General features: G+C 36.1%; 4 protein-coding genes across 9 annotated transcripts in view; 2 read left to right on the top strand and 2 right to left on the bottom strand.

Moving 5' to 3' along the window:
- Window positions 1-8,933: 8,933 nt before the first annotated feature.
- Window positions 8,934-12,729, top strand: LOC133297714 (DNA-directed RNA polymerase V subunit 5C). Its single transcript, XM_061496903.1, has 4 exons — window positions 8,934-9,161; window positions 10,568-10,744; window positions 11,943-12,056; window positions 12,604-12,729. The coding sequence occupies exons 1-4, from the start codon at window positions 8,934-8,936 to the stop codon at window positions 12,727-12,729; spliced, it is 645 nt and encodes a 214-aa protein (XP_061352887.1).
- A 3,641-nt stretch (window positions 12,730-16,370) lies between these two features.
- On the bottom strand, window positions 16,371-43,833 carry LOC133297711 (protein LNK2-like). Of its 6 annotated transcripts, none has more exons than XM_061496899.1 (8): window positions 43,534-43,833; window positions 40,434-40,776; window positions 40,134-40,242; window positions 39,216-39,516; window positions 19,058-19,771; window positions 18,799-18,953; window positions 16,898-17,267; window positions 16,371-16,797 (listed from the first exon to the last, which is right to left on the bottom strand). In XM_061496899.1, the coding sequence occupies exons 1-7, from the start codon at window positions 43,555-43,557 to the stop codon at window positions 16,925-16,927; spliced, it is 1,989 nt and encodes a 662-aa protein (XP_061352883.1). In that variant the 5' UTR covers window positions 43,558-43,833; the 3' UTR covers window positions 16,371-16,797; window positions 16,898-16,924. The 6 variants fall into 6 exon arrangements, with proteins under 6 accessions (XP_061352883.1, XP_061352882.1, XP_061352881.1 ...); XM_061496898.1 differs by having other exon boundaries at window positions 40,134-40,245; XM_061496897.1 differs by having other exon boundaries at window positions 40,422-40,776.
- Window positions 43,834-63,703: 19,870 nt separating this feature from the next.
- LOC133297715 (uncharacterized) lies at window positions 63,704-65,229 on the bottom strand. The gene is made up of 2 exons (XM_061496904.1): window positions 64,413-65,229; window positions 63,704-64,224 (listed from the first exon to the last, which is right to left on the bottom strand). The coding sequence occupies exons 1-2, from the start codon at window positions 65,227-65,229 to the stop codon at window positions 63,704-63,706; spliced, it is 1,338 nt and encodes a 445-aa protein (XP_061352888.1).
- A 5,031-nt stretch (window positions 65,230-70,260) lies between these two features.
- Window positions 70,261-72,089, top strand: part of LOC133297716 (uncharacterized) — a 16,805-nt gene continuing 14,976 nt past the window's right edge. Inside the window, exon 1 of the mRNA XM_061496905.1 lies at window positions 70,261-70,813. Coding sequence (XP_061352889.1) covers window positions 70,261-70,813 — 553 coding nt within the window. The remainder of the gene's footprint in view (window positions 70,814-72,089) is intronic.

Genomic DNA, 72,089 nt, shown 5'->3' on the forward strand with positions numbered 1-72,089 from the left:
AGGTTTGTGAAGGATTTCTCGAAGACAGCTCAGCCAATGACAAGGTTAATACGTAAAACAACGAAGTTTCACTGGGATGAATTTTGTGAGGTCTCTTTTCAAGAACTCAAGAAGCGTCTTACTTCAGCTCCGGTTTTAACATTGCCATCAGGAACAAGTGGGTTTGAGATCTTTAGTGATGCTTCCAAAAATGGACTTGGTTGTGTTCTGATGCAACACGGAAAGGTGATATCGTATGCCTCAAGGCAGTTGAAGTCGCATGAAGAAAATTATCCCACCCATGATTTGGAGTTGGCTGCTGTGGTTTTTGCTCTGAAAATATGGAGCGCAAGCATCCGATTCTTTGTTGCAAGGAATTAAGGAGAAGAAAAGTCAAGGAGAAGCTGTAGACTTTAAAATTGACGAAGGTGGCACAATGAAGTTCAAGGGTAGATTATGCGTGCCAGACAATGAAAGCATAAAGAGAAAGATTTTAGAAGAAGCACACAATACGCCCTACTCAGTTCATCCAGGAGGAGTAAAAATGTACAAAGATCTAAAGAAGAGTTTTTGGTGGCCTGGGATGAAGAGAGAAATAGCTGAATTTGTAGCAAGGTGTCTTACTTGTCAAAAGGTGAAAATTGAGCACAAACGACCTGCAGGAGTGTTGCAACCATTGGAAGTTCCGAGGGAGAAATGGGAGTCAATTTCTATGGATTTTGTCACGGGTTTACCTCTGACTAGAGGAGACAAGAATGCTATCTGGGTCATAGTTGACAGGTTGTCTAAGACTGCAAGGTTCATTGCGATGAAAAACACATGGGGTTTGAACCAGTTGGCCGATGCTTATGTGCGAGATATAGTGAGGTTGCATGGAGTCCCAAAGGACATAGTCTCAGATAGAGATACAAGGTTTTTATCAAACTTCTGGATTAAGGTTCAGCAAGCTTTTGGAACCCAACTCAAATATAGCACAGCCTTTCATCCTGCTACAGATGGACAGACGGAGAGGACGATTCAAACTCTTGAAGACATGTTAAGAGCCTGCGCTTTGGAATTCAATCAATCTTGGGATAAGTGTTTACCTTTGGTCGAATTCTCTTACAACAATAGCTACCATGCGAGCATCGATATGGCACCCTACGAAGCATTGTACGGTAGGAGGTGCAGAAGCCCATTATGTTGGAATGATTTTCGAGAAGCTGGCATTGTGGGTCCAGATATGATTCAAGAATCGATGGAACAAGTTAAAGTGATTCAAGAAAAGATGAAAACAGCTCAGGATCGACAAAAGTCTTATGCAGATCAACGGCGACGACCAGTAGAATTCGAGACTGGAGAAAAAGTATTCTTAAGAGTATCACTGATGAAGGGGGTGATGAGATTTGGAAAGAAAGGCAAGTTGAGTCCAAAGTATATTGGCCCATATGAGATCATTGAGCGAATTGGTGAAGTGTCATACAGACTAGCTCTTCCAATGGAATTGGAGAATGTACACGATGTTTTCCACGTATCTCAACTCCGGAAGTATATACCAGATCCTTTGCACAAGCTTCAGCCTGAGTCTATCAAGATAGATCAGAATCTCACATATGAAGAACGTCCGGTAAAAATTCTTGATAGAAGTGAAAGAATTTTGAGAAATAAGTCAATCAAACTAGTTAAAGTTTTGTGGAGGAGTCAAAAGGTAGAAGAAGCAACATGGGAGGTAGAAGACGATATGCGCAATAAATACCCGTTTTTATTCGAAGAGGGTACGCAATTAAGTTTCGAGGACGAAACTTTTCTTTTAGGGAGAGGTAAGAGTTAGCAACACATTAGTTACCAATTCATTGGCATAAAAATGTTCAAAATCGTCGTATATTATCCTATAATTCATATTTTGTCTACTTGCTAATTTGTTTGCTTGCTAATTTGTTTACGTGCTACAATTTTAAGATTCTAGTACCTTATGCCTTTTAGTTATTTGAGAAGCTCAAACTTTTAAGTTTCGAGGACGAAACTTCTTTTAAGGAGGGTAGAATGTAATATCCCAGAAAAATAATAGTAATTTATAATACAATAAATTAATAATAGTAATAAATTATAAATTAGTAATAATAATAATGGGTGATAAATTGTTATTATTTAATTGATCATTATGCTTTAATGTTTGATTATTTGATTGGTAATGTTTGATTGGATTAGGATGAGTCAACAAACATAAATTGTTTAGATATGATGACTCAACAAACATAAATTGTTTAGATATGATGACTTAACAAACATAAATTGTTTAGATATGATGACTCAACAAACATAAATTGTTTAGATATGATGAGTCAGCATTGAGTCAGTAATGTATAAGTCCTAAACTTCAACTATAAATAGAGACCTAGCCTAACCAAACCAATTCACTCTTCTCTACTACTCTTTTTCTCTTCTCACTCCAAAAAGTTTATTTTAATTATTTTCAATCTTTATATTTTTTATCAACCGGTTCTCTGCCCCAAATTACTCTTTTCTTCTAAAAGTTAGCGAAAACGGAGACCAGGTAATCCTAATCCCTAGGTATTTTTAGATTATATTTTATGTCAAATTTGGTATGTGTAATCCTAATCCTTAGAAGTCTTAGGTTAATTTTATATGAATTTTGATAGGGTAATTATGATCCTAAATATATCATAGGGTTGTCTTATATGAAAAATATTGTATGTAATCCTAATCCCAAATAATTATGTTGACCTGTATATATAATTACGTTCGTTATAAATTCAATTTTTGTTGATAATTACTATCTGCATATATATATTCGATTACAAATGTTTCCTCAATTTGCTTCTGCCGAACTCGGAACTGCATATATACCTTCACTGCAAATTTCTTTCGTTTTCGTTTTATGTGCAATTCTTTAATTGAATTCAATGGTAATGGTTGTTGGTTTTATATATATAAACATTGTTCACAAAACAAAAACAAAAAAAAACTCCTTCTCGATTTTTGTGCGTCACTTTCCATTAAAGTAGTTGCTGATCGTTTCTTTCAATTTGCAAATTAGTTATATGCATATATTTGCAATGTTATTTTTCTCGGTTTACGTGATCAACCTATTTCAAATACATGCTTTCAGTATATGTTGTTAGTTACAATTGTTTCTTTTGAATCCTGTGCTTTATTTTATAAATTGAGGCACTAAAATATATATATGTTTTGATAAATTAGAAATTAATTGTTAGTTGCAAAAAAATAGATATTACATATATTTGAAATAAATTGAGGAATTTTGTTATGTTTGTATAAAAAAAAAAATTAATAGTGGGAGGATAGCTTTGGGATGGTACCTCCCAAAGTGATGAACACAACTTTTGGGCTTTATGCCTCCGATGTGAAACTGATGTGAAAATGATTATATCCGTTCTTCCCAAAGTGGTGTCTGGCAGGGTTCCCCGGGATACTAGTAGCAACTTTGGGAAGAGGTGTGCACACTAGGAAGATGTGAATTGATTATGGCCAAAGTGATTTGTTTGTGACTGGCAGGGTTTCCCGGGTCACAGGGTAGACTGGCAGGGTTCCCCGGGTCTACCATGGTTCTCTTCCCACTAAATAGACTAAATGGATTAAATAAATATTAATATAATTAATAACAAGTTGACATTTGATTCGAATTTTTGAGTTATATTATTTTATTGGATTATCATGAGTTACATCCTTTTTGTTTATTTATTTATTTTTGTATATCGGATTTGGATTACCAGCTTTGCTGACTTTTGTGTTTGTTTAACTGCAATGATCCTTCACGGGGAGCAGATTTTCAGTGAAGCATGTTGCAAAGGATGGGGCTAGCTGTGGGCAGCGAGGATCACGACTCGGATATTATATTTCTAGCTAGTTTCTAAGTTTAGAAATTTTATGAGATTTAAATAAATGCATAAGACATATTTCCTTTATTTAAACTTTAGTCTTTGGTTTTATTTTTAATGTAATAAATTTAGCCTTGCACCTGTCCATAGTACAAGTGCGGCAGTAACACTTTCCAAATTTGATTATTTTGAACTTCCGCTGTTATTTACAAAAATTATTGAAATTATTTATGCTATTATCAATTGTTAGAATTTGGGGTGTTACACTTACACTTAGCTGTCACTGTGCGCACACCTCGTGCCTTAGCTATGCCGTCTATTGCAGTACACAATGATCCGCTATTCTCTTAATACCTACCCTATAAGTGCATGAGAGATAGCATATAGATCAAAAATCAATACACTAGTCTCTGACTAGATATTTTCATAAGGACAGAACAAGATTCATCTTGCTATTGTTTAACATGATTTATATATTATATATATATATATGTGTGTGTGTGTGGGGTTTATTTTTCTCATGTTGCATGAGAAAACAAACTCTTCCTACACACACTATAAAAAGATGTGCCACTTATTTTTTGTTTTTTTAAATAGATGGGACCCACATTTGATGTATCTATGACATGAGGTTAGAATTCTCCTACATAAGATTTATTTTTCTTTATATATATATATATGGGTTTTACTTCTCTCATGTTGTATGAGAGAAGTTATCTCATGTTGTGAGATAAATTAAGTGGGGCCCACCAATTTTTAAAAAAAGAAAGAAAAGTGAGACACGTCTTTTTATGTGAGTGTAAAATGAGAGAAGAGTCTTATGTAACATAAGAGTATAATTTCCCTATATATATATATATGGCTTTATTAATCTCATGCAATAGGAGAGAACTCTCTCATGCAATAGAGATAATCATGTGTGGGACCCACCCACTATAAAAAAAAGGAATAAAAAAGTAACCCGAAAATCGATGTATATATGTAGGAGAGAAAAATTCTCTCCTACAACATAAGAGTATATTTTCCCATATATATATATATGAGATAGGATCCTTTGACACCGGTGTCAAATTTCAAATTTGACACCTCATCTGAGAGCCATTACATAAAAAAAGATCAATGGTGTCACATGCTTGCAAATCAGAGTCATTGATCTTTTTTGATCTAACGGCTCTCAGATGAGGTGTCAAAAGATCCTATATATATATATATATATATATATATATATATATATATATATATATATATATATATAGGGACCGCTCCTTGCATGGTGGTGGTGAAATGCAACATGAATTTCGTTACTGAGTCATCCTAATGACTGATAGATTTTAGCATTAGAAAGAAGAACAATCTCAATGCGGCCTTTTCGAGGGTGAGTGAAAAGGCATCACTTAATATGGTTGGTCCCGTCTTGGAATAACATAGAAGGAGTGAAGACAATAGCGGAGCCACGTTGGTGCCAGCAGGTGCCTAGGCACTGACTTAATTAGCCACGTTCATTTAACTACACTTGAAACGTAGCAAATTATGTATCAATTTTTTTGAAAATTAGCCACGTTTTGGTCGTAGCCAGAGAGCCGTAGCTATTTGGGCACTAGCTGAATTTTTTGGCACTGGCTAACATGCCATGCTGGCTCCGACACTGTGAAGACATCTAGATGCTCTTGCAAATTCATAATGTCACAATTGATTTTTATGTTGACGAGATATTTGAATTCCGTTGGGACCCTATGATCCATTATGTTGTTTATGAAATTGTGGTTAAAGCATGGACTGCGTTGATTCCTTATCAAATCCAACCATTAGAATAGAAAATGATGGTAAGTCAGTTAACAAATGAGAGTTGAGCAGGTGGGGGGTGAAGTATGTCCCAGTATCATCTAGTCCTGCTCCGAAAAAAATTGTCCCACATAAAGGATACATATGGTTTATAAAAAAAAAAGATCGAACCATTAAAACTAATTCAATTTTCAAATCAAACCTTTGAAATCAAATCGAATTGAATTATGCCTATCCTTACATAGAGAGTATTTGAGGAAATATATGTTCGCGATGAGTGTAACCCTTCCTTTATACAACATTGTAATTAACTTCAAAGGAATTTTTATTGATTACATTTAGGATATGTCCTCACAAAGAGAAGTTCCAAATACCAAATAAAAAGGTAATCCAAAAGTTCACTATTAACAATTTTTTTCATGTTGGGCCTTGGGCAGTGTTGAGTATTGGATCTGGGCTTCAGTCATAAGAAGTTATTCTTAAAACTTTTCAAGAATAAATTTGAGTTTTTTAATTTTATTTTTAGTTTTTTAACCGAAAATGTATAGGTACATAAAGTTGTCCTTTCTGATCTGATTGGGAAAGAGGCCCGATTAACAGAAATTCGTTGCATTTTGCAGCTACGAGGTACAAAACACGAAAAAACTACCAGAATCGCAGGGCTATGTTTTCAAGGTACTAGGCTGCCAACATTAGCGTAGGCACGCCCTTCTACGCCCATATTGCCATATAACTTTTATGATTTAATTTACAAAAATAACTTTTGTGTCGCACTAACCTAAAAAATGAACAGTTCCATAATACTTTTTTTTAGTGATACTCGCTTTAATCTCTAGCAAATAAAAAGGCTTATGTGATCTCTAAGAAATTCAAAATGGATCCATCTTAGTTCTTTTAGGAACTAATATTAGTTTTTTTTTTTAAATTTGTGAGGAACCACGATTTTAACTAAATATGTTTATTTTGAATTTATTAGAGACTACAAGGGCCTTTTTATTTGCTAGAGAGTAATATGGACATCGTGAAATTTGCTGAGTACCAAATAAGATATTTACTTTTTTTTTTTTATTCTCTTTACAATTGGATTTATTGATTTTTATATGAGTGTGCAAGAGAAATAATTTTTGCAGAGAAACAAAATCATTTTTCCCAACTTTTATTTTAGGTATGCCATTTTGGCATATTTTATTTAATCTTTTAAAATCAAAGATTTTCATTTTTTTTATATTTTCATTTCACTTTTATTAACATCAAATAACAAAAATGTTATTTGTCAAGTAAATAAAAGAGCTAATGAGCTATATCATATGCTCTTTTGATGTGATTTGTTTTTTTCACTCTACAGGAGTTTTTTTTTTAACATCAATTATAATTATTTTTTTGAGGCAATCAATTTCTTGATATTCCCACAAATTTCAATTTTTTATGAGATTAATATTGAATCGGGAGAGTAGTCATACTTAAAATTTTTTGCCCCTCTCCAAAGATATATTTAGTGAGAATCAAACCCATATTTCCCTCAACTTAGAGTCTATTTGGATTTTATCCTTTTTTAAGCTAAAAGCTATTTTTAAGTTAAAAATTACTTTTAAGCTAAAATTAAAAATAAGAGCTTTAATCCACAAAAAAGAGCTTTAAAATTAAAGCTATAAGTTGTTTGATGATTATATAAAAATTTTAGCTTAAAAATTGATTATTTAAAAAAGCACACATTTCAAAAAAGGCTGATACAACTTAAAAAAAAGCTCCTTTTATGATTTTTTGGCTTTTTTCTTCATTATAAAAAAAACTCTTTATTATAAGAATTTTTATAAAAATCTGTTTACCCTAACTTCTGTTTATAAGGATAAATGAAACTAAAATAGAGAGGACCAAATAATATGTATTACCAACCAAATTACACTTATTGAATAAAGATAAGTACTTTTGATTAGGAACAATATAATATACTTTATTCCAAAATAAAACAAAACAAAATAAAATAATATCAACATAGATTGTTTGGACTGAAAGGATTTTATTCATTAAATTTTTAATCAATCATATAAGGCCAACTTGCTTGAAAGAAATTGTCTTCAAAGAGATAAAACACTAAATACAGAAATGCTTGAGCGTCTCACATGGACACTCTTTCAAAATATAAAAAAGACCCATACAAACATCATCAAATATTGTACACAATTAGAGTTGCTAGTAACACGTTACAGGACATTGATCGTGCTGGAATATTTTTCAAAAACATTAACTGGTATGTCACAAGAGCAAAATGTCAAGGTGGCAAACCCGCCAGCAGTGACAACGGGTTTCAAATACCGTGTGGCACTAGCAGAGAAATTTATTGCCAGTAGCAATGAATATATGATCACACCAATCAACTCATTTTCAAAAGGTCATAATTTTTGACTTAGGTGTTTGAGTTGGATGAATTTTTTTTTTTATTTCATATAACTTTTTGAGATTTATGCGCTGATAACTAATGAGTCATGATTATTTGTTAGTGTTGGAAAGTTAATATAAAAATAGGAATTAAATAACGTCATTCACAGAAATAAAATATACCAAATAGGGCACAACGATGCATTTTTTTGAAAAATATTTTGATCAAATCCCCTTTGGATATTTGTGGTCGTGTATATCTTGCAAAATTAAGTGGAATAAAAAAAATCACATGATTCATACACTTGAGCCAAAAATTATGGCCCTATGAAGTTTTATGATAAAATTTTCAAAATTTTATGTCATATATCATCACCGTATGAATCTAGAAACTCGTTGACACTAATAACAAGTTTCAGAATATCTGACACATGTACTTGGCACAAAGAGCAGTTTGACTCATTTGACCATCAAACTCGCTGTCATTAACAACAAATTTAGTGACCTAAGGTTTGTCACCATTAACGACATATTTTTGAAATCCATGGCAACATGTTCAAATGTCCCACACTGCCACCCATTACATATTCTTATTAACACATTTGAATATTAAGTAAATTTAATATGATTCCTTCTAAATAAGGCTTACATAATTATTATTTTGTTTAACATTGACCCTAAAAAAATTGCATCTTCAATTAAAAAATAAATAAATTAAACGGCACGCCACGTGTATCTCACAGAGAGCGAGTTGCGAAAACCCCAATTCACTCCCGCGTCCACGCTTTATTTTATTATTTATATATATATATATACAGCAACCACAGTCACGATGTTGGTGTGTTCTCTTCTCTCGGTCACTCTTCTCTGTGCTTGTTCATATATTCCGTCCGTTACGTATAAAAAGAAAAAAAAAACTTTGAAACCAAACAAAACGAAGCATTTGCAGAGAGCGCAATGGCGAGTGAGTGCATTGTGGGATTATTGGACGATGGAACCGTAGAGAGCCTTCGCTACTTTCAGTGTCGTAGGACTGTGCTCGAAATGTTAAGAGACAGAGGCTACGATATCCCTAACTCGGAACTCACTCGCTCTATTTCCGAGTTTCGTTCACTCTTCGGTCAAGAACCGAATCCCGAAGCCTTACGTATCCGCGTTTCCCTTTCCACTCATCCCTTCCATAAGGTATAAATCGATTCCGTTGCTTTTCTTGCTTGTATATTTCACCCTGCTATCTCAATGTTTGAGGCTCTTATTTTTTGTAACGGCTTCATCAAAAACCTAACTAATTCGGTTTTAATTAGCACCGTTAAAACCTAACTAATTCGGTTTGGTCACTATTGCATCCGAAGAACGTCACGTTTAAACTCCTTGTTACTTAAAACCAATGATTATTTAGTGCTATTACGTTCTCTATTGTTTTTCATCAATTATTTTATTGATTCCTTTTTATGTAGTTTTACTATTTTCTCTTTTGGTCATGGTGGCTGATAATGTTATTTTTCATTTTATTATTTTTGTCTAAATCTATAGAAACTGTTGTAATCGAAATTAGAAGAGTTCTGTTGAGGATTTTGTTATTTTTTATTTATTTTTATTTTAGGTGTATTTTCGATCTTGCACCATTTTCATCTCACAACATAGTTAAGCATGGGAGAGAGTGAGGAGTAGCTGATGCTGCAGAGGTTGCTAACATTGTAGATTAATTGAATTGCAGGACCTCTGTTTTTTTATTTTTTTAGTTTAGTGAAGAACAAAACCAAGGTGAATCCTTTTTGTTTTTGGTGGGGGTGGGTTTAGGATAAGTTTGGATGGATGAATTTGTTGGGTTATATCTCATGCTTTTTGAGGTTTGATTCCTTTCATCCACTTTTCTGTCTGTGAAAGCAGTTCGCTCAAAGGCATGCAATTAGTAATTATAGCTTATAAATGATGGTAAAATGTTAGGATCACTCATCTAGTTTGCTTTCCTAATTATTATTATTATTATTTTTTAAATATTACCAAAGGATGCTAGTGCTACCTTATTAGAAATTTTTGATTGAATTCGGGGTCAGTGACATTAAAAAAAGAAGAAAACTTAGAAAACTATTTTGAATTTTATCTTCATAATTAAGTTCTTTTTATTCAGTGCTATTTTATTTTTAACTTTGCTAAATATTTTGTAATTCATTGAAGATTTTCTGGAAATGTAGCAAATTAAAAACTGAATTAGGTTCCTCAACCAGTAATTAGAGAAAAATGTCACTACTAAGTTATGTTGACCTTCAGCTATTATGCATTTTATCTATTCTATTTCAACATTATCAATGTCCAAGAAAAAATGAAGCTGAAATCAACGTACATTTTTGTGGTGCAGAGCACACATCAAATACAGTGACATTAGGATTGGTAATTATGCTGATTTTGTATGATAAAGAAAACTTTTTTATTCCAGATTAGTTGCATTACATATTCTCCAGCAGAATGATTTACCTTCTTGTATGGATTTCATCATTAGTGATGTAATTGCATAGAATGAGGGATGCGTTTTGCGTTCACTTTGTTATTGCTGTTCTGTAGCTCAGGAGTCAGGACGTTCTGCTGTGCAGGTACTGGTTGTCTTTACAGGAACTTCTGTTGTAACAAAGGCAACTATCCTCGGTATATATGGCCAGATTACGAATGAAGAAAGATTGAATAGGCTGATAATTGTTGTGCAGAGTAAAATGACTGCATTTGCACGGAAAGAATTGGAAACCTGTCCATTAGAAGTTGAGATTATTGAAGTAAGTTACCCCTTCCATGAATGCTTTATTATTACTATTATTATTATTATTTAAATATTTTGATGCAGAAACGAATAAAGCTATTTTAGCATTTTAGTTGTTCTTGTGCATAATATGTTGGAGAGCTATGAAGATATGTGAGACCTCTTTTCCGAAAGGTTTGCTTTGCTCTTGTATTGTATGAGGACCATAACTTTTCTATTTTAGCTGACACTATCTAGAAGGTGATTTTAAAATTTTCTCCTATAGTTTGATCTAATTCTTACATTTGAAGATTGGAGTCTTTACCCTTTTGACACTTATCTCACCCTGCAACCACAAGTTCACACCAGGGGCCTATTCAAGAATATCTTTTGCAGTTGACTGGTTAGAGGTTTGTTCAGAGGGCTTACTAGATAAATTAGGAAGCTTCATCATAGTGATGCTAACAAAATAAGTCACAAATTGCTTTTTCCTTGAACAAAATGTTGAAGGGGTCTAGAATAAGTTTATCATGCTTCCGAGTAAACTAAGCATTAACTTCCAGTTATTTTTGCATTACTTTTATATGTTAGAATATATATCATGCCAATTTCTTAATTCCACGAAGATTTTATATTTCAACAAAATTCTTGTGATGATCACTCTCTAATCAAGCTTTAGCCTTTTCCACTGGTATGAGGTATCAGGTTCCCATGTTTAAATATGCTTGCAGAGCATTAATATTTGTGAGAGGATTGCTTTTCTTTCTTCTAGAAATGGTGTTATGCCCTGTTTTCTTTCCTTTTTTTAAATCAGAAAACATGAATTTTTGAAATATGTTCCAGAGCTGTATATGTCTTATTTTGGCATTTTTAGTCCAAGAGTTGAAACAAAAAGAATCATTTATCTGGTTTACTGCTTTAATTTGAGATTAAACTTGCTAAGGGAGCTCATCTATGACATCTTTAGCTGTAGCATGATGCCTAGATGAAAATTTCCTACTGAGTTCATTCAATGATATTGGGAAGATTCTTGATATGTCATGTTCACATCACGTGTTCTGATTTTGAATTTGGAATTTATAACAAGCAACCAAACCACTCCCCGTTAAACCCGACTAGAATTTATACAAGCAACATTAACAAATAATATTACTTCAGAATTCAGGCCACTTTTAATTTTGCTTTTATACGAAAGGTGGATTTACGTCCATAACACCATATTACTTTGCCTCTAGATGAATGACATGCTGTTCAATATAACAAAGCATGTACTCCAGCCAAAGTATGAGGTGCTGACTGATGATGAGAAGCGAGCACTGCTAATGAAGTACAATGTGGAAGAGAAGCAGGTAAAGTATGTTTGTAAAGTATGTTTCTAATGATGCTTCTACTCATTGGATTGACTGTCTATAACCAGTGAGCACTTTGTGAGATCTTTTCCTTTTGAGTTATAAGTGTTGAAGAGAGGAAGGGGTGCGTCACCATATTTTGATTATAGTTTAGATTGGTTTTTCTGTAGACTCCATGCACGAAAGAGAATAAATGAAAGGTGATATTGTCATTCAGCTTTCACCTTCATGCTGGTTAACGATGATTAAGCAAATGGTGTTTAAAATTTGGGTCCGGGGGAGGGGTTTGGAGATTTCAGATAATGATAAATCATATATATTGCTTGTGGAAACTAGTGTGATAAAAATGTAAATTGTTGCATGGCACTTAGCTGAAAGATAAAGGCAGCATACTATTGCTATTAGTTAGCCTTAAAATTATGAATTAGTTATGCTCTATTCGCTACTCAAGTGGATTATTTTCACTGCCGGTGTACCGTAATAGAAATTTATTAGTGCAGAATTGATTGTGCCATTAATTAGATCTTATTTTGTTTTGTCTTTTCAGCTACCGTACATGCTAAAAACTGATCCCATAGCTCGCTACTATGCTCTGCGGAAAGGACAAGTCATCAAGATCACTCACAAAGGTGATTTGGTTGATTCTCTAGTAGCCTATCGCTGTGTCGTGTAATGCTTCTATTGCATTGTGCTGCCATACATGCAACAGTGACAAATCCAAGATTATTATTTGTTTGAGATGCTTAAAATGGGCAGAAAATTTCAGTAATTGCTTGCACTTGAGAGGATATTTTTGGGACTGCTTGATCGTCAGCGAGCTTGTTGTCACCTATTCTCCGGTACCCTTTCCAAAACAGATTTTAATGGACAAAAATCACTTGGTCTTTGGGTTTACTTTCACAACTTGCCACAGCGAAAAAAATAAAATAAATACAGCCTCTCTAATCACAATATTTGAAAAAGAAAAACTTAATTTCAAAACTAAACACAAAAACAAAAATCAATTTGAGTGTATATTTTTTATTTGATTATTTTAGAATTGTTATTAAACTTGGACCAATTATCGATTTAGTCAAAATATTAGATCAATAGCTTATTGGTTCAACCAGAGAGTGATATATATATAAAAATATAATATAATAAATGTTAAGAGTTATATCTAACAAGATATTCTCTCTTAGAGATTGTTGTTATGGACTTGCACATGAAGGTACCTGGTTTGACACCCAATAATAAGCCAATATTTTGCACCAAAAATACAAAACCAAAAGTAACTTCAAAATTTGGTGCCGGTATAATCAATTCATTGGTTCCATATCGGTTCACCTACCGAACTTATACTTTATTTGGACGCATCGATTCGTGGTCGGGTTTTCGGTTCATCGGCTCAGCCGGTTTGATCTTGTTTTAACATTTATTTTTAGAATATAAAATTAAGAACACATTTTATTTGCTTAATTTTCTTTAATCTATTTTCATAAATTTTTAAGTTTCACTTTAATCACCTACCACCGGTACTAGCATAGTAGCATTGACGTGACTTAAAACATATGATTTCTGATATGAAAATGTAAAAAAAAAAAGAATAATTTTTGGGTTAATATATACCCCAATTACATTGAGCTGAAATGTTGTTGATTTAAATGCTAATGGGCTTCATTTTGATTTTCAAGCCCACATATTAAGACTTCCCAAAGCAAAGAAGAAAGAAAAGAAAAGAAAGTGGGCTGAATTTTACAATGCAAGTCAAAAAGGCCCAAATAAACAAGTAAGAGAAAAGATTGTAAGAAAGAAAGCCAAGACAACGCTGAACACAAATTGGAGAAAAGCACTCTAAAGCCATAGAACCTTAACCCTCATCGTGTGAACCAACCCATTTCCATTCACCACAATTCCAAACCTTCCACCTTGATTCTTCTTTACAAATCAAAACACCAAGCCACACTGGTCTTTAATTTCGGTTTAACCATCGAGCCTTAGCCCCTCACCCATTGTCCCTTAAGTTGAGCGTTCAACCCAAACTGACCTTAACCGATTAGTGACATGGAGTTTGTTACAATCGGGTAGCGGGATTTTTGTAAATGCTTGATGTAAGTGTGAAGCAAAAGAAAAAAAGTGCAAGGAATGCTCGTGCGGCTCGTGTGGAAGAAGCGCGCGAAGATGCTATTTTTGAAGAGGCCCAAAGCCCATGCAAGCGAGGGAAGGGAGCTATAAAAGAAGAGGAATAGTTGATGTGAGGATCTTCTTCTGGAAATCCTTCTTCTCCATTTTTCTTTAGTTTATTTTTGCGTTTTCTGGTACTGTAATGGATCCTATTTTGTTTGGAGTGGAATGTGTCAGAACAGTACCGAGGCTATTTCTGTGAATAGGACTCGTGCTGTATTTTAAGCTTTCTGCACTTTTTTTTCTTGGTAATTTTCATTTCATTTTCTGTTTTTGTAGCTCAATCCTTATGGGTATGAGCTAAACCTTCGAAGGTTGGGTTTAGGTTACCCGAACCTCAGTGATGGTTTATTGCTAATTACTGTTGTTAACTTTTAATTCTCAGTTGTTTAATGCCATGCTTGTTCTTTAAACATTCTTTCATTGAGGCCTGATGTTAGATGTTGCAGTAAGAAGAAGTCATCGAGAAGTGATTAATTCTGGAAAATGCATTAAGCACATGGGCTTGAATGAGAGATCATTCAAGGGCTGTCACTTAGAGATAAGGACACCCACCATGTAACTTTGGACTTGAAATGCATGAGTCCTTATTTCATTAGCACAATGATGTGTAAATGAAGATTTGACATAAAATAATTTTAAGGGATTAAAATCAACAATAGTCCGTTAATTGGGAATTAAAAATCAAGCAATATATAATTAGTAGTCAATCCAATGTTGTGGAAAAGGTAAACCGAAAGTCAAACCTATTTTTCTAAAGATTTTCACCAACTCATTTTTTCTCTGATTTAGAATTTTAATCATTCTTTTGTGTTACATTTTTTATAAAAATCTTGTTAGATCAAAAATAGACAAAACAATATTTCAATTGCTTTCTTATTATTTGTCATCTTTTAGAACCATTGACTTAAGAAATTAATTCAGAAAAGTCTAAAAAAAAAATAGTAACGTAGTTAGTGCTATTTCAAAGCCGTTTTGTTTTGTGTTACGTTATTTTTATTATCACTCTCTTTTTAGATTACATTCAGTTTTAAGCAATTGCACTTTGTGCTTTTGAACATTTCGCCAAAAGATTCTTGTGGGAACGATAACTGGAACTTAAGACCTTATATTATTTGTGACTGCGTATACTTGCGCATATCTTGCATAATCTTTAGCAAGGCCAACAAGCATCATCATTGTCGCCCACATTGAATATCTTCAAAATCTCAAAACTTATTTTTAAAATAAAATTCATCAAATAAATTTTATAATATTTTTATGAGAATTATATTTCTCGGATAAAAAAAATGTCATTTTAAATAAAACAGTACTGTTTCACTTGATATTTAATTTTTTAAATTTAATTTTTTTATTAATAACCTCTCACTCTTCTCCACAATAATGATCCATTGCGTGACAAATTTCTCATCCCATAAAACATGGTCCGTTGAATTAAAATGACAAATTCTTTATCTTTTAGAAGGATAAATGTTTTTCTCTATTTTTATTTTGTAAAACAATTATATAAAATAATTTTAAAAGGAAGCAAACCAGCAAAAGTGATATCTTTTTACATGTTTCATAAAATTAATGGCTGATATTTTATTTCAGAATCCACTTGCCACCTAAAATAGTCGCATCGCTCAGTGCGCTAAACGATGTCTCCTCACCCGTTGTACCATAAAAACCACCACTTGTTTTGTTAACGGCCGTATGTGTTAGCTTTGTTGTTTGAAAAGTACTAAGATTTTTCTGTCTCCCAATCAAAACTTAATTTCCAATCCGGTGACCATATTTCCTCATCAGTGAAATCGCCCATCAACTATATCTTCATAGACAGTCTTCAGCGTCAAAAAACAGAAAAAGCAGCAACAACTTCCACCAAGATATCAGACTTTTTATGGATTAAGACATGATTTCTTAGCTCATTGGCCTATCAAGCACTCAGGCTGTGGGGAAGGACGAAAACAGCCCATTCAAATAAGGCAATTTAACTTACGGCTAAGGCTAATATTGACTGCATTATCAGAAAGCCATTTTTAACAATCTTTTTCACCTTCAAAAGCATAGCAAAGAATAAGCATTAGCATGAAATATAATCAATGTGAAATGAGGTGACAACCGAGTAAACTCTCCCATTTAAGAATGCCAGTCAACCTGAAAATTCAAATTATTAAGATGTAGACAAATATTATGGCTTGTTATTGCTCCATTGGACACAATTTTGGTCAGAAACCAAGAACAAACTAGAATTCAAATTAAAAATCACAAGTTTATGACTCAATCTCAAATAAAGACACACAAAACATTAAGGATGAGGGGCAAGTATGGCAAGTATTACATACAGAAATACAACACCGACTTTAAAGCCTGGTCTCAGTCAGTCAACCCAAGACTTGATTAATTTGACATCTGAGTGGCCTTGCTACACACATTTAAACATAGCACTCAAGACCTAAAGTATGGCCAGATACTGAGGATACATGCTATCATGTTTTAAAACAGCAGAAACAGAAATATTGCTGATAACATACATGCATGAAACTGGTGCTCAGGATTCTACACTGATACTTGCGCTTGATAATGATCTCGATGGCTGACAATAACATAAAACAATTGCATTACCAGTAAATACATATATAATTGAAATAAGAAAGTCATAGCAATAAGCGTGGAAGTAGTAAGGAAGGAATTACCCTCAGATTTCTGGAGAAAATCTTTCTTCATTGAGAAGTTTCAAGCTCCTGAGTGTTAGATGCATTATCTGAAGTGTCTATGCAGGGGCTGTCTTTAATTTGATCCATAGCCTCAAATGACGACCAAGAATTCTTAAATCCAAGGTGAGAAAATTGTTGATTACTTTTCAAGTCTTCATCTGGTAAGCACCTCACAGGAAAGTTCACCAGGTTAGCTGCTTTGCTTTCACATTGCACCTTACTAGAAATGGGTGACTCCAATCTGTCAGAATAGCTTCCGGTTAACTCAACAGGCCTATGAAAGAGTAAATGAGCCACAGTTCGATCAACGGGATTGGTCTGTGTTTCAACATCAGGCATCCTGGCATATCTGTGATACCAACATGGTCCATACAGGAAAAATAGTTAGCATCTTAACAGGGCAATCAACATAACCAAAAAGTTGGATCGATCAATATTTAATGTGCTAACGAGGAAACAGAAGCCCTATTTTAGTGATGAATAGGTGTTCAGTTGAACAAAAAAGACACGTCTATTCTGTGCAGCACAAACCCTCTATTTACTTGGATGTCACTTTAATTTGTTTTACATTAGCTGTTCAACTGCACTGTTTCTGTTAGGACCCATTTGAAAGGTATGGGACATGGTATCCCACATTGGTTTTATGAGCAACTAATATGGAGTTTATAAGTTCATGGACACTCCCACCCTTTGAGCTAGCTTTTGGTGGTGCATCCCAAGGTTCTTATCAAATGGTATCAGAGCACCTATTATGTTTTGCAGATTGGAACCTGAAACTGGAACCCGGGGGTTGGACCCTTGGACTTGGAACCCTGGGCTTGGGCTGCGAAGCATGATGAATGTTAGGACCCATTTTCAAGGTATGGGACTTGGAGTCCCACATTGGTTGTATAAGCAACTAATTTGGGGTTTATCAGGCCTTGAGCACTCCCACCTTTTGAGCTAGCTTTTGAGGTGGTGCATCCCAAGGTTTTTATTAGTTTCCCTAACCAATCTCTTTATCTTGTATCTCATAGCATTTTTGGTTCAACATGATTTCATCATGACTTCTCTATAGAAAGTTATAAGCTACTCTTCAATCACTAAAATGTATTTTTCTTGGATATACTCGACCACAAAAAAGGTATGGCTGCTTTTCTCATGGCTACATTCTCTAAGACAACTCCCTTTTTCAACTTAATGTGGTGAACACAAGTCCAAACAGTATCAGATTTAAGCAGACGATAAATTGGAGTGGATACACAGCCCCAAACAACCCTTTGGTGTGGTAAAACTGAGGCACAAGATGTGAATTAGACCAGAAAAGGGTCAGCAAAAATCTTTGCTAAAGTCGTTCCTAGAAAAGGTGGCACAACTACTAAAAGCCTAGAAAATCTAGGAAATAGACTAGAAAGTGCCTAGTCCAAATGATAAAAGAGAACATCACTGGGAAAAAGCATATTGGGATGGACAAAGGCACCACTAGTTATTGCTTAGTGGGGGAAGAAACTAGCCAGAATTGTGGCATGGAGCAGGAAAAAGGTTGTGGTAATTGAGTGACAACAGAAAATAGCACTATTGGGTGATGTACACAGTGGATAACGATATTAAGGTTTGCAAAGTGGTTCTACAAGAAACATTGAAACCATAATGTATTCCAAATATTTCTGTGTGAATTTGTCCATCAGTGATGAAAAAGGGAAATATACAGAACTCGTACACAAGCACCAGATATTCTAGAAAATATACAGGAACTATATTGTTTTCCTCATTTTTTGCTTATGATGTCCAGCAGAGGTGAAGGAATGATACTGAATTCATAATAATAAGATCTTGACTAATAAACAAAAAGCAAAGTCAATGCAACTAAAGTAGTAGAGTTTTATGGTAGCTTTCCGAACCTGTTTTGGCTATTCCTTTCATCTCTAGCAAAAACTTCAAGTTCTCTGCAACTTTTATTTGTACTGCTTGTGTCACTAGCATAATGCCTTTGCATTGCACTTTGTGCCAACCGGAACAAGCTATCTCTGATGCAGAGTCTTATTTTGATGTCTAACTGTAGAAAAAGTTCGCCTCCGGATTGTAGCCATGTCCGAATTAGTATACAAGGAAACAATTATACTATAAAGCATATATTAGCAATTAGCAATAAAACTGTACCTTTGATATAATATCCTGAAGCCTGTACAGTATGGTGTCTTCAGCAAAATCATTATCAACTGCCACAGATATTGTATTCGAATCATCTTGTTCAGCTGCTGGATCCAGAGCAGGAAGAGCTCTAAGATCTTCAATTTCAGGAGCAGTCCCATCACTACGATGACTTTGAATTTCTGGGGGACATTTTTGAGTGATGGATTTACTACTGCTAGGAACCTGATGGTCCAATTGTTGCTGCTGTTTCTGAATAGCAAGTAATGCCTGCATTTGCTGCCGCCTCCTCAATTTTTCAATTTTCTCCTGAGGAGTCATGGTTTGACGCTTGAATGAGTCCATAGGCTTCTTCACTGGATTCACTATACTTGGAGACACTTCATACCCAGAAAGCACAGGTTGACGCCTAAGATCTCCCAACAGAGTCTGTGATATTATCGGCATAGGCGGATAGGTATTAGTAAGGTTCCCATACACAGAAGATGCCATATATGGATTTATGATGTTCTGATATAGTGTTTCAGGTCCATGAAGCTGCTTCGGTTGCCCTAGAATTGAAGACGGAGAAGATTGTATGACAGAAGGTTCCATATGATTCTCAAATTGTCTAGCCGGTTCTGCTGCTGGAGACCAATTACCATAGAAATCCTGCAGAGCTTTCCCCTCTTGTTTTACCTGTGATATTTTCCGATTTTTCAACAGATTCTTTTTCCTAAAAGCCTGCATATGTACAAAAGTATTGTTGAGATTATAGAATTCAGGTATAGAGGGAAAAATAAAAATAAAGATTGAATAATATTCTATAATTAAGTGGTACAAAAGGAAAAGTAATAAGCCCTATTTATACTAAATAGGAACTTCTAAAATAAGGAAATAAAATCACGAAATATAAGGAAATAAGGAATCTATTCCTAACAGATCATTTCGGATATTCTAAACTATTTTAAGATATAATCAAGATATTATACAATACTTTCTAGATATTCTAACTGATAGGAATGCAGCACTTGTAACTGCTAAGATTTAATTAGTGTTCAGCTATTTTAGTAGTTATTTTTAGAAGTGGGTGTGATCAATTTTTCAGAGTGCGAGACTTGTAACGGCTAATAACTGCCATTAGGAAATGCAGTTTGTGTTCTATATATAGGATTAGTTTATGGTATAGTTTGGGTATGTAAGTATTTCTGTATAGTTTAGATGAGGCTGGGGCAAGAGAATCTATTTCTTTACGGGGAGCATTTGGCCTTAATTTTTTTTTTTAATTTTTCCGTTGTTGATTAAACAAAATTCTCCCAGACTCTACATAGGGAGTTATTCGTATCAATCAGTGCTTTCGTTGAGAGATTTCAAAGGGACAAATTTGTTTTGGTTGATGTATACTTACAAGAATGACTGCACAAAGTGTAGATGCATTGGATGCAAAAGGATTGTTGCAGTGGAAGTATCAATCAAATCGCAGGAAACTATGTTGCGGAATCATGATGTGACAATGAAAAGTCATTCCTTGATGTTAGAAGTGTTAGTATATGGATGTCCTAGAGACAATCTTTTAATTAGATTAGGACATATGTGGACCTTTGTATTGTCGCAAATAAATAAAAGTACTATTTATCCTGTTTCATATTTTGTCTCAATATTACTGTTAATATTTTATATGAGTAATTGGATAAACCCCTTGGAATAAAATAGGTATCTCTTGAGTATCTGTGATGAGATCACGATCATGAGGATTAAAGGATACTGGATATTTATTCCTAATTTTATGTTCCTAGTCTAGAGACACTGAGAATGGGGATCAGTGATCTCGGGTAAGACTAGCACAGCTTATCTACTTGTATTCAGATGCAAGGTAAAGACCTCATGAGCTACAGATATGGAGATGTCTTAGCTAAAGTCGTGAGTGGATCTATAAGGGTATAGCTCGCACTGAACAGACCCACAAAAGAGACTCTATGAGGAAATCTCACAGAGAGTATCATTAGAGTAGTCTCTTTATATTTGGGTATGTCTTTCTTTAGACCAGAAGTTATTACCTAGACTGTGTTCCAGAAGGCATGCTTTGACTGTATACCTCGTATGCCTGAAAGATGGAGACTCATAGGTATACTGTTGGGCTTGTCCTGAAAGAGCACAGGGCTAGGGTGATAAGCTGAAGGAATTCGTCAAATCTCTGTGAGAGATTAGGTTATCTGTAAACCGGAGAAATCAGGATGACATTTATAGGGACTCGGGAATCTATGCATAGTAAAAGAGATCATGAGATGATCTCCCTTTAGAGTCAGTAAATTAAAGATTCCCTATTTCGAATAAAGCTTACCCTAAACCGCAAAGGTTGATTCGCTTCCTTACCCTAGGTTTTATGAGAAGGTAACCGAGACGAAAAGAAATACATACGGCAACCAAATATGTGTAATAGAATGATCAAGTCATTAATCTAACTAGCTCTGGGGCAACAAAGCATTGCTAGTGCTCTGTGTTGTCATTAAATGGGTTGTGAGCTTGTTGGGCCTGAGCCCATTTATGTCAGTGACTATGTTGGACCTAATGGGTTACACACTAACACCTTAATGTCATGATGATATAGCATTAAAGGTATTGGGCCTAATAATGGTTGTTAGCCCAAGATGAAGTTTGGAAGCCCACCTAAGAGAGAAAAGGCGCATGGTATTGTTAATGAGCTTGGATGGTCCAAGACATTACTAATTAATTTAATTAGTTAAACTAATTATCAAATATTTAAATTTTGAATTTTGAATTTGAAATTTGAATTTTGAATTTGAATTTTGAATTTTGAATTTTGAATTTTGAATTTGAAATATGAATTTGAAATTTGAATTTGAATTTGAAATTTTGAATTTGAAATTTTGAATTTGAATTTAGAATTTAAATGTTTGAATTTAAACGTTTGAATTCAAATTTGAATTGGCTATGAAAAGTTGTTTCATAACAAAAGGATAAGATGAGATGTTGTTGGAACAAATCCCTTGTATCAAGAGAAGATCTATGGAGATCTCCAAGGGCTGATTTGGGGCGTCATTTTGGTAGGAGATGATGGTCATCTTGTCAAACCAACAAGCTCCAATCAGATTTGGTTGTTGAGAGAATCAGTGAGCTAGTTGGTTCAAACTTGAATGCAACAGCTCAAATGTATCTGGACCCTTTTTGGGCTGAATAGGGGCGCATGAATTGGTGGTCATATGATGACCATTGGTTCAGAATTTTGACTAGATAAAGACCTAGTCTTACGAGGATTCAAAGGGGAGGTTGTTGGGATTTTTGAATTGTAACAACTCCACCTTTGTCTCACTCACTTGTGCGCCACTTTCATTATAAGTAAAGTAAAAATTCTGATTTGATACATTAATTCTCTCCCTCTCTTGTGCGCCTAGTTGGTGAGTTCCTCCTTAAGGTTTTTCAAAAGAACCAAGCCAATTCTTCTATATACCATTCCCACTCTTGTGAAGTTTTCATGCTGGAGACTTCACTCTTCTAAACACATATACCTAGCCTCCTTCTTCACCTATTGAGAGCATAGCAAGCCTCTCTGTGGTGGTCAATTGGTGGCTTTCAAGAAAGCGTTCTTGCATCTTGACGTGGGTGGTGTGGATCAACGTTAGAGGGTTTGAACTCTGCAAACCTAACACTGATCGTCTTGGAGTTTTGAACTCACATACAAAGGTAACATCACATGCCATAAAACATGATTCTTGATTGCATGTGTAATTCCGCATATGAAAATTTTTGTTTTTTCCTCTCACATGCTACGGCCTTCAAGGCCATTTTACTTTCAAGTGGTATCAGAGCCCGATCGCTTTACCATCGGCGGGTGATGGTACTTTGTTTGTGAAATTAATTTTCTCACGGTCAAAAGGTCTTTTTGTTAAAGATTAATTCTTTGCATGTGGATTTTTTTTATGAACATGTTTAATATGATTATGGTGTTCATATATCTACATGACCTCATGGTTTTGTTTGTTTTGATTCTTTGTGAAAGTTTTCAAAAGAAACATTTTTTTTTTTGAAAAGGGAATATGTTTCTGCCATGATGTGAATATTCAAATGCATTATTTTCTCCATGATTTTATTTAATAAAATTTTTGTATATGATGATGTATGGTTCGGCCATATGAGTTATGGTTGAATAAATGGTTTAATTTTTGTGATCTTTGAGAAAGATTTGACAAAGATTTGAATTATGCATAAAGATGCAAAATTCGACCATTGGGAGAAAATTGGGTATGTCTTTCTTTAGACCAGAAGTTATTACCTAGACTGTGTTCTAGAAGGCATGCTTTGACTGTATACCTCGTATGCCTGAAACATGGAGACTCATAGGTATACTGTTGGGCTTGTCCTGAAAGAGCACATGGCTAGGGTGATAAGCTGAAGGAATTCGTCAAATCTCTGTGAGAGATTAAGTTATCTGTAAACCGGAGAAATCGGGATGACATTTATAGGGACTCGGGAATCTATGCATAGTAAAAGAGATCATGAGATGATCTGCCTTTAGAGTCAGTAAATTGAAGATTCCCTATTTCGAATAAAGCTTACCCTAAACCGCAAGGGTTGATACGCTTCCTTACCCTAGGTTTTATGGGAAGGTAACCGAGACGAAAAGAAATATATACGGCAACCAAATATGTGTAATAGAATGATCAAGTCATTAATCTAACTAGCTCTGGGGCAACAAAGCATTGCTAGTGCTCTGTGTTGTCATTAAATGGGTTGTGGGCTTGTTGGGCCTGAGCCCATTTATGTCAGTGGCTATGTTGGACCTAATGGGTCACACACTAACACCTTAATGTCATGATGATATAGCATTAAAGGTATTGGGCCTAATAATGGTTGTTAGCCCAAGATGAAGTTTGGAAGCCCACCTAAGAGAGAAAAGGCGCATGGTATTGTTAATGGGCTTGGATGGTCCAAGACATTACTAATTAATTTAATTAGTTAAACTAATTATCAAATATTTAAATTTTGAATTTTGAATTTTGAATTTTGAATTTGAAATTTGAATTTAAATTTTGAAATTCGAATTTTGAATTTGAAATTTGAATTTTGAATTTGAATTTTGAATTTTGAATTTTGAATTTTGAATTTTGAATTTTGAATTTTTAATTTTTAATTTTGAATTTGAAATTTGAATTTGAAATTGAAATTTTGAATTTTAATTTAGAATTTAAATGTTTGAATTTGAATTTGAAATTTGAATTTGAATTTGAAATTTTGAATTTTAATTTTGAATTTAAATGTTTGAATTTGAATTTGAAATTTGAATTTGAAATTTGAATTTGAAATTTGAATTTGAAATTTGAATTTGAATTTGAAATTTTGAATTTTAATTTCGAATTTAAATGTTTGAATGTTTGAATTTAAACGTTTGAATTCAAATTTGAATTGGTTATGAAAAGTTGTTTCATAACAAAAGGATAAGATGAGATGTTGTTGGAACAAATCCCTTGTATCAAGAGAAGATCTGTGGAGATCTCCAAGGGCTAATTTGGGGCGCCATTTTGGTAGGAGATGATCGTCATCTTGTCAAACCAACAAGCTCCAATCAGATTTGGTTGTTGAGAGAATCAGTGAGCTAGTTGATTCAAACTTGAATGCAACAGCTCAAATGTATCTGGACCCTTTTTGGGCTGAATAGGGGTGCATGAATTGGTGGTCATATGATGACCATTGGTTCAGAATTTTGACTAGATAAAGACCTAGTCTTATGAGGATTCAAAGGGGAGGTTGCTGGGATTTTCGAATTGCAACAACTCCACCTTTGTCTCACTCACTTGTGCGCCACTTTCATTATAAGTAAAGTAAAAATTCTGATTTGATACATTAATTCTCTCCCTCTCTTGTGCGCCTATTTGGTGAGTTCCTCCTTAAGGTTTTTCAAAAGAACCAAGTCAATTCTTCTATATACCATTCCCACTCTTGTGAAGTTTTCATGCTGGAGACTTCACTCTTCTAAACACATATACCTAGCCTCCTTCTTCACCTATTGAGAGCATAGCAAGCCTCTCTGTGGTGGTCAATTGGTGGCTTTCAAGAAAGCGTTCTTGCATCTTGACGTGGGTGGTGTGGATCAACGTTAGAGGGTTTGAACCCTTCAAACCTAACACTGATCGTCTTGGAGTTTTGAACTCACAAACAAAGGTAACATCACATGCCATAAAGCATAATTCTTGATAGCATGTGTAATTCCGCATATGAAAATTTTTGTTTTTTCCTCTCGCATGCTACGGCCTTCAAGGCCATTTTACTTTCAAGTGGTATCAGAGCCCGATCGCTTTACCATCGGCGGGTGATGGTACTTTGTTTGTGAAATTAATTTTCTCACGGTCAAAAGGTCTTTTTGTTAAAGATTAATTCTTTGCATGTGGATTTTTTTTATGAACATGTTTAATATGATTATGGTGTTCATATATCTACATGACCTCATGGTTTTGTTTGTTTTGATTCTTTGTGAAAGTTTTCAAAAGAAACATTTTTTTTTTTGAAAAGGGAATATATTTCTGCCATAATGTGAATATTCAAATGCATTATTTTCTCCATGATTTTATTTAATAAAATTTTTGTATATGATGATGTATGGTTCGGCCATATGAGTTATGGTTGAATAAATGGTTTAATTTTTGTGATCTTTGAGAAAGATTTGACAAAGATTTGAATTATGCATAAAGATGCAAAATTCGACCATTGGGAGAAAATTGGAAAATTTTTGAATTTTGATTCTTGTTTTGATATTTTAATTGTTAAATTATCAAAATATATGTGAGAAAATATTTATATAATATTTGATATTATGTGCTTGCAAGCTATTTAAATTTTCAGGTGCAATTTGGAAGGGGATGGTCATGGTGCCCGAAATTCAAATTTCAAATTTTAAATTAATGTGTAATTTTGCTCTATTTTAATTAGAGTTGTAATTTAAATTTTGAATTTTGAAATTTTATTATTTGTCCCTCCAAAGATGTTTTGGAGTTTCTTTAATTATATGTAATTAGAGAATTAGGCTAGTGACGTATAGACGACGAGGAGCCGATGCTTGAGAAGCAAGATGGACAAATGCACGAGCACCATGACTATCTCAAATAAAACTGTTTTATATGCATGTATGCTTTTGTGTTTTGAACGACTAGTATGCATGAATTGGACAAATCGCGTTTGTATGTATTATTATGCATGTCCAATTACGACTAGTGTAATCCGATAGATGTTTGACATAGGATAACGACTAGCATGATAATAATATAAATGCGTTTGATGAGACCTAATAAACCCCAAATAAAAGGAACCCTTAAAGGAATAAATTATTAAGCATATGATTATCTCCCACCACCAATATTACTCGAACCTCCTCTACATAGTGGTGCTCCACAACTCAGTTGGGACCACTGTTTCGTTGAGTAAGAGTAGTATTAGAAGTGTTAGACACTTAGGGTGCTAGTTAATACTTAACTGAGACATAAGTTGCAGGCTCAGCCGGGCTTATGTGCTTAGGGTAATAATGCTAGGTTGGTTGCATGAGATGCACCAGTAAGTGACAAGGAGTTGTCAACCTAATGTTAAGAGAGGGTATGAGATACTGTTGATGAGGATCAACCCATTATTTAAATTAATCTTGCGGTCACAGACGGGGGTTAAAATAGATAATCGCACTCTTAATCTCACTAAGGTAAAATCTAAAAGTAGATTAACCCTAAGTCAAATTGGAAGGGTCATTGACTTAGATAAAATAGTGGGAGGGACAAATTATTTAAAGTCTTTAATAATTTGTTTATACAACATGTCTAAATATATTAATTAAATCATCTTTACATCTGTTTCAGTTTTTAGTATGACTAATCCACTGTCACTGCGCTCAATACTCGATACGAACAAACTGACCGGTTAAAACTTTATGGACTGGTATCGGAACTTAAGAATTGTTCTTAGGACCGAAAAAATAGCTTATGTCCTAGATGCTGCATTACCCGTAGCTCCTAGGGAAGGGGAAGATGGGTTCGCGGAATTTGATTTCGAGGCCCACAAACAGCACATGGATGACAATGTGTTGACTGTCTGCATCATGTTGGCATCCATGTCGCCTGAACTGCAAAAGCAGCATGAGCATATGGATGCTCCCTCTATTGTCTTACATCTCAAGGAGTTGTATGACATTAAAGGCAGGCATGAGAGGTATGAGGCCTCTAGAAAATTGTTCTCATGCAGGATGTCTGAGAACATGTCTGTGAGCAGTCATGTTCTTAAGATGATCGGGCTCATTGAGAAGCTAGGGAATCTAGGCTTCGTGATGGATGCCGAGCTAAGTAAAGACTTAGTCCTGACCTCGCTTCCACCTTCCTTCAGTCAATTCATTATGAATTACAACATGCATGGAATGCTTGTGAGCTTGCCTAAATTGTTAAGCATGTAAACAACTGCTGAAGTGTCTATCAAGAAGGATAGAACACATGCTCTTCTGATTGGTGGCCCTAGCAAGGCAAAGGGTAAGGGCAAGGAGCCTGCGAAAAGAGACTCCCTTAAACCCAAAGGAAAACCCAAGAAGAAGAAAGGCAAAAAGAAGGGTAAGAGTGCATCCAAGGACAAAAGCGATGCTGAGTGCTTCCATTGTGGCAAGAAAGGCCATTGGAAGAGGAATTGTCTAGACTACCTGAAGAGTGTGAAGGACAAGAAGCATGGTGATGCTTCTACCTCAGGTACTTTCATGATTGAGATAAATTATTCTTGTGCTAATCCTACCTCATGGGTATTGGATACCGGTTGTGGTTCTCATATCTGCAATATGTTGCAGGTGCTTAGGAGCCCAAGGAGATTGGAGAGAAACGAGGTGGACCTCCGCGTTGGCAATGGAGCAAGGGTTGCTGCTCATTCTGTTGGAGATGCCGACCTTATTTTGCCTACGGGCCTTTTATTGCATTTGAATAATTGTCTTTATGTTCCAAATATTTCTAGAAACATTATTTCTATTTCTTGTTTAGAACAAGATGGTTTTACTTTTAGTATTAAGAATGGTACATTTTCTATCATTTCGAATGATATTGTTTATGGTACTGCTTCTTTAATAAATGGATTGTATGTTCTGGAAATGGGAACTGAAGTGCTCAATATAGCCGTGAAACGACCTAGGATAGATAATCAATCTTATCTTTGGCATTGTAGAGTAGGGCACATAAACGAAACAAGATTGTCTAGGATGCATGCAAATGGATACCTAGATTCCATGGATTTGGAATCCTATGGACAATGTGAATCTTGTCTAGCTGGGAAAATGACTTGTCACAAGCCCAAAGGGCTTGAGAGTCATAGGGCTAGTGAGTTATTAGAACTCATTCACACTGATGTTTGTGGGCCAATGTCTATAGAGGCTAGAGGAGGATACTCCTATTTCATCACCTTTACTGATGACAAATCAAGATTTGGGTACGTGTACCTAATGAGATATAAATCCGAAGCCTTTGAAAAGTTCAAGGAGTTTAGGAATGAAGTAGAGAAACAGCGTGACAAGATGATTAAGACATTACGATCAGATCGTGGTGGCGAATATCTGAGCCATGAGTTTCAGGATTATCTGAGAGAAAATGAAATTCTCTCGCAGTTTACTGCACCTTACACACCACACCAAAATGGTGTCTCCGAAAAGAGAAACAGGACCTTGTTAGACATGGTCAGGTCTATGATGAGTGAGACTCAACTTCCAAAATCATTTTGGGGATATGCCTTAGACACAGCGACATACCTTCTAAATAGGGTATCGTCTAAATCTGTTCAGACCACACCATATGAGATATGGAATGGTAAGAGACCCAACTTGAGTTACCTCAGGGTATGGGGATCGCCAGCTTATGTCAAAACATTGGCATCAGACAAGCTTAGTGCTAAGAGTACTAAATGTCTATTTGTGGGGTATCCCAAAGGTACTAAGGGATACTACTTTTACTCCATCGATGAACACAAGGTGTTTTTGTCAAAGAATGTTGAGTTCCTTGAGAAGGATTTGATCTCTCAAGGAGCCAGTGGGAGTAAGGTTGATCTTGAAGAAGTTCAAGAACCACATGAACAGATTGAGGAACCCGAGTCTGCTCCGCAGGCGACGTTCTCCAATGGAGAATTAAACACACAACTCCGTAGGTCAACGAGGGTCATCCATCCACCTGAGAGGTATGGGTTTGTGATTGAGAATCAGCAAACCGTCGAGGATGATGAACCAAGTAACTACGAAGAGGCAGTCAAGGATGTTGACTCTTCTAGATGGCTTGAAGCCATGGAATCTGAAATGGATTCGATGTATCAAAACAAGGTATGGACCTTGGTTCCTAAACCGCACGGGAATAGTTCCTATCGGTAACAAATGGGTCTTTAAAAGAAAGACTGATGCAGATGGCAACGTTCAGACCTACAAAGCTAGGTTGGTTGCGAAAGGGTATCGTCAAAGACAAGGAGTTGACTATGATGAGACTTTCTCGCCTGTTTCCATGATCAAATCTATTAGGATCATGCTTGCAATAGCGGCATATCACGACTATGAAATTTGGCAAATGGATGTCAAGACCGCCTTCTTGAATGGGTTCTTGAAGCAGGAAGTGTACATGACACAACCTGAGGGCTTTGAAATCAAAGATCAGGAGCATATAGTATGCAAACTTCAAAGGTCGATATATGGGCTAAAGCAAGCATCAAGGAGTTGGAATATTCGTTTTGATGAAGTCGTTAAGAGTAACGGTTTTATCAAGAACGAGGATGAACCTTGTGTTTACAAGAAGGTTAGTGGGAGTAATGTCGTATTCCTGGTACTTTATGTAGATGACATATTGTTAATAGGAAATGACATCCCCACATTACAAATAACGAAAGAGTGGCTTTCAAAAAGCTTCACCATGAAGGATTTGGGAGAAGCGGCCTTTATACTTGGTATAAAGATCTATAGAGATAGATCCAAGAGGCTGCTGGGTTTATCTCAATCCACGTATGTTGACAAGATGCTAAAGAGGTTTAGCATGGAAGGGTCGAAAAGGGGTTTTCTTCCCATCAGTCATGGGGTATATCTTTCAAAGGCTATGTGTCCTAAGTCACAGCCTGAGAAGGATTGCATGAGTGGAATTCCATACGCTTCGGCTATTGGATCCATCATGTATGCCATGATATGTACGAGACCAGATGTCTCGGATGCTTTGAGCATTACGAGCAGATACCAGTCGGACCCTGGAGAGGGTCACTGGACAGCAGTCAAGACCATCATTAAATACTTAAGAAGAACTAAGGATGCGTTTCTGGTCTATGGTGGGGTTGATGAGCTAACAGTGAAAGGGTTCACTGATGCCAGCTTTCAGAGTGACAAAGAAGACTGCAAGTCACAGTCAGGGTTCGTATTCACCTTAAATGGTAGGGCAGTATCTTGGAAGAGTTATAAGCAGGAGACAACAGCAGATTCAACGACAGAAGCTGAATATATATCTGCTTCAGAAGCAGCTAAGGAGGCCATGTGGATCAAGAAGTTCATATCTGAACTTAGGGTGGTTCCAAGCGTGGATGAGCCCATACAGTTGCTTTGCGACAACACTGGAGCCATTGCGCAGTCAAAGGAACCTAGGTCTCATCAAAGATCTAAGCACGTGCTCCGCAGATATCACCTGATTAGAGACATCATTGATAGGATGGATGTAAAGATAGATTATATTCCCACAGATGATAACCTAGCCGATTCTCTGACAAAGGTTGTTTCTCAGAGAAAACATGATAGTCATTATGAGGCTTTTGGTATACGACTTAGGTCTGATTGGCTCTAGGCCAAGTGGGAGCTTGTTAGTATATGGATGTCCTAGAGACAATCTTTTAATTAGATTAGGACATATGTGGACCTTTGTATTGTCGCAAATAAATAAAAGTACTATTTATCCTGTTTCATATTTTGTCTCAATATTACTGTTAATATTTTATGAGTAATTGGATAAACCCCTTGGAATAAAATAGGTATCTCTTGAGTATTTGTTATGAGATCACGATCATGAGGATTAAAGGATACTGGATATTTATTCCTAATTTTATGTTCCTAGTCTAGAGACACTGAGAATGGGGATCAGTGATCTCGGGTAAGACTAGCACGACTTATCTACTTGTATTCGGATGCAAGGTAAAGACCTCATGAGCTACAGATATGGAGATGTCTTAGCTAAAGTCGTGAGTGGATCTATAAGGGTATAGCTCGCACTGAACAGACCCACAAAAGAGACTCTATGAGGAAATCCCACAGAGAGTATCATTAGAGTAGTCTCTTTATATTTGGGTATGTCTTTCTTTAGACCAGAAGTTATTACCTAGACTGTGTTCTAGAAGGCATGTTTTAACTGTATACCTCGTATGCCTGAAACATGGAGACTCATAGGTATACTGTTGGGCTTGTCCTGAAAGAGCACATGGCTAGGGTGATAAGCTGAAGGAATTCGTCAAATCTCTGTGAGAGATTAGGTTATCTGTAAACCGGAGAAATCGGGATGACATTTATAGGGACTCGGGAATCTATGCATAGTAAAAGAGATCATGAGATGATCTGCCTTTAGAGTCAGTAAATTGAAGATTCCCTATTTCGAATAAAGCTTACCCTAAACCGCAAGGGTTGATACGCTTCCTTACCCTAGGTTTTATGGGAAGGTAACCGAGACGAAAAGAAATATATACGGCAACCAAATATGTGTAATAGAATGATCAAATCATTAATCTAACTAGCTCTGGGGCAACAAAGCATTGCTAGTGCTCTGTGTTGTCATTAAATGGGTTGTGGGCTTGTTGGGCCTGAGCCCATTTATGTCAGTGGCTATGTTGGACCTAATGGGTCACACACTAACACCTTAATGTCATGATGATATAGCATTAAAGGTATTGGGCCTAATAATGGTTGTTAGCCCAAGATGAAGTTTGGAAGCCCACCTAAGAGAGAAAAGGCGCATGGTATTGTTAATGGGCTTGGATGGTCCAAGACATTACTAATTAATTTAATTAGTTAAACTAATTATCAAATATTTAAATTTTGAATTTTGAATTTGAAATTTGAATTTTGAAATTTGAATTTGAATTTTGAAATTCGAATTTTGAATTTGAAATTTGAAATTTGAATTTTGAATTTGAATTTTTAATTTTTAATTTTTAATTTTGAATTTGAAATTTGAATTTGAAATTGAAATTTTGAATTTTAATTTAGAATTTAAATGTTTGAATGTTTGAATTTAAACGTTTGAATTCAAATTTGAATTGGTTATGAAAAGTTGTTTCATAACAAAAGGATAAGATGAGATGTTGTTGGAACAAATCCCTTGTATCAAGAGAAGATCTGTGGAGATCTCCAAGGGCTAATTTGGGGCGCCATTTTGGTAGGAGATGATCGTCATCTTGTCAAACCAACAAGCTCCAATCAGATTTGGTTGTTGAGAGAATCAGTGAGCTAGTTGATTCAAACTTGAATGCAACAGCTCAAATGTATCTGGACCCTTTTTGGGCTGAATAGGGGTGCATGAATTGGTGGTCATATGATGACCATTGGTTCAGAATTTTGACTAGATAAAGACCTAGTCTTATAAGGATTCAAAGGGGAGGTTGCTGGGATTTTCGAATTGCAACAACTCCACCTTTGTCTCACTCACTTGTGCGCCACTTTCATTATAAGTAAAGTAAAAATTCTGATTTGATACATTAATTCTCTCCCTCTCTTGTGCGCCTATTTGGTGAGTTCCTCCTTAAGGTTTTTCAAAAGAACCAAGTCAATTCTTCTATATACCATTCCCACTCTTGTGAAGTTTTCATGCTGGAGACTTCACTCTTCTAAACACATATACCTAGCCTCCTTCTTCACCTATTGAGAGCATAGCAAGCCTCTCTGTGGTGGTCAATTGGTGGCTTTCAAGAAAGCGTTCTTGCATCTTGACGTGGGTGGTGTGGATCAACGTTAGAGGGTTTGAACCCTTCAAACCTAACACTGATCGTCTTGGAGTTTTGAACTCACAAACAAAGGTAACATCACATGCCATAAAGCATAATTCTTGATTGCATGTGTAATTCCGCATATGAAAATTTTTGTTTTTTCCTCTCACATGCTACGGCCTTCAAGGCCATTTTACTTTCAAGAAGAACATTCGACTAAACTCCCCTCACTCATCACTAGTGTTGGAGATATCAAGAAGTTTGGCTTTGCACACTGAACTTCGAGAGGGTTTTAGCAAACAACATTTCTCCTTTGTTAAGTATGGGGTAAATGGTAAATATAGTGGAACACAGCCAGATTATACAAAATTGCATAATTCCCATAATGAAGATTATAGAATGACAGCCAAGAAGGTTGAATTACCAGTATTTTTTGCAGTTGATCCAGTGGGATGAGTGGCATGCGTTGAAGCTTATTTTGATGTACAAGGAACACCACCAAAACTTCGGGCTCAATTTGTTCAAATTTGTATGGAGGGAACTACATGGTACTGGTTTAAAGTCGTCAAAGAATCTGATCCACATGTTATCAAAAAAAAAAAAAAAAAAAGAATCTGATCCACAAATGGGATGGTACAAATTTAAGCACGCCAGTTTGATCGTTATGGAGAAAATCATTTGGGGAATCCTTTTTCACAACTTATGGTTTTGACACGGAAAGGATCAATTGATGATTTTATGGAAGAATTTGAAATGTTAGCTGCACAAGTTCCACCAATGCTAGAAGAGCAATACCAAAGGATGTTCTTATGGGGGGTTAAAGGAAGATATTCGTTTGGAGATTCTCGCCATGTATGTTAACGACAAATATAAGACCATTTCTATGGCTAAGTTGGCAAAATGAAAGTCAGGCACTACTGGAACACAAAAGCACGCAAATGGTTGGCCAAGCAAGAGTAAGTATTGAAGAAATGTTATGAACAGAGGTTCATACACAACAAAGGGAAGAAATTTTGAATTAGTAATCAAATTTGATCCCAACGAGCCAGCATCGCAACAGTCTGGATGTGTTGATAGACCTACAGAGTCAGAGGGTAAGTCCACAAGAGGGCCACACCCAGGAGTACATAATTTATCCTACCAAGAATTGTTGGGTTGTAAAGCAAAATGACTATGTTTTAAGTGTGGATAAATCTATAATCCTGCTGATGGAACTAGAAAATTATACTAAAGTAAAATAATGGAGACAAGCTCCTTACAAACACTAATTGCAGAAAAATAAACAAAAATACCCTTAGCTCACCCTTAGAACCAACACACCTCGACTCTAAGAGATCCTCAAATCCCCAATATTCACTCAATCATGTCTACCTTACTTCACACATTCCCTCTCTTTTTATTCCCTCCTCTAAGAATATTCTAGAAAATTTCCCTAACAAACTAACTAACCTATTCCACCGACTCCAACTAGTTTGGGATAATGGTGTTGATGTTGATGTTGAAACTAACTAACCTATTCATTATTTTCAGGCCAATCAATACTCCCCCTTCAAAACTAACCTTGAACTTAAGGTGACGAGAGAGGATAGGTAATGTGAAAGAACTTCCACCCGGATCCCACTATTTAAAGTATCTTGAGTACATTGGTAGTTTCAATTCATAAGTAATATAAATGGCCAAAGAAACATGGGATGCCTTAGAGTTATCATTGGCTGAATTGGGCCTGTTTTCCCATCCACCATTGGCTTGATTATGAGTCAAGGCTTCCGTGGTGCAAATCCCATTACCATGACCTGTTCTTCCTTGAATTTGTCCATCCATTAATCACCCCAAATAGCCTCCTTTTCTATTGTTCTTTGAGCCAAAATCAACATCTGACCTAAGTCATCAACAAAACCCATCCTCACGTCTTCACGAATTTCTCCTCTCAACCCATTTAGTAACGTTGCTTCCATCACTTCATCATCAATTGGCGAAGAGGAACGGACAACATCTCAAATTGTTTGCCCCCAATCGAGCTTTGTAAATGGAATCTCTGGAACAAGGCTGAACGCAATAGCCCCCAATCAATAATGGGATGGCTAGTCTCCCGCCCATAGAACCACACCAATGTCGCCACATCCCGTCCTAGAACCATCACATGCAAATAAGAGAGTAGACAGACATGCCAAGGAAAAAATGAGCATCAAACCTGAAACATAGGCATCGTATTACCTTGTCGTTAAGCGCCTCCTGCGTCCACTGACGAAATCGCAACCCACGGTGTTTGTCTTCGCCACAATTCGCAATTTTGATTTTGCTTTGCGTCATCACTCCAGCCCCAACGAATGAACCCCAATTTGAGCATGTAAAGTCTGAGACACTAATTACTGAAGGTTGAATTAGGCCCTCAGCATTGACTCCTCCACTTTGGGCCATAGAATTAGGCCTATTATGTCCTACAATTTGGGCACTTTGTAGCCCACTATGTACAACCATACTTCCATGAGCAGCTCACCCCAAATAACCATTAACACCTCTAAACCCGCCTCCATTTCGATCCGTTACTAACTTACTTCTCCCCAAAATCGTCTCGGGTACTTCTCTCTAAGCTAACATTATGGTCTAATTTACAGGGACGCAACCCAGATCAATCTGGCCATGGAGACGTAACTTCTCCCTTTCTCGTTCTTTCTCTCCTTCTTCGTCTTCGTGTTCTTTATCCTTTTCCTCTTTGATAGAAACCAACAATCCAATTAGAGAAACAACTCGTAGACAATGTATTAATATGAACCAACAGTACAATGTTCAGCAACGATTACAATAATAGAGACAATATAATCCTAATTACAGTGACAGTAATGGAAGAACAATAACAACAATGAAAACTAGACATTAACATAGATATTCCTGAGCAATTTGAGAGGCTCAGGGGTCTCTCCCAATATCCAAAAGGATGCCAATACTTCCCAACGATTCCAGATACCCTCACTCTTCTCATTCCTTGCTATTTAACCGTCTCAACCTCCCTTCCCATGCCATTCTGTTGAAACTGATTTGCGGAGTCAGCAAAGGCTAGGCCCACATTATTTTAATCCTTCCTATACATACATGATCTTGGGCCAGATCGTATCACTCTTAGATTTTCTTTTTCTTTTTCTTCTGCCTCTACATCTTCTTTTGCACCTTCACTTTTGTTCCTTCTGCAACATTATCTTCCTCCACATCTTCTTTGTCTTCTTCGATTTTTTCTCTGATTGAGTATTGTGTTTCTTTATTTCAAACCTCTCTATCTCAATCTTCTCTATTCCCTCATCTAACACCACTAATTTTTTTAAAATTTCCTACAGCTCTAAATTGTTGATTCTTCCCGTGGCTTTCATTCTCTCAAGGGTTTGAACCAGCACCACCCCTAGATGGGAAGTGCTCTGATATCAAATTGATGGAACAAAAAAATTATATTAAAGTAAAATAATGGAAACAAGCTCCTTACAAACACTAATTGCAGAAAAATAAACTAAAATACCCTTAGGTCACCCTTAGAAGTAAGGCATCTAGGTTCTAAGAGATCCCCAAATCCCCAATATTCACCCAATATAGGGCTACCTCACTTCACACTGTAAAGAACCAATTCAACCCAAAAGCTTAAGCTAGTGGGTGAGGGCTTTATAATGGTTTTATATATCTCAACACGCCCCCTCACACGAGAGCCCACTGGGCTTGAAGAGTGGACAATGCACAGGCCCACCTACCTGTGCGAAGAAAGAAATTCCACTAGAAAGAAAGTGGGGGCGGTGAGGTTCGAACCCGGTACACCGAGGCTCTGATACCATGTAAAGAACCAATTCAGCCCAAAAGCTTAAGCTAGTGGGTGAGGGCTTTTTAATGGTTTTATATATCTCAACACACACATACCCTCTCCTTTTATTCCCTCCTCTAAGAATATTTTAGAAAATTTCCTTAACAAACTAATTAACATATTCATTACTTTCAGGCCCACCACCTGCACACCAATGTCTAGACAAGGCAATTAAAATTTTTAATTTGGGAAGAAAAAAGCAAACATGTTCGTTGGAATCAACTCATTTCAGCGAATGAATCGAATGCTGAGGAGGACGTGGAAGAAGCTACAACGGAAAACAACACATACCATCAAGAACCAATTTCCAGCATTCTGGCTTGAGGACAAGGCAGATTTTAGGGAGGGTGGAATTGATAGGAATGCAGGACTTGTAACTGCTAATAACTGCTAAAGTCAAATTAGTGTTCAGTTATTTTAGTAGTTATTTTTAGAAGTGGGTGCAATCAGTTTTTTAGAATGTAAGACTTGTAACAGCTAATAACTGCCATTAGTAACTGCAGTTTGTGTGTTGTATATGGGAGTAGTTTATGGTATAGCTTGGGTATGTGAGTATTTCTGTATGTTTGGCCAAGGCTGGGGCAAGGGGATCCATTCCTTTGCAGGGATCATTTGCTCTTAATTTTTTTTTTTAATTTCTTTATTGTTGATTAAATAAAATTATCCCAGAGTCTAGACAGGGAGTTATTCCTATCACTAACACTCTGGCAATGTAGGTTTCCGCAGGGACAGTCATTGTAGGTGGCTAGAGAAGCTGGGGACAGCAGCCAGAAGACACTGGACTGCTGCCGGGATAAAGACAGCAGTTGACAGTAGACTTAGAGAAGCTTGTCAGAAAGATGACACGACTAAGACACGAGCGAACATGGTCGGTGATGGCCAAAAGATGTGGTGCGGACTGCTAGAAGGAGGAGACAGTAGTGGAGATCAGAAACCAGAGTAGGAACACGATCATGAAAATAAAGTAAAACTCCGAACTATATAGAGCTTGACAGAATAATACTGCCCGGACATGTCAGAGAGGATGATACCATGTTAAAATTATAGGGATTTAAGCATAGACAGAAAAAACAATAAAGACCAAGAAATATTCTGCAAAGAGGTGATTCAAAAGACAAAGTAATAAGCTATATTTATACTAAATAGGGGACTCTTAAATAAGGATTAATCATGAAATATTAGGAGATAGAGAAAATATTCCTAAGAAACTATCTAGGATACTCTAAACTATTTTAAGAAATATTAAGATATTATATGATATTTTTTAAATATTCTAACAAGTACAAAGATCAAATGCTTTGTTGAATTGGAGAAGGAAAGAGGTGAAAATAAATCTTGTGCTAGAGCTCTTGCACACAATTAAGCCAAGGGCACAAATATAAGTGAAATTCTACATAAATAACACATGGAAAATAAAAGTCCAATCCAAGAAAGATATTCACTACGGAACAGAACCAGTGCATCCTGAAGATGCTAAACTGCTTATCTCAAATTTCCAAAACCTAGCAATGAAGGAACATATACCTCTAGTCTCCGAACTCCTAAAGAACGTAAAAACATTTCCATATAACAAGGCCTTATATTGCTAAAAGGCTGGACCTTGAGCTTTAAACTTCCCAAAGGTGGTAAAGAAATAAAATATAGAAATTGAAGCTCAAAAGTGAAAGGACCGGAGAAATCTAAGGACTGAATCCTCTTATCTGGAGTGCTTGTGCAATGGAATTATGGAAGAAATAAGAATATAAAAGAACTGCTTCCGAATTGCCCATGTTATCATTCCTTTCCATTTCCAATTGATAGTTGTCCATCGCAATCAGAACATTGTCACTATCACTACCCCAGAATTGATTTAATTTTTGTATTACAAAATTGGATCACATTCAAATTTATCCGGCCAAACAAGGGCCTAAACTTAAATATCTACTCTGTAGGATCATGTCAAAAAGATAAAATTTACAGACAAGTGAAATATCGATTTGGCCTAAAAGAAATGGACAATAAGCACAAGTCATTATTAGATAGACATGCTTTTATCATAAAAGCAGGCTTTCTGAACTCCCACTGAAATGACTCCTGATATGACTATTGACACATAATTCACAACTTCTTTTGGTGTAGGAATACCCGAAGAGAACAATAGTTGGTTTGATAAATGGGATAGCAGAAATCAGGAAGCAATCATAGATGGTAGCATTATATATTTATATGTTTCTAAAATAATTTGGGATCCGTTATCAGTTTGTTCATTTTCTGTTGCAACAACTAAACCAGAGGTTGCAGAAGCGGTGCTTCCTACCATATCCTGATTATATAGTCTGAAGGACAAAAATGAAATAAGTAATTTATTTGGTCAACTATACAAAGAGAGACAAAAATAATATAGAGACTGGTCATTGTGAAAATTAATTGACCTACCTGCTGCTCCTTCCCAGTAGGTTTACTTCTAACTCCAACAGACCCCTCATCAGCTGTGGTTGCATGTGAATTTTGTATAACCAGAGATGCAGGACCACCAATCTTCTCATGGCTGAGGGCATATGATTGATCATTACATTGAACATATTCTTCTTTGATTTCCAAAGGCTCAGTCCTTAAAGCACCTTCTAGACTTGGTGAGTTCAAGTGTACGGGTTCTGGATTGTTACTCACATCTTTAGAGGACCAAAGCTCATCTGAGTTATCAAGACTTACATGGCCAAATATGGGGTCATTATTGCTGCAAAATCATCACTTGTGAGAATATTCAGTCAGGTAGATTCCCTTGCAAAATACAAAACTATTATCTGTAAGGATAGATATATGTCTACAAATATTCAGTGTTAATCAGGAACCTCAGTACTTCTTTCCAATGTTATCCATCACAGCACCATAAAATTGAAGCCAAGGGGGAGTAAAACACTAAAACTACCTACTAACAATCAGTCTAAATTAAAAAATATGAAGTCTTGTTTCCTAGTTTAATAAGTTAAGGTGATCATAAATTTCACATTTGGAATCATCCTTTTTTTTCACTTTGAATGATGTTACTTTATTATTGAAGCTACAACTATGCACAGCTGCAGCTGCATACATTGTTCAATTTGAGTTTGACAGGAAAAAAGATTAAAGATACCTAAAATAAGTTTGAGCAATGTGTGAGCATTTGTATAAAGTGGTGAATAATACAGTTCTCAAAAACAGGATAACAGGAGAGAGAAGTTATGTCCATTTTACACTTCAGTATTACAGGAAAAAAAGAAAAAAGAATGACAAATATTAAATAGATTTGTGAACATAGTGCAATCAGTCATATGCATGTATCAGATATAGAACAACACAAATAATCTACTTTACCTGAAAATTTGATCAAGGTCATCAAAACTTCCTATGTTAGCCCATTCGTAATCATCAAAATCACCTTGCTCTTTACCTTCATGAGATTCCTTTTCAAGTTGTGTAGTCTCTTCTGTCAAACATTTACACAATTAGGAATGGAAAAATATAAGTCCATATCATGACAAGTTATTATATTTCATATAATGATGGTGTGACACAAGCACAAAAGACATCAGCAGACAAAAACCTGCACATACACAAAAATGCATTGACAGACATGCTATCTACTAAAATTCCAGCAATTACCAATTTTACCACCTCTTGATGAACTGAATTTGCTAAGTTCACTAAAAAATTTAGATTCTTCAGTACCCCGAGAACCGTGATCAATTTTAGCTGCGCTGGATAAAGACAAGTCAGGCCATGAGTTTGTTCCATATCCTATGGCAGATAGTCTTCCGCTATTGTTGAGGTTGGAACTGCTTCCTAGCTTTCTTTCATCAAAATCAGTTTTAGCCTCTGATCTTTTCAGTTCATTGAGCTTAGTCGTAGCAGCTTCTTGATTCCATTCCTTCTTGTTGCTAAGATCTTCACTTGCCTTCAAATAAGGCACAATATGATCATCATTGTCACCCTCCTCACCCCATATTATGTTAGCAAGCTGAAAACAATCCAGCACTAAACATTAATATCATTGATGAAGTTGAAGTCAACAATAAAAAGTCAACACTTTAGATGCCAACGGTAGTAACATTAATAGACACAAGGAAGAAGAGAAGTGTACAAAGAAAGAGGATAAGACACAAGAAAACTTTACAGCAACTTTATAACAAGGTATCACGTAATTTCAGTAATGCAAAAGATCACACAGCCTTTGAAGCTATTGAATAATATTCCATTTATTTGTTTATTTTAGGGAAATACTCAGGTGCTTTGGCTGGCAACACTTGAAAATTTTTAAACTGAGTATGACTACTGGAGCACAGTTGAAGTTGGACTTAAATGCTAGCAGATTATAATTCTGCAACTTCATATGAAGCACAAATTTCAATCTTGAGTATTGTGTGGGATTATGAAACTATTTATCATAATACAATGACTCCATCCAATCAATTTTAAAATGACATAGGTAGGTTGATCTCCAAATATTTATGTCAAACTTGAGCTTAATTGTAAGAAACGGTCCAATTATGATTCTCTTCTATGCCATATTGACTAGATTATACCACAAAAGCAGCTCTTCCGATAAGATTCTTCCTTGATAGGTTATCGAGTCAGTATAAATGAATGGGTCTGGGCTGAACCAGTATAGTTCTCTCATTTCGTTTTCCAACAAGTCAATGCTATGTAACTGTACAAAAGGATTTGTGAAATCCTCAAGAAATTCCTCTAACAACCCTATTCTATTTATATACCAGAATTTACAAACTCTAATAACAGGAAACTAAATTTAAATCAAATAAAAGCATAAATTAATCACATAATGTACAATCCTTGAGAAGGATATATATGATCTATTTCCCTAAATAGAAGATATTATCAAAAACTCTCCCTCAAGTTAGAGCATACAGATCATATGCACCAAGTTTGTCACATATGAAATGTATTTGAGGTCCTTGCAGTGACATTGTGACGAAATTGACAAGCTGCTCACTAGAATTAACACCATAAACTTATCAAAGATGCCCAACCATACCTGAACCACCTTAGGAAAACAGAGGCCTCACAACCAAACACAGACCACATCAAATCAACCTCTGATCAACTCATAAACTCAAAGAGTAACACTAACGCGCTATCAAAGCCAAACCGAAGCTCAAAGCAGGATATCCATGCCTCTGGACAGCAGCAAAGACCTACCAAGAATAGCACATAAACAGTTCCAAACAGAGTCGAACGGTGGCGGTGAGCCCAGATCTATGGACAGAACCATACAGTGAGCACGCCTGGAAGATGGCATGTGGGCTACATGTGCCAACAAATGAGGCACACATGGGATGCGTGAGAATCATACACCGACAGATTGGGCTGTGCATGGGGCACGTGAGAGCTTCTCTGACGACGGCGCTTGGAGGATTCTGGACTAATTGGAAGCTGTCTGACGAGGTGGGTCTTGGTTCTTCAATATCAGATGAGCCTGCTTCTCTGCCTTTACTGCTAGAGGAGCTTTGCTTCTTTTAGTTTCAAACCTCTGATCCCAAAAGCCAAAATCCCATCCGGCCATCCCTAGTGAATCTCAACCTATATGGATGATCTTTATGGCTCCCATGTACAAATGGATTTGTGAAATGCTTGAAGAATTAAAAGGTTTTACAATCTCTAATAACAGGATCAAATCCTAAATTAATTACATAATATACAATCCATCGTCCATTCCTCATCTCTTCATGTGCTTCCAGCCCATCAAAGAAATCCCTCCCCCTCACCCACATCATGTAAACTATTATCATCTATATTTCACCTAGAAAAAGTCTCAACTCAAATACGTCAGGACTACCACAAACTGAAGGACAAATGCAGCATTTCTAAGAAAAACAGAACCGCATGATCTTCCCCCAACTGAAAAACCCTTTCAAATATATTCCTTCCTGAGAGTAACCAAATTCAGATTCAGGATACCCTTCTCATTCATGTCCCCATTAAATCTATGTACTCTGTCATTATCAACATAGGCGTAGAGAATTCGACGACCATCTAAATAAATCAGAACTGAGCAAAGTCTCTCTCTCTCTCTCTCTCATCATCCATCATATATATAGTGGCAGAGCCACGTTGGATGGAGGGGGTGCCTTGGCCCTAATAACCTTCTAAGTTTTAGTGTTTGACACTAGCGAAATTCTCTTTCGCCCTAGCTGAGTTGGGAGGCTGGCTCCGCCACTCTATATATATATATATATATATATATATATATATATATATATATATATATATATATAGTGTAACTTACGCTGGTGTAAAATGATCCTGACCCATATATATATATATATATATATATATATATATATATATATATATATATATTTGGCCTCCAAGACATAACAAACAAAATCATACATTTGTTACAGTTCCAACATTTGCAAGCAATATTTGTTTTCAATTGTAGAATTTCACGAAACATTATAAGCACTTAACCTTAAGGATAAAAATAAAATAAAAAAGAACCAGAAAGAGAGAGTGACAAATTCCAACTACTCAAACAACATCATCACCTAAATCTTGAAAATTCCATGTTTAAACCACCACCACACAGACACACAACAAATCATCAAATTCATTGCAACAAGAAGAATCTAAGCACTTCTTATAACACCTCAAAAATTTACACACACAATAAAAAAAACTTTACCATTCACTCTAACCAAAATTTGAGCTGAAAAATCCAAAACAACGAAAAAAAAGTTGAAAAAAAATCACTCACCTCTTCGTCGTTCCAATCAAACATTTCTTATAAATCGAGCAAAGCAATCCACAAAACCGAAACCAGAATCAAATACCAGGCAGCAAATTAGCTCACTCATCGCCGAAAATCCCCACAAAATCACAGAGAAACGCACACCATCAAATCGGACCGAGAAAGAAACAGCGTCTCTTCACTCTTCTCAGCGATATAGAGAGAGAGAGAGAGAAGAACATGCAAAAAGAGAGAACAAGAAGAAGAAGCTTTCAGTTGCAATCTTCACAAAGCAAAACAGTAACGGAGTTTCCAGAAAGAGAGAGACGAAACAGAAGAAAGATAGTGTACGGGGTCGAGTCCACGTGACGTCACGTGGATAGGTGAATGGTTTACAATTACACGGTGGGGCCCGCACGATAGACACGTGTGAATGTAAGCGTATCTAAAGTAGTGGCCAGGAATCGCTCTATCAAATGCTCTAACCTCATTGGCTACATTTTTCTTTTCTTTTTCTTTTTTTATTTTGCGTTTCAGATTTCGGTGCCGTCGTTTTGAGGTTCGTTACGTCGGGTTCCTCGTGAGCTGGGTGGGTCCCACGAAGGGCCTGTTTGGTGGCTGAGGTCGTTTTAGGGGTTGCTTTCAGACGGGCCTGGCGTGGGCTCAGAGCCTTTTACATTGTGTTCGTTGTTTATCTAAGGAGGATGAAAAGACGGATATCTGCATATAAAAATACGAAAATGGTTTTCTTATGTTTAGGAAAAAATTTCTCAGTAGAAATAAAATTATAAGTGAGACTCACAGATAAAAGGAGAGAAAAAAAATAGAGGTGGAATCCACCTCTTTTTTATGTGTAGGAAATTGACTTCTCTTATATAACATAAGATAAATATAACTCAAAAAAATAATGAGAAATACCAGTAGTATGTTATAGGAGATTAGTATCTCGTGTTATAGACACAAGGTATATGAGGTTCACTTTTTTTTTTTTTTTTTTTGAAAATGAGGTTCACTTTTTAAAAACAATAAAAAAAACAAATAAATAAGTGGGTCATACATGTTTTATGTCTTTGACATAAGATACTAATATCCTACAACATGAGACTAAAAATTAAAAATAAATATATCAAAATAAAATAAAATATTAAAAATGTTTCTGGTTTGGGGTTATTGGGTCGTGTTGTGCATTACAAGAATTAGAGAAGGTATTTCCCTAATTTGATTCCATGAAATAACGGGAGAGGTTATAGTTAATACTTCTTTTTCTTACTACTTTTATTACTAAATTTTAATCGTTGATTTCCGCCAATCTAACAGTTATAATTTATTGAAAATTAATAATTAATTAATAAATATGACCCAATAAATTATAACGGTTAAATTGACGGATATCAAAGGTTAAGATCTAATAGTAAGAGATAGTAAAAAAGACAGTTAGTAACTATAACCTCTCCATAAAATAATTGCTATTAACAAAAGTGGAGGAAGCAAAAGGGCTGGCAATATGGGCTGGCCCGCCCCGGCCCACCCCGGCCCGCCATTGGCCCGCCAAAAACGGGGCGGGCCAACCCGTCCCGTTTTGACAAAATGGGCTAGACTTTATAACCCATCCCGTTTTATAAATGGGCTGGCGGGCTGCGGGCCAGCCCGCCCAAATTAAAAAAAAAATCCTAAAATAAAAAAAACCCATAAAAATCTGCATAAAAAACACAAATTACAAACTGTTAATTAACCATAAGTCATCGTTATCAGTAACTAAAAATTAACGGGAAGGCCAGCATAACAAGGAACAAACTATATACCCAAATAATGCATAAATCAAATTACAAGGAAACAAACAAAACGAGAATTAGAAACGAATAATACCCAATTGAGTTTCCCTTATCCCTCACCCACCAAGTGAAACACTAAACTAAATCTTAGTAAACAATAATTTTCCACAGTGAAAATCAACAATAAGTAAAAGCTCGACCATTCCGGTGAATTGATGGACATCCCTAGAACAAGCTCAAACGCCAAACCAAGCAATTCATGTCCAATCGCAACCAGTGGCTTCATGAGTCACGAATTTTAAATAAAAATGAAACAACTTTTTCAGTTTTTAGTAATTACAAATTACAAATGCTTTTTTAGTAATTTATTATTGATGATGATAATAATAATAATAAACAAAGCTTTTTCTTAAAAAAAAACCAAAGACCCAAAATAACCTGTCCTAGGAACGTCGCACGACAGTGTTTGTGAGTGGCGAAATCTGTGAACAGCGGTTGTGCAGAGGCGAGAATAGCATAAACAAATTTGGAGTCGCTTGGTCTCTCTCTGAAAAACGACGGAAACAGAAGCACAATCTTATAGGAAATCCAAATCGGCGAAAACAGTGGGCAACGGAATGGGGAGGAGCCAAATCCAAATCCTTTCAAACGTCTTCATTTCTATTGCTGCGCATAATAATCAGAAGAAAGAGAAACGCATAGGAAATGACTGGTGAGTGGTGATAAACCAAGACGAGGAGCAGACTGGTGAGGATTGAGGAATAGCGGCGACGAAGAACGGGGAGAAAACGAAGGGGAGCTGCTAACTGAAGTTTAGAATTAGGGCAAATAAAAGATAATTTAATTTTTGTACTTTTATTTTTAAGTATAAAAAAAATTAAATTTTTAAATATTAAAAATAATAACCCGTCGGGCCAATCCGGCCCGACCCTTTATCAACCCGTTTTATTTCATATGTAAACGGGGCGGGCTACATTGGGTTAGTGGGTTGAGATTCATAACCCAACCCGTCAACTTGAGTGGGTTAAACGGGCTGGCCCGACGGGCTCAGCCCATATTGCCAGCCCTAAGCAAAAGTAACGAAGGTGTGGCATTTGCAAAAAGTTCATTTGGAGCCTTATATGATTCAGTTTAACCAAATGTTTAGGATTGTTTACTGTTTATATATATATTTTTTCCTATAAAAAACTGCTTTATATTTTTTTAAGTAAATTAACCTCTTTTATTGCCAATGTATGGAATGGATAATCTAGAGGTTGGGTTAGTTTGTGGGAAAAAAATGTATAACAATTAATATTATTTCATTTGATTTTGGAGAAATTATTTATCAAGCCAATCTGATCAGGAATGGATTGGTTTGGTTCGAAATATCATGTTCGTATTCCTTTAAAAAAAATAAAGAAAATTCCTAATAACCATTGGTTAAAGTGATAAGAAATTTTCGATGAAATTTTATTTTTGTGAATGACCCAGGGAGGCAACAATCAGAACACATTTTTTTAAATAACCAGCCTCAAAATGATGTATTTCAACATATAGTCAAACATAAAAAAATAAAAAATAAAAAAAATCACATCTAAATATTCAAGTATCTCATGCGATTTGATGAATTATTATTTTATTTTAATTTGATTAAATAGAAACCTTAATCGGGAGAAATGGTTACTGGGAAACAAATTTGTATTTAATTAATATGCTTTATGTACTATACACCTAATATGCTACTTATTGTTAGTTTTATAACAATTTAATAACACAAGTCTTGAAAAAAAAATACAACACAAGTCTATACCTATTGAGTGAAGATTTGATCAATTCAAATGTTCTATTAAAACAGTTACATCTTCTTGCTTTCTTCCATTATTTTTAATTATTTTATTTTATTTGCTTTTCTAATAACATCATTTCTTTTAATGAAGACATATAGACATTCTTGTGTTTAATTGATAGTCCTGAACAAAAGGAACTATATTACATGACATTAGCCATGATAGGTTTTGTCAAATCACTAGCAATCACATTAATTGGGCATGGATGATGTATTGATAGCTAGATATCGCTCATTTTATTTGTAATAGTAAAATAGGATTTTTCATGTTACCACAAATGTATTGAGAATCTACAAGGTCATACACGTAGAATTAAAGCTTGCAAAACAAGTCTAAATTGTCAGGTTAACCCATTTAATCGCCTTAAAAATTAAAATGGGTAGGGTCATTGTTGTCAAAAATTAGTGTAAAAACGTAAAAATTTACGTTTTTACGTTTTTACTAGAGTGGTGCGTGTTAAAACGCAAGTAAAAACTATCCTTGATAAAAACTGGTAAAAACATCGTGTAAAAACGTTAAAACGGTAAAAACTTACGTTTTTATCGTTTTGACCGTTTTTACTTAAAACTAATTTTTTTAAAAAAGATTTACAAAAAAAAAGAAATTAAAAAAAACCAATTTTTGTTTTCCCTATGCACAATATCTTGATATCTTTTGTTTGGATATATGTCTTTTATAATTAATTATGTCTTATAAAGCTGATATTTTATTATAAGTTATGCTATGAGAATCGTTTTGTATTTTTGGATCATTGTGTGCATTGAAAGAAGTGGAATTATATTGATGAGTGATGATTCAAAATCTGCAGAGCGTATGAAGCAGTTAGAGCATATTGGTTATCTATTACTTGTTACTTATTAGTTATCACTGTTTATAATTTTGATACTTGGTTATAAAAAAAAATTCCTTTTTGATAGATAAGTGGCTCAACACACATGTTTATTACGTGATATTTTTTTACATGCATATATATATATATATATATATATATATATATATATATATATATATATATATATATTGTATCTTGACCTTAAGTAGTAGAAAGTAAAAACTTTACATTTCATGTCGTTTCTACGTTTTACGTTTTTACCAACCCTTTTCTTTCTACGTAGAAACTCGAGTTTGACAACATTGGGTAGGGTTTGTCGAACTACCCTTTTCTTTTTCTTTTTTTAATTTAGTACATCAAGAATGGTTTGTGAAACTTACACCTCAATTTTCAACTAAACCTTAATTGATCTCTTTAATCTCTCCCTCTCTATTGTTGTCATTGTTATTCTTCAAGCCATCAATCTTTTTCCATCTCTTTGTCCCTCTCGCTTGCGAGCTACACGATATCTACGCTTCTAGGTAAGTCCCACTTCTTTAATTAAGTCACTCATTCACTAAACCATCCATGATATTATCTTCTTATTCATTCTCTTTCCTTTCACATTATTTTGTTTGAATTAAAAGAGAACAAAACCAAAGAAGATGGTGACTATGGTGAAGGGAAGAAGCCATCTTAGAGAACATTGAAGGATTCTCAAGTTTCATCCATTGAGAAATAATTTTGAGCCTCTGTTTACAACCCCCTTTTATGAATCCATATTTATTATGAATCCTTATTAAATATGGTTATGCAGTTACAAATTGACTCACTCAAATCTCCTTACTCCCCTTTTTAGTTCGTTTTAGAGTAAAATCTTTTTTTGGGGGGGGGGGGGGGGGGGTTTGTTTTGTTAAGTGACATCCTTCTATTTCTATTTGATTCTTGCATGTGTGTTTCTAATAATGTTAAATCATATCAAAAGGTGGTAGCCACAGAGACGAGTAAATGAAAAGAAAAAGGTTCCTAATATGTCACTTTTGAGAGAGGTTTAATATCTTTATTCCTGACACGCTCCTCATTCAGAATTAGTCTCATAGCCAGCTCAAAAAGTCGAAGCTTATGGGGATACTGGAAGAAGCTAACTCGCCTCAAAGAAGTAATTACAGTTGAGTTAACCAAAAAAAAATTAATGTTAAATCATTCTTATACAACCCATTGAATGCTTGAATTCTTACTTTTGATTTCATTATTATAATATATATAAAGTATATTATATGGGATTTGCATTCATGCTGTTACAGGATCGATGAATAGTTTTCCTACAAAAACATAATTATGGTGGGGCTAATTTAAAAAAAAAAAAAGAAAGAAAAATAAATGGAAAGAGGGATTTTCGATGTATCAGCCGGATATGTTTTCATTGTTATGTTACATGACAATTAGATTTCCCATATTATATATCAATTGCATACTGTATATATTCCCTACTTTAATGACATAAACCAATTATTTCTAAGAAAAAAAACAAGATTCTTAGTGTGTACAAGGCAATAAAAAATGTTTGATTTGATGGTTAAACCAACTAGTGCAGGCCATGTTCTTAACACTGGTTTAGGGAAAGTAACATTTAAAAATTTACACAGAAAAGCCAGATTGATATTCTTCTCTTGAGTTTGTAAACTTCCTATTCATTTTCATTCATAAAAGAGAGGAAATAATGAAAGAAAAAAATAAGTCATAAAGCCAATTGGCTTGTTCGTTGCATAATATATAGAATGTACAATTAAAATATTGATGTGGTTCTGGCATATGGCAAGTGCAATATTTATTCAAGTAATAAAGTTAAAGAGTAGAGGGTCGTTCCTATAAGGACTAGAGAAAACATTCATGTGCAACAATGGTGATTTCTATAAGAGTAGAGAACTTGGGATGGGATCCTTGCAAGGAAAAATCAAAGTTTTGGGGTGTAAATATAGATATTAAAGAATGCAAAAAAAGAAATTAAGAATGAGATGTGTCAGGAAAATCCAAGGAGGAGCCTGTGGCAGGGGACCACACTAATAGGCGAAGGTTACACCACTATAACAAGTGGATCCGTCACCATGTCTCAACCTCAAACCTTTAGACATTGGGTTAATGGGTTCATCCACTTATGTTCACTTCACTTAGTCCATTACCAATCAATGTGGGACTTATCAGACTTGAATATCCCAACAGTCTCCCCCTCAAGTGTGAAACCCAACTTGATATGTTCTCCCTCAACCGAGTACCCCAGGGCCCAAGTACTCAACTCGCCTACTAGCCAATCACTAGGCTAGCTCGAGCCCAACTCGGCTCTGATACCATTGACAGGCGAGTCCAGGGGAAGGTCGTGGCAGGGGACCACCACCAATGGGCTAAGCTAATCCAACCATAGCAAGTGAGTCCGACACCACATCACAACCCAAAATCTTAAGGCATTGGGTTCAGATGTGGTGTCGAATTCACTTGGTGTATTTGATCAGCTTAGCCCATTAGTGGTGGTCCCCCGCCATGGGCTTCCCCTGGACTCGCCTATCAATGGTATCAGAGCCGGGTTGGGCTCGAGCTAGCCTGGTGATTGGCTAGTAGGCGAGTTGAGTACTTGGGCCCTGGTATACTCGATTGAGGGGGCCGCCTGACAATATGAGATAAGCTTGTAAGTAGAATTTGATCTATTTATCTTCCCGTTGCTATGAGAAGGAACAACTAAAACATATTCTAAATGCTTTTAATGCTTGACTTCTATCTCTACAATATATTTTCATGTCACCAATCAAATTTGCTAACGCTCTTGAGGTGAAACACCATTTTGATCCAATAAAGAATATAACGGGCTATCACTCGCAACTCCAATGGTCAAGCATAAATAACATAAATTATTGCTCCTAGGTTGATATATGTGTGATCCCAAGTTAATAGGTGGCATACATCTGTGTGGTAGTATCACCAAGACCAAGTTTATATGCGCACGGCTAGCAATTTAAGATACTCCTTTGGGAATGATTTATAAGTGGTCAATTGGTAAACACTTTAAAAACAAAACAATACTACATTAATAGAGGGGAAAATATATTGAATTATAATAAATCAAACTACAACAAAGATCTAATGGCTTTAATCATCTCCTATCTCAAATGAAAAATAAAAGCATAATAAAGAAAGAAAGAAAAGATTGGAAAGGCTCCAAAGGAGTTTGGAGACATCTCGATCCTTTCCCTCAAAACTAAAACTAATACAAAAATAAATAAATAAGAATCCAATACAATATAGAAAACTCTCCATTAGCTATGTAAGACTATATAAAGATTTTCAAGAATTATAGTCTTGTACCATCTCCTAAGAAGGGAGCAAAGCTCTTTCAAACAACTCATATCCTCTATTTATAATATACATAAACATCTCTTGCATGTTTGTTATTGTCATTTGAACAATTACTCACTAGGTGGGATTCAACTTTTGGTCTCTATTATGATTGCTCAGCCCATATGATTTGGGTAAGGGAACGAACCAGGAAGCAAAATGGTGCCCATGTTGAGTTTCTAAGAGGAGTTGCTAATCCTTTGGAAATTAAGGTTGGACATCTCATCATGAGTTGCTAATCATGTCCAACCCTTAATTATCAAGGATCAGCACTCCTGTTAGAAACTCAAAATGAGCACCACCAGCTGCCTGGTCTATTCCTTAACCCAAATTATATGAGCTAAGCAATCATGATAGAGATCACAAGTTGAATCCAACCTAGTGAGTGATTGTTCATATGGCAACAAGAAATGCTAATAAGATGTTCAAAACTATGTTGTTTTCATTATGGGACGGTCCACCGTGAACCTAGCAACAATCATGAATCCAAGAACCTCATCAACTTGGTTAGTAAGCTCTTGGTACCTGTCATGCGAAGAATAGATTTAATTTACCTCAAGCCACACATATAATTGAAGATAACATACATAAACCTTGAAATAAATAAAGAAAAAAGAAAGAAACAAATATCATCACACTCATCATATCAACTATTACACAAAAAGTAGTGAAAGAGCAATAATGTTATTTATACACTATCTTAAACAACATTATTATACATCGTCATTTTCAAATAATAAAACAACAAATGCATACATCACAACACACTCTAACTTTGCTTTTTTTTTTTGTTGTAAATAACAACACGCTCTAACTTTAACCTTATTTGTAACACATACAAAATTAAATACACATAAGGTTAGGGGCAGATATCAAACAAAATAATACAAAACAAATTATTTTAATTTGACAGGACTTCAAAACCTAAACAACTCCATAGCCACCAAAGTATGAAAGCAAACAAATTATAAAATGACAAGCGCAATTTTAAGTTGTGGTTTTAACCATATAGAGTGATGGGTCTATATTTTATACCCCTGTTGTGCTTGATATGGCATAAATGAGCTCTTTGCACCACTGTTTTGGGTTTAAAAAGTTTAAAAAATCTGAATTACTAATGTATTTGGCTGTTTTGAAAGAAAAAAAAAACATTGCAAAGCCACTTACTAATGGATAAAAAGTGAAAAAGACTTGCATTTCTCAATGGCCCATTATCTCACCTTTATTTCTCTCTTTCTTGTCTCACTTTTCTTTTCTCTCTTTAAGCAGAAAAATAGTGCAGAAAAATAAGAAAAAACCTACCAAAGGTTTCAAAAGTGAAGCCCAACAAAGTCCAACCCAAAAGCAAGAAAAAAGAAGGGGGTACAAGTGAAATCTTAACATGAAAACACATTTTCAGCACCCAAAATAATAGCAACGTCTTCAGCCATGGCTATTGGAAGAAAGAGAAAGTGAGAAAAAGCTTCTCGCGTGCAAAGAAAAAATGGGAATCACACCATCCTTGAAGGCAATCAGATGTTAGACAACTAAACACCTGTGGATGAAGATGCAAGGATGAGAGCCATTGATAAAGAAAGAGGGGGTTGTCATATAATTTTTTTAGATCTATAAAAGGGAGAAAAATAAGGAAGAAAAAGCATGCACCCTTTTGGTGGAGGAAGGGTGAGGGAGGGTGATGTCTCAAGCTACTCCACCACCACCATCACCTTTTTCTTTCTTTTACCCATCATCATCATCTTCTCTTTATTTATTTTATTTTATTTTTTGGTTATAGACCCTCTTTGGGGGAGGGTGAATGGGATGACGCCATTGAGCTATCCTAACCATGTTCTTTTTCCTTATCTTTCTCTTCTACACTTTTTCTTCCTTTTCCTTTTGTAATTTTCTATTTTATTGTAGTTATAGTGTTCTTTTTACTTTTGTTGTTTTCTGTATTTGTGGTTCAACTGTGCTTTTTAGCATGAACTGACCACTTTTTAGAAATAGGTAAGTTGTAGTTCCCAAATGTTGTAATTTGAATGTTGGTTTATACTTGTCAATGAATTTTGATGTTTTGTGCTTTTATATATTGTATCAAAGGAAATTGAACATAATCTGAGAAAGTAACTTTCATAAGGAAGGGATTTTAGATTGCAAAACATTAAGTGGAAGGTGAAGAGGGTGAAAACACTTTCACCGGTTGCCTTAAGAATAAGGAACCACCACGTTCATTAAGGTTCTAATCTGTGTAATTGTTGGAAACAAAATCGCCATAGGAATATGGGGTTTTGTAAACCATTTTAGTCTAAGAGTTTAAGGAATCAACGTTGGCAATGAAAAGTGACCTGAACAAATCAATTGGATGAGGCATTGAGCCAAGATTCAGGTGCAGTGTTCCGGGAATCAGTAAACCTGTTACTGCGTTCCTGTTTCTTTATTTACATTCCTGCATCTTTGTTGTTTTAATAAGAATACTGCATGGCGTTTATAATAATCCTAATTTGGGAATTTGAACTATTGAGTTGATGAAGAGTTTAATCATAATTAATATAGGCTAATTATACAAGAACTCTAATTAGGTGAATAAAATCACTTTTTGGCAAAAGTGCAATTAATAAAAGTTTTGGGATAAAAATGCAATTAGACAAAAGTTATCCGAAACTTGGAGATAATGTAGTGAGACATTATTAAACCACATTGGTGAATGATAAAATTATATTGAGATGATTTAAATCATGTCTTGGAAGTTAATTTGAAGAAGGGACACATAGATAAGATAATTACTTAACTTGTTACTTTGACTTTTTTTTTAAAGTTGATTAAGACTTTTAAGTAGATGTTTACCTAAGTTTTTCACTTCATTTTTGTGTCTTCCTCCTTGGTAAATCGAAAGCCATTGTTGTGAGCTTGCATAATCACATTTTGATTTAGCCAACATAATCACTTGCAACCTTCATGAAAAATATTTAGAATCACCTAGTGATCATATGAGAGTAAGTGAAACAATGCACCTAGAGATAAATTTATCTCTTACAGACCTATTAGAGTGAGTGAAACCCTGTGAGGAGAAGAGAGGGAGAAAGAAAAAGGGCCCAGCTCCCTATGTCTACATGAGATAACTTTATCTCCAACTTGCAAGAGAAACATTAAACCCTAACTAAAATTATTAATTGTTTTTTGGTATAAAAAAGACCTTCTCTAATACTAGCTTTTATTGTTTGGTAAGGATACCAAATTTGATCTTCTATTAAAGCAAAGTCCTAATCTAGAGTCCATTCAAATGGTTTTAAGCCAATACGAAAAAATAATAAGAATTATTTTTGCCTTTTCCAATATGACAATACAACCACTTTGAGATATTTCCTTTTCTACATAAATATATTAAAAAGGAAACAATCCATATCAAAATAAATGTGGACATGTACTAGCATGTTAGTGGTATGTTTGGTTATTTGCATCTAAGTCTAATTGAATATAATTGTTATTTGAACTTTAAAGTACTTGTATTGCTTAGTAAAACATAATTATATTTGTTTCTCCCACATGAAATCAAGATTGATGGCATGACAAGATCTGATATATTTTTGAGTCATGAAGCATTATGGTACATCAAATTATCAAATTTACATTCATCTCAAGTCTTTTACTTATTATTTATGCCATAAAACCAGTGTTAAAAAATTGGATTGCACAAGCTGACTTATCCATAAAATTGAACATTTTCAATGGTTTAGCACACACCAACAATCCTTTTTTTCGTAGATTCACCTGGTTCATTAAGCATCCCTCTTAGAAAGTTATTACTTATGTTATCAAAATGGGGAACACATATTTATGAAATTTATAAATGATATACATTATGTTACAATAATGAATTCCTAATTAAGAATTCAAGTATTCAATGGATCTTATAAGGACACATAAACATCATTAGAAACATTCATGGAAAAATTGAATAAAAGAATGTCACCTTTTTTTATCAAATTTTTACTCCAAAATGAATTCAAAAACGAAAAAGATTAGAGTTTTGAGTTGCTCAATTTACAATTACATAAGCAAATTTCATAGGAATTTGAAATGAGGTTTTAAACGAAAGCTTAAAGTTACCTCTTAATAGATAAGCTCAAGAATACTTCAAAATTTCTCTAAGGTGGCTTCCTCTATTCACCACAGTCACGATCTTCTTGGATATCGTTCCCTTTCATTCAAATGAAAAGGAAAGGGGAAAAATTAGAAAATAGTATCAGGGATAGTTTAGTTAATGAGTTACTCAGTTAAAAAATAGTTACTTACCAGGGAGTGAAGAAGGTCAAGTAGATCACCAGTGAGAGGGGACAGAGAGATGGAGAGAGATTAATGGCTTGATGAACGATAGTGGCAACAACAGAGAGGGAGAGACTAGAGAGATCGATTAGGGTTTAGGTGAAAAGTGAGGTGTAAGTTTCATAATACATTCTCAACTTACCGAGCGTTACAAAAAATAAAGAAAAAGTTAACTTGATTGGTCAACTCATCTTGACCTGGGCCTAACTTATTTTGTTTATGTAGGGCAGGTTATGGTGGACTGATAGATCCAAAACTATAACCCAACCCACCAAGTTTTGCTAGCTTTATTCCCACATGTTGAGAATGGTCTATATGTTATATTTGTACTAAATTTTAGAATTGAATTTTGTCCAATAAACTTGTTTGTTAGTTACTTTTTTTATACTTTTTGACTTTTTTGTACCATTTCGTGCAAATTTGTTTGATCTATAAAATGTGTTGGTGTTTTAATCCTATTTATAAAAGGTCGATCAATTCGTCTCGCCTTTTTTTAGTATATCAAGGCAAGTTAAACCAGGTCAACTCATATTATCAGTTGTAGTTAAAAGGGATTGAAATTCAAATTCATGAGATGAATTGAATTTGGATCCTAATGTAGGTACAATATTTAGTTAGATTAAATTTTCCATCCAAATTAAAGAGCATACACAAAATTCTGACCAGGTTTGATTATGAGTAGGTAATTCAATTTTAAATACTTTAATTACATTTATTAGATTGAAAGTATCTTTGAGATTGGTAGAGAAAATTAGTGACAATACACTGCATGAACATTCACCATATGCATGCCAAATTATAACACACATGTAAGGGCATGATCATTTGATACGTGTCAAATTAAAAGTTTGAGACTTCACCTTATCCGTTGATTTTTGCCAAATCTAAAGATGGTAATTTATTGAGAATTAATAATTAATTAATGGATACAATCCAATAAATTATAGTCATTAGATTTGCTAAAATCAACGATTTAAATGAGATGTCAACACTACTAAAAAATAGATTATTTGCGATGGTAAATATAACAACCCATTGTACACCGTTTATAATATCATTAATTATGATATTAAATGCAGTTACAATCACTCTAGTTCATTTAAAAATACGGAAAAACTTTTTCTTTTTAATACCGTTTACAAAATTCTTACGTTTAGAAAATATCTGTATTAAATATTTATCAACAGTGATCATAAATGAAATACAAATGCAAAAATATAATTTCTAATGCTTAACTATCATATAATACCCATCTAAGGTAGCTAGGTGGTTCCCATAAACCAACAAAGTGTAATTATACAATTTGACATTTTTCCTCTGTGAGGTAACTACGATTTTATTTAACTGCAGACAAACCAACCTACCAATAAAAATAATTTTTTGATATGTTAAATTAAACTCTTGTAGCTTTCCAGCTAGGTATCATGAGCCTTAATTGCAGTTGTCAAGCCCTGGGAATGTCCGTTGCAAGATAGACGTACAAAATTGCCAAAACTGCACTGACGGGCTCACTAACATCCCTCACTGCTTTCAAAACTAAAGGAGTTCTACTAATCCAATTGCTTTCAAATTTTTATACAAAATAGTAGATACCATGATCTTTAATTAGATATATAATAAGCCTAATTTGGGTAAGAACTGAGAGAGATATGAATTTTACAAAAACGTGGATAGAAGTTGTGACTTACAGTGCAGGACAAGACAGTATGTCTTCAATTGAAAACTGGGTAGTTTCTATAACTATAAATAACACCAAATTTTAGGAAATATAGTTAACATCCTAAGCATTAAATTAAGGTACAACGCTCCTTAATTTGACAACTATGGATGAAGATATAGTCTTCCAAAGTTAAGTGAAACTCTGGCCAATTTCTTAGAAATTTTGACAACATCTCCTTTGTTTCACTAACTAATCCCATTTATACAAGTGTGTTCCATTTTTAAAAAGGTACCTAATTGACCATAGGGTGGCACACAAAAGTTCAACATATCTTTGTGCTCTTACAACTCACAATATACATCAATTGAATCATTACTTAAGCCTCAAGATATCATCAACAACTTACTTGTTTTACACGTTATTATCCATTTCACACACATAATTCTATTTTCATGCATTCACCATAATAAAGCAAGAGTAAATACCCTTTTTGGTCCTCAGCAAATTTTACGATGCCCGTTTTAGTCCCTAGCAAATAAAAAGACCCATCGTGGTCCCTAAGAAATTCAAAATGGATCCATTTTAGTCCTTTTGAGGACTAATATGGGTTTTTTTAGAATTTGTGAGGGACCACAATTTCAACTAAATGGTTCCATTTTGAATTTCTTAGGGACCACGATGGACCTTTTTATTTGCTAGGGACTAAAGCGGGCATCGTGAAATTTGCTGAAGACCAAAAATGGTATTTACTCATAAAACAACACCATTACCTAGAATAGGCCTATTGCCCTTCCATCACATATATCAATATTTAATTACACAAGGTCCTCAAGTGATGCAATTAAATTTACAACAACTAAATAAAATTAACTATTACAAATCATTGTCACCTACAACATATTACAAAACATAACCAAAATGATGACTACATGACTTAGATACAAAAGCATGAACAACCCTAAGCATGACAATATCCCACATGCAAGACCAATGTTCATGTACTAAGTCATTAATACATAGGATGTAGTTAATCAAAATGCTACAATAATCCAAAATGCTAGGCAATCTCCATGTCCACCAATGAAGGCCTAGGCGGACCTCTTACCCAAAGCCTCTCTAGCCGCATTAGTGGTACCTGAAATATAATCCCCATAACGCGGGGTGAGATTTGACAATCTTAGTAAATCAATGGTCTTGGAGGGTCATTCCACCCAATAGCTCACTCAAATGTAAAATAGTAATAATACACATATAATAAAGCATACATCAAACAATCAAAACCAGGTTCACATCCAAAAACATATTCCCGGGATATAATTCAAGGCACTCATCATATAACTCCACAAACATTCCTAATACCGCTCCCAAAGTGAAGACAACATTATGATATCATACCAACTAAAACTCCCTACGAAGGCCTATCTAGTGGAAGTCCTTTTAATATCTTTCTAATGCCCAGAGATACATGTATATCACACATATACCAAACAACATGTCAAAATGCATGAACATATTATATCATATACTATTACAGTTCATAAATTCCAATTACTACCCCAATGGGCGTGATCGAGCACACACGTGGATTAATCTAAGGACAAAGGGTTTACCTCTTTGCAAACTCCTCATTGCCAAGCAAGCAATCCACAACACAATTTATACCAAGTCACCTATACAAGGTAATTTTTCCAATTATCATTTGCAATCAACTCAATGATTATTCAAAATTGCAAACATATAGAAATTTAAGTCCAATGACTTACCTAATTTTACACCAAGTAAAGTGTTCAAACTTCCCCCAAAGCTTGATTCAATATCAAGTAGTCACTTGACTTTAAGCTACATCATCACACAATCTAATTAGTCAACATCAAACAACTAATCAAGGTCTTAAAATTACATGAACTCAATACTCATTCATGCCCCTATTTTCGGCCATCACCCTATAAACTATACCATTGCTGAATTTCGTTATTTTCTATCATCAAATTTAGGTCCTCAACATCCCAAATACGCATAATTACAATTAATAATAATTTCCACTTTATTTTTCATCACTAAGTACGAGATATACTCAGCAATGGGACATTCCCTCCATCTAATTCACAACCCACCAGCATGGTCATCAATTTTCGAAATTGTTTGCCTAAAAATTTAGAAAAATAGTCTTTGGTAGGAAATCCATATAAAATCAAAAACTTGGCCAAAATACAAATAGTTTATGGTAGAAAGTAGACATCTAGGGATTCAAATTGATATATCGTTTGCCCCATTTGGAGGTCTACAACTTCAGAAATAAATTTTTTAAACTACCAAGCAGACTTAACACATGACAGATTTTCGAAAATAATTAAGATGGCCCAAATAACTTCTCAAGACATTTCATCCATTAAAATCATCATCTAACCTCATACACCATTAATCCATCCAAACCTATGTTAAACTCCACATCTAAACATCTCATTACATCATCAAATTCTTCATAATTTCACTACTTTTTCATCATGAATTTTTGTCCAAGTGTCATAAACAATGCCTTTTATTGGCTTTTCACCATTTATTTGTCATTGTAAACACAAAACTCCAAAGAAGAAGGCCATCCAACCTCTCCAAACAACCCCCACACATGACCATAGTCAAGAACAACAAAGATTTTCGATCTATAAGAAAACTCAATGGAAATCAAGAAGTCTTACCATGAATGTGGATAGAATCACCTAAGGATTAATTTTCAAGCTTCCATTGAACCAATGCATTAACCTTCTTCAAAATTCAGATTTGGGGTGCCACTTTCACAAACATTTTTCTTTCCACACACAAGCTTTCAAGGGATTCTAGCTTATAGGTTTTTTCTCCATGAGTTTCTAAGCAACTTTGCTTCCAACCAATTGAATTTTGGTTGAGAAATAAATGAGATAGGTTTTCAAGCTCTCTTTGCACCTTCAATGGTGTTCCATGGTCAGCACTCAAGAAGGAGGGTCACTGGTTGGAGAGTGAAAATGCAATGGAAGAGTGTTTAAGTGATTTTGTACACATAGACATGGAAATGACCAAAATGCCCTTAATGAATCCACATCCTCACACATTTAAACTCCCACTAATCCAAGAATTAGTCACCAAATCAAAATTTCAACATTCACTAATGTCCATTAAAATTACTTTAATAGATGAATCTAAAATTTTTCGATAATTTGATGAAATTACGATTTTACCCCTAGTTATACACTATCGGCACATTTTTTCAAAAGTCATCAAAAATTTCCCATAATCATTTTTCTTAATTCTAAATACCTCTTTTAACATATATTCAATCCTAGAGCATAAATCTCAATTCTGAGTTTCCCGATAAAATTATACTGCAATATTTTATCCAGTAAAAATCATTATTCATCAATTTTCCAAAAACTTGTCTATCCACTCCAAATTTCGTTCTGAATCCAAATCCATTATCATTTTCATCAAATAATGTCTAATTCTACCATTTTACAGGTTAAGGTTATGTATTTGTCAAATTATCATTTTACTCTGTGTGTATTTTGACCTTAAACTCAGGATTCTCACTAATTAAACCCTCTAACCCGCAATTAAACCTTTAATCTTGTATTTCAAATATGAGAGGTGTTATATTCACCCCATCTTTTTGCAATTTTATCTGCAAAATTAAAACCATACTCGTCCGCTAACTCAGGATACAACTAGGGAATCTCATCCTTCCGCTCCTAAGTAGCTTCCTCAAGCGTGCATCCTTCCCGTTGCACCCTTACCATGGGAGTAATCTTACTTCTGAGCTTCTTTTACACTATGATCCAGAATGTCCATAGGACCAACATGAGTCTTCAAATTGTCTTTCATTCCACATCATTCAGTTGCACCACATGTGACTCCTCTGGAACATATCTTCGTAGCTGAGAGTTTACTCTGATTGACCAGTTCATCCTCACTAGTCGAGTTATCTTACCTACAGAGCCTATAATTTATTTTTAAAAGATGTGTTAACCTAGTTGGTTTATCATCAAAGATCCACATGGGATCATATCCGGCCTAACTCTAAGGCACTTCAATCCATCATTCTTCTAACATTCAATCCTTACTATTTAGGCACATAACATATTCTGACACATTTCAGTCAACATTTATCCTCGATTTAATTTTTATTCCTGATAACTCTGGCACTTCTGCTATTAAACTCTTTTTAGTACCATTTATCACATAGCCTTACTTTGATATACAACCAAAGTTTCTAAATATCTTAGTTCATATTAAATACTGTTCCGGTATCTAACCATTTCCTTGGTGCAATGTCTCCTAGGTAATTACATAGTTTACGCTCACGGTAAAATCACTCTCAGAGGGAATAATCTCCATTGACGGCCTATAGCCACAGGTTATAGATACACATACTTCTACCTATGTTCTTAATCCAAGAACGCGCAATTTCATTTCTGCAATTAATACAAAATAAGTATCTGTAGTTAATCAAGTTAATATATGTTTCCACCACTGGCATACTAATGTCTTATACCATTATGATGTATATTACATGGTTTTGACCATCCACGGTCTATCCTCAATTCCTCTAAACTCTTACTCCGGTCATAATGCTTTCAAGTCTCATACTTACATTCTCATACGATATAAATAATAATTTAGGATCGCAGTACCAATTGTTCCCTAAGTAACACGCTCATCTGTCTATGGATTCACTTTCATACATTGTTCCCTAAGTAACATTCTCACTTTCATAATTTAGGATCGCAGTACCAATTTAGGATCGCACCTCTTCCGTAACTCAAAATATAATCTAACCTTACAGATTTACACAATTCCACATATCTTTCATTCTTTTATACCTCAATTTCACAATCATTACATTTAATCATTGATGTTCATCTCACATATACTATATCGTATTTCTCACATATAAGTTCCATATCACAGGGAATTACCAAACATAATCGTCCTTGCATTGATGCTACAATTTACAATTTAACTGTACATCAGTCCTTGCACTAATTATACAATTCATAGTTAACCCTTTATTAGAGACCAATAGGCCATTTCCTCAACTCATAATATCAAACATCAATAGCCTTCCTAGAAGGACATTTGCTCAATCCATCAACACCAAATAGGTTACTATCCCTTTCACATAAGGCGAGAATCCTAACCAACTTCACAACCTCACGTGAAGCAGAAATCCATATCACCACACTAGGTGAACACATACTATAGAGTGCTCCGAAAATAACACCTCAAAAAATACCTTCTCATGAAACCCACATTTTATATACAATTAGATATATTAATGTTCACTTACAAGTACATGACATCACATCCAGTGTTCTTCACATGGCACAATCCCAGTTGTGTATTAACATAAGGCATCTTGCTTATATCAGCCATCACATCAATCCAGATACTTTCTAGGATTATAGTCCTAATAAAAGATAACAATAGTCTCCGGAAACGTAATCTACACAGAGGTAACAAACGTCTCCGGGAACATAATCCACACAGAGATAACAACAGTCTCCGGGAACATTATCCGCACCGAGATAATAATAGTCTCTAGGCACATAAGCCGCAGAAAGATAATAATCAAATCATATAATGTGCACCCAGTGCACAGGGAAAATGCACTGGATCACGCATGAACCTAGTCCATTTGGTGTCCGCATCATATCCATATATAACGGCAAAATGCATTTTGTATAACCATATGGCGCTACCCGCATAATAATAGTAATAGTGGTATAATGAACATATATGTATAATTCATTATTACTTCCTTAATTATTTCTTCCCACAGATAATCTACATATTTGTCTTGACTAGTCATCTGGCATAGTTCATAACATAGCCACTAGCAATAGTTGGCGCTCTGGGTTATAAACGTTGTTTTCTCTTCGTATTCTTTTAGTAACGAAATTTGATTATACTTGGAATATGCATCCATGAAGGACATCATTTTGAATCCCGAAGCATTATCTACAAGTTGGTCAATGCTTGGGAAAGGGTAGGCATCTTAGGGGCACGCCTTGTTCAGATCTATGTAGTCTACGTACATCCTCCATGCTCCGCTAGGTTTTTTTTACTAGGACTGGGTTAGCCAACCATGTTGTGTAGTTGATTTCCCTGATGATCTTTTAGCGGTCGGGTCTGAACTTTCTCTTCTTTTGGACGACGGGCTTCGCCTTAGGGTAAACGGAAAGTTTGTGGCAGCAGACTTCAGGGTCAATGCTTGGCATATAAGATGGTTTCCACGCAAAAAGGTCCCTGTTATCTTTTAGCAGTTTAATAAGCTTACCTTTCAGTTCTGGAGTAATGGCTGCCCCTATTGTTGTTTGTTGGCTGTTATCTCCCAGAATGACGTGCTCTAGTGCTCCGTCAGGGGTAGGTCTAGAATGTTCCATCCTCGGGTAATCTTTTGCGTCAAATTCTACTGGGAAACATTGCTCATGCTCTTTCCTTTTATTTTTGGCGCCCTCAAAAACTTCTTGTGTTGCATTCTGCTCGGGGTGGTTTGATCGTTGAAGGTAACCTTCGGCGGTGGTCGGAGGGTTATGTTGTAACAACTTCTAGCCAAAGTCCGGTCTCTTTTAATCGTGGCGACCTTATTGTCTCTTGCTACGAACTTTAATGCTAGGTGGGGATGGGAGACGCTGGCTTCAAAGGCAGCGAACATCCTTCGGCCCAAGATGGCGTTATAAGCGGAAGGTGTATCGAGCACAAAGAATTGAATGTCCACAGACTTTGAAGCCGGTGGCGCTCCCATAGACAGCCGCAAGTTTATCATACCATGGGGCTTAGTGACCGTGGCGTTAAAACCAGACAGCTCTCCAACGATCGGGCTTAACTCATTGGCCGAGTATCCTAATGCCTTGAGGCAGGGTAAAAAGAGTATGTCCGCAGAGCTGCCGTGATCAATGAACACTCGATTGACACCAAAATTAGCGATTACTGCTTGTATGACAAGTGGGTCATCATGGCCAAGGATAACATCGCCCAACTCATTATTATCCCATATGATTTTTGGTTTTGGGGGGCTAGCGGATCCTTGATTTTGCTTGCGGGTCTGTCGGATATCGCCATACACTGTTTAAAGTGTCTTTTCCTGGCGTTTGTTGTTTCACCTCCCCCGCCCATACCTCCAGAAATCATGTTTATCATGCCATGTTTAATTATGGCAGAGTCTTCAGGTTCACGCTGCTCTCTATTTGCGGGTCTAGCTCGCTCTCTGGGGGTCCTTGAGCTTTCTTCTCTTCTATTGCGTTCGCGACGGGCACGATATTCTGCTTTACCAACTGTCCTTTCTTTTGGTGACCGGCTTCTCTCCTGGTGCCGCCGAGGGGGATTGGTTTCGTGAGGGGAATTCACGTATCTTCGGGGCGCCCCTCCCTTGATTAGTTCGTCGATTTCTTCTCTGAGGGATCTGCACTCTTCCGTGCTGTGATGGCTACTACGGTGGAACTTGTAGTATATGGCAGGCTCCCTGGCTGTCTTTTGGCGAGTGGCATTAGTCCTCCTCTCGCTTTTGTACTCAGTTTGCATGACATTGTGTGTAGGGCATGATGAGTTGCCCCGCCTGAGAGGGCGACCAGGGTATCTTGTGGAGGGTTTATGCCCCTTCCTTTCGTCTTTCCCTTGATCTTTGGATTTGCTGGTCTTCCTTTCACGGCTTTGGTTGTCCTCTGCTCTGCTGCCTTTGTATTCTTTCACCCTCATGAACTCTTGGGCCTTCCTTTTTTCCTCCTCTAGATCTGTGATCTCATGGCGGGCGAGCTCGTAGGCGAAGGCACCTTGTCTCAGTCCGGATATCAAGATATGCACCTGTACTTTGGGGTCTAACCCTTGAACTAGGAGGGATTCCTTATCAAACTGGTCTAAAAAGGACCTGAGAGATTCACCTGATTGTTGGCGAATTCTTTCAAGAGAATGGACAAATTTGGGCACTGGGCGGCTCATTACGAACTGAGTTTGGAACTTGTTTGCCAAGTCATCCTAGGAAGAGATGCTTCCAGTTGACAGGTTGGTGTACTAGGTCAAGGCTCGTCCGCCAAGTAGCGTAGGGAAAGTTCTGCGCATAAGGAGGTCTGTTTCACCGTGCAGAGTCATTGCTGCTTCGAACTTTTGGACCCACTCGAAGGGGTCAGTGTCTCCAACATAGGTGGGAATGTTTGTTGAGCCTTTAAAACCTAAATGTATGGGAGTGAGGCGAAGGTGGTCCAGTAAGGGCCGATTACGGTCAGAGGGGTTGGTGGGTATTATTTGAGCGTTAAGGTTCTGAATGTGGGCATTCGGGGGTGGGAGAGGAGGTACTTATGCTTCTGGTTGATGGTGAACGGAATAAGAGTGTGTTGGGGCGTGGGGCGTGATAAACCCTTGGTTTACCATGTTTTTATGCTAAATTCTACAAGAATTATATGGTAGATTGCATAGAATTCAAGGTGTTATATGATAAAATCATAAAGATTTGAAAATTGAGCTAATGTTTTGATATCTTGCATATTTTGAAGGTAAATCCACAAGATTTGGTGCTAAGAAGTTATCAAAGAATCATAACAAAGATTTGAAGCCCAATCTACAAGATCTTAAATAAAAACAGAAACAAATTAAGATTTGATTAGAAATTGATAGAGATTCATGGGGAGATTTGATGAAGAATTAAAAGATATGGCTTCAAAGGTTATAAATAGGGAGCTTGGGGTCAATGGAATTCACCAATTCACAGACACACCAAGGAATTACGCAGAGGCCTGAAGGAGGAATCCTGTTGCAGAGCATTGGAGCACTGAGGAACCAAGTCAACATCACACTAATGGAGGCTTGGGGTTCTCTTTTCTTTCTTATTGCTTTTCAATTCAGTATGATAGGCTAAGTTTTCTGTAGTTAGGGTAGATATAACCCAATTGAATCTTATGCTTTGAATTAAATTGTCTCTGAATTCTTTTCTTTTTATAATTGAATAAATTTATCTGTCTTTAATGCTTTCTATGAGCTTGCTCCTGATAGATACATTTAGGGGAATTGTATGACAATAGGGGTTTTGGTGCATGAACCCTGACATGGTAAATTTATCACAATCCTTGTGATCTAGGGATAGACATAGGGCAATTGTGCAATCTTTAAATTCTTGATCTTAATGCATGTTTTCTTGGGGAATAATCGGGGAACTAGAGTTCTTGCAAGATCACATAGATTTAGGGTAACAAGGAATTGAGCCCTAATTAACTTAGAAAGAATTGATTGGCAATATTATAAGAACGAATTCTTGACAGTTTAATTCATAGCATAAAGAAGAGATTGAGGGAAGTCGAAACTCTAACTACGCTTGTTTTTAATCTTTAAATCAACTCATCTTCGTGATTGCTTTTTAATTCAGAATTGCATGTTATTAATTGTTTCCCTTTAATTTCAATTCTCTTAATCTCAATCTTGATTGTCCAACTAAACCGCGATTAGCGAACTAGTGTTTGAAACCCAATCCTCGTGGGAACGATCTCGGACTCCGGTACACTTTTATTACTTAATGACCGGTGCATTTGCTGAGTCTCAAAAAATTTTGGCGCCGTTGCCGGGGATTGGATCCTTCAACATTAGAAGTAACTAAAAACTGTTTAGATTGGACGTTTTAAATTTTTGTAATTTAAATTTTGTATTAATTTTTTTTACATTTTATTTTTAATTTTTTTATTTATTTTTTAATTTTTTCTACATTTTCTGCATTATATTTTTTGTTTAAATTTCCTGTTTTCTGTTTTCTGCATTTTCTAATTTTCTGCATAATCTTTTACTCTTAGTTTATGCGAGGTACTGTTAACCCACGATCCTTGCAGTTTGATCCTGAGATAGAAAAGACAGCTAGAAAACTCAGAAAAAGCGCAAAAGAAAGAAAAGTAAAAGAAGCAAAAGCATCAAACTCGACGGAACCAGAGGAAGAAACTATGGCTGACAACAACGCGATTCAGAATCCTCTCAGAAAACTTGTCGAGTCGCAACAGGGCGCAAAATATGGGGGTGGTTGGGGGGCTAGAATCATGTATGATCCTTGAGGTTGGGCGACTACGTTTTGTGGCGGTACGGTGAAACCATGGAATGGTACTCTGAGGGCTAGGGGGTTATGGGGTGAGGGTTGTCGACCTGATAGGTGTGGGCTCTGGGTGGATATCGGGATTCCCTGATCATTGTAAACTATGATAGGTTGATTAGGTGGCGGTTAAAGCAACTGAGGGTAGATGGAGGGGGTGGCTGCTGGGCAGTTGCAACTGGTAAGGGCAAACCGTAATGAACGACTGGAGGTAGGGGATGGAATGGATCTTTCACCCTGAGCCTCATGTGCGGCAGATGTATGGTTTATTTTTACCACCTAGGATAGGTTAGGGACTTCTCTTTGCATGTTATTCCTAGAACGATCCTCATTGATACCTCCAGCTGGTAAAGACGCTTCTACAGGCTGTAGGACTGGTGGGAGGGTCATAGCAATTGCGCGGGGTGCCGGGGCAGATTGCACTGACGGAGGGGAGTTGGAGTGTACTATTTGTGCTTGAATTTCAGGAGTGGTTGCTCTAGGTTGATGGGTTCTTCTTGTAGTAACAACCATATGGTTCTGGGGTTTTATTTTCTGTCCGCTTTAGGTAGAAGAGTGGGAATTGGAGTTTATAGTTCCCCACAGACGACACCAATGTACTGTAGGGTTATATAAGCCCAACATGTTCCCTGGAGGGGGATAATGTCTCTATATGGGTGAGGTGGCTAGCATAGGTACAGACCAAGCTAGCCAGCAACATCTCAAGTGTTAACTATGTAAGTAAGTCGGGGGGAAGAGTGTCAGGTGATATGAGGGATATGAGGGGCTTATGAAAATGGTCATAGTAACGGTACATGAGATGCTTTCGCTTGGTGCTGGAGGGGTACTTATAGGAGGGGGAGGAGGAGCTCACCTCATGCGGGTAGGTAAGCAGGGTCAACTCTTCTTGGGAGGCGTTGGGTGACTGATACTCTGGCGGTTACAACGATACCACCCCCTGTCTGTGTGGTGGCAGTCGCTGCTTTGACCCTGCAATAGGGTATCTTCTATTTAGGGGTATGGGGAGATCTTCCTGATAGGGCTTGATCCCCAGGTAAGACACTTAGGTGTCTTATCTTGGGAACATTACTGTCAGGGGGACAGGAGGTGAGGGAGGTTGGTGCGTACCGTTGGTCAGTAGGGCTGACGTGGACGCCGGCGAGGGTCTTGGGCCTGCGGTATTGGGCCTGGATTACATGGGCTTCCCAGAACAATTCTGTTCATATAAACTCCCCTTTATCTTTAAAAGGAATTTACTTATATTTCTACATAGATAGGAAGATATTTATTCAAGATATGAGTTTAAAGAACGACACGTACAAATAAACGTGAAAGAGAAAAGAAGGAGAAAGCGTTGAGGAAGTTGGAGACAACTGGCCAGGGGTTAGGTTGGTTGTTTGGGAGGTAAGACTCTTTTGTCTGCATAATGAAAGTGACATACATATGAACATGTGTTTGTGTGGTGGAAATTAATTAAATCATAAGACACACAAGGCACACGTCAAAGAAAGTTGCAAGTTAATGGCACAAATGCCTTACGTTCTTTGTATTGTATATTTTAACCAATAGCCATGATAATAGAGGAACAAAGAAAAGAGGAAGAAGATGAGGGGTGCAAAGACCAAACTAACCCGATTTGTCATTGTCACAACCTCAGCTCGTGATTTTCTATTGAGTTCCCTTTTCAGAAAAATAACTAATCTGATCATAAAAGTTGTTTGTAATATTTCTCTTTTTAATAAAATGTTTCCAAGTTTAAGATAGGAAAAATATATATAAAGTGGGTAAATTTTCTTTAAAAAGAATAACAACTTTTGAAGAAGAAAAAAAATCCAAATGTGCTCTAAATATTTTTGAACTTCCTCAACGAAGAATGTCGGGTACGGCTCATACTTCGCATGCTGATGAAGGCCCTAGTTATCGGGGTCAGCAGAAAGGCAACTGGGTCCTGCTCATACTTCCCACTAGTGTGGGCCTCTGTGTTATTATAATTTTCTTAGCAGTTTGGGCTTGGGCCTATGAATAGCTGTTGTTAGGGTTTTCTAATCCTATTTATATTTTTCTTGTAAACCGAGTGGCTTGTAACGAGTGGCGGTGAGGAGAATATAGTACAGACAAGCCGGACGTAGCCTTAATTGGGTGAACCAGGGTAAATCATCGTGTCAATCTCTCTACTCTTATCTCTTTTTTCTGTTTTCTCGATTTTGTGTGATTTTCGATTTCCAACATTTGGTATCAAGAGCTTTGGTTCTGCGACCAAGGTTCTTGTGACAGATTGGGGTTTCGCGATTTGGGTTTTTTTGTGCGTAGAGAAAAATGCGAAATTAAATCTGGAGAGGATGTCGACTGGCCAATCACGGGTCGAGGTTGAAAAGTTCGAAGGAAAAGGGTTCGAGTTATGAAAGCTGAAGATGGAGGCTCTGCTCTTTGACAAGGACGTGTGGCACGTGATCGAAGATGATAAGCCATCGGTACCAACGAAACCTGTCGGTGATGAAACGTCAGGTGAAGGCGAGTCGAAGGAGTTGAAGGCGTGGACCAGAGAAGATCGAAAGGCGCGAAGCCTGATCTGGTTATGCCTGACAGATAACGTTCTGGTGAACGTAACTTCTGAGAAGACCGCGAAGGATCTCTGGACGAAGCTGGGAGGTCTCTAGCAAAGCAAGTCACTCGTGAACAAGTTGTTCCTGCGAAGGAGGCTGTACAATCTGCGGATGAGCAAAGGTGATTCTTTCTCTGCTCATTTAAATGAATTTAATACTATTTGTGCACAACTTTTGTCTATAGACATTAACCTGGATGAGGAAGACAAAGCTTGCACCTTGTTGTGTTCACTGCCCAACTCTTGGGAGCACATCATTGTGTCAATTGGTACTGGTGTTAATAAACTGTCGTTTGAGACTGTTGTTGCTGCCTTATTGTCTGAGGAGATGAGAAGGGTAGGTTCTGAAGGTACCAGCAATGAGGCTCTGGTTGCTAGAGGGAGGAGTGGTGACAGATCAAAGTCTGGTCACAGAGGAAGATCGAGGGGACGGTCAAAGTCCCGTGATAAATCTGATAAATATGAAATGAGGTGCTGGAGGTGCAAACAGGTTGGACATCTGAGAAGGAATTGCATAAGTAAAAGCGTAGGTCCTGAGAAGCGGGATGATTCACAACCTTCTGCTTCGGGTATAAAGAAGGATGATGATGATAGTACAGGGGACCTGTACATGGCGTTTGACAGTCATAGTGACTGTAATGACTGGATTATTGACACTGGAGCATCGTTTCATATGACACCTCATAGGGAATGGTTCTGCACCTATGAATCATATTCTGGCGGTACAGTTAGAATGGGAGATGACACGACTCATGCAATTGTGGGGCGTGGGAAGGTAAAGCTGAAGATGAGTGACGGGACAGTCAAGAATCTGCCGGGTGTGATGTATATTCCGGGGCTTACTAGAAATCTGATCTCCGTTGGTACTATGGCAGATGCTGGTATTAATTTTAGCAGTGACAAGTATTCTTGCAAGCTGACTCGAGGAGCTTTGGTTATTGCAAGAGGAGAACATCATGGTAAATTGTGGAAACTTCTGGGTAGCACAGTATTCAGTGGTGAAAGCTCAGAACAGGCGGAGGAGGACACTGCTATGTTATGGCATAGGAGGCTGGGGCATATTGGAGGAAAAGGTCTGAAGACTCTAACATCAAAGAAGCTGGTGGATGGAATTCCGAGATGCTCTATGGGGTTTGGATTTTGCGAGCATTTCCTACAAGGGAAGCAAAATCGGGTATCTTTTGATTCTATAGGAGGAAGAACTGAGGGGATTCTGGACCTGATACACAGCGACATGTTTGGCCCCACACCTGTAGCATCACATGGAAAATCAAGGTATTATGTTTCTTTTACTGATGATTTTTCAAGATATGTGTGGTTATATTTCTTGCACAGCAAGGATGAAGTGTTCGATAAATTCCGCGAGTTCAAGGCTTTGGTGGAAAATCAATTTGATCGAAAAATCAAGGTGCTGATAACTGACAATGGAGGGGAATTCTATTCAACAAAATTTGACCAATTTTGTGCGAGCAATGGGATTGTAAGACAGAAGACTACGCCCTACTCACCTCAACAGAATGGACTGGCAGAGAGGTTGAATCGATCTCTCATGGAGAAAGGACAGATTATGTTGAGCGGTGCAGGCTTGGCAACTGAGTTTTGGACAGAGGCAGTGGCTACTGCTTGTTATTTGAAGAACAGATCTCCTACATCGACCTTGAAGGAGAAGACTCCGTATGAAGCACTGTTTGGAAAAAGGCCAAACGTATCTCATGTCAGAGTGTTTGGCTGTGAAGCATATATGCACGTACCCAAGGAGAAAAGAAGCAAGCTTGACAGTAAATCTGAAAAGTGTATCTTTATTGGGTATAAGGATGGCGTCAAAGGTTATAAGTTGTGGAATCCGGATACTAGAAGTGTAACTTACAGTAGAGACGTTGTATTCAGGGAATGTAAGTTGAATCGAATTTTTCCTGAAGCTCCTGAAAAGTCACAGACAGTAAAGTTAGATATGGGTTTGAAAGAGGATACAGTAAACTCACAGGTTGAATTGGAAAATTTGAATTTTGAAGCTGCTGAATATAACGAGGTAGAGGATGAATTTTCTGAAACCGAGGCTGAGGTTGAAGCACCAGTGCTGAGGAGATCCACAAGGGAAAGAAGACCATCTGAGATGTATACACCTAAAAATTATATCCTGTATGCTAGTGATGATGT

Source organism: Gastrolobium bilobum, unplaced genomic scaffold, assembly GCF_033153095.1.
Source record: "Gastrolobium bilobum isolate Gb01-03AN ecotype WA unplaced genomic scaffold, APGP_CSIRO_Gbil_v1 utg28220, whole genome shotgun sequence".
In the NCBI taxonomy this organism is placed as follows: Eukaryota; Viridiplantae; Streptophyta; class Magnoliopsida; order Fabales; family Fabaceae; genus Gastrolobium; species Gastrolobium bilobum.

Bases quoted from the DNA above. Each gene is read 5' to 3' on its own strand.
- LOC133297714 (XM_061496903.1), top strand. From the start codon at position 8,934: ATGGCGAGTGAGTGCATTGTGGGATTATTGGACGATGGAACCGTAGAG. The intron at 9,162-10,567 runs GTATAAATCGAT...TCTGCTGTGCAG, and splicing joins CCACTCATCCCTTCCATAAG to GTACTGGTTGTCTTTACAGG. The intron at 12,057-12,603 runs GTAAAGTATGTT...TTGTCTTTTCAG, and splicing joins ACAATGTGGAAGAGAAGCAG to CTACCGTACATGCTAAAAAC.
- LOC133297711 (XM_061496896.1), bottom strand. From the start codon at position 43,557: ATGTTTGATTGGAACGACGAAGAG. The intron at 40,246-40,421 runs GTAATTGCTGGA...AATGTTTGACAG, and splicing joins ATCAAGAGGTGGTAAAATTG to AAGAGACTACACAACTTGAA. The intron at 39,517-40,133 runs GTAAAGTAGATT...ATGATTTTGCAG, and splicing joins GACCTTGATCAAATTTTCAG to CAATAATGACCCCATATTTG.
- LOC133297715 (XM_061496904.1), bottom strand. From the start codon at position 65,229: ATGAGCCGCCCAGTGCCCAAATTTGTCCATTCTCTTGAAAGAATTCGC. The intron at 64,225-64,412 runs GTATGGGCGGGG...TCATACAAGCAG, and splicing joins GATAAACATGATTTCTGGAG to TAATCGCTAATTTTGGTGTC.